A 71,591-nucleotide genomic window follows, 5' to 3' on the forward strand; every position below is an offset into this window, starting at 1 on the left:
AGGAGCTATTTAATGTTATGAATGTTTTTAAAAGTACACAAAGTCCTTTATTTAATTAAAAAACTAAAAGAGGCAAGAGATTCATTGTGGAGATAGACTCATATGTACTATAGATCATAATAGTGTAGCTACCTTTTTACCCTTGATTTTTTTTTTGTCAAGCTTAATTGTTTTGGAAAGGTGTTTTGGATTTTAATATTATATATTCATCCTTCTTTTTCCTAGCATATGTTATCCCTTCTCTCTCTCTCTCTCTCTCTCTCTTTTTTTATATATATATATATATATTTTATTTCACACCTCACCCCTTCACTACTCTTCCCTTTCTCTCTTGTCTTTTATTCTCAAATATTGAAATTTGTGATGGTAAGATTTCTTATTTCTTTCTTTTACCATCTTTCCCTTCTCAACTTCTTTTTACTCTATCTTTTTCTTTATTGACTTTTTGTGATTATGAGAGTTCTAGGGTTTATAAGATCCCTAACTCACTTTTCTCTCTCTCTTTTTTCTATTTTTGACTAACTGTTATTGTTAAATTTCTAAGATTTATGTTTTATTTAGTGGGTTGTCATAACCTAATTTTCTAAAATTTTCAAAGCAATAAAGAATATCTTTTTTCAAAAAAAAAAATCATGCTTCAAACAAAAACAAATGCATAGAAAAGGTTTTCGGTTGCAAATAAACAAGGATTTAATTTACAGCTAGTCAAAGATTAACATGGGTTTAGGGTTTGGTTAAAGAAAATTAAGGAAAATGGTTGAAATTGATTATAATTGCATAAATTAGAAGACCAATGACCACAATAGAAAAAATGAAAAAGCTAGGAAGTCCAATTCAGTAAATTAGGAGCCCAATTAAAGGGAAAATTAGAATTTAGGGGAAAATTGGTTAAATTTGCAATCCAATGACCAAAACAAAAGGTAATGGAAGTTTAGGAGGTTTTAATTAATTCAATTAGGGGCTCGATTAAAGAGAAAAATTAAACTTTAGAGTCAATTTGACCAAAAATAAAAGAATTAAAGGTCCAATGATTAAATTGAAAAGGTGTTAGAATTATAAGGGTATTTTTAGTTTCAATTAGGGACTTAATTGAAGAAAAATTTGAAAATAAAGAGTCAATTTGGTTAAAATTACATAATTTGAGAAACCAAAGGCTATATTGTAAGACATGCCAAAATTCAAAGGCCGAATGAAGAATGACCGAGGGTAAAATTGAAAGGATTTGAAAAAATAAAGCCCATTTTAGGATTGGGTTGAGGATTTTCACAAATCAAGAACTGCAATCGAAAGAAGCTAAAAATTCTATGAACAATTTAGTCTTTTCTAAAATCGCATAGTTTCTTTTAATTAAAGGAATCCTTAATTTTAAAACCAAATGACATTGCTTATTCTAAAATCCCAAAACCCTAATTAAAAAAAAAAGGAGGAATGACATGTCACCTATTCTCATCCTTAACCTTGAGATTGTGTGTTATAAGCTAGGTTGGGGAGGATCCTTGGTGTAAGAACTTGGAATTTTATAAGTTAACTTAATCTTCTAAGTGATTATGTTCTTGCAAAATGGTTTGTAATTTTTTTTTTAAACAGTCATACCAGCCCCCCCCCCCCCAATTAGTCTCACACCATTTTAATCACTTGAAAATCTCCAATCATATTTTGGTCAATCTATTTCTCCAGTATATACGCTTTGGTGAATGAAACATTAGTTTATATCTTTAGTTTCTACTTGCACATTTTAAAATATCAAATTCAAAATCTTAATACATTTATATATTGAGATTTTGATATAGTTTCCCCTACATAAAAACCTTACCCAAGATAACTCAAGTAAAAAACTCATCATCACAAACAGGCTCACCACACATCAATTTCATCATAATATGATTAATCACAACATACATATACAAGGCAAGGCAAGGAATTTCTTTGAATATATACAAACATTCCTAATATAACAAAGAAACATCCTTGCATCTTTCTTACAATGTATACAGTATTTGAACTTAATTACAAGTGAGGGTTTTTTTTACAAATTCTACCTAATATAAGATGATTAGGAAGATCTGGTGTATATCATAACTCAGGTGATGGATGAGATGTACATAATTAGGAAGATCCGATGTAAGACATATAAATAAATAGAATACATGATAAACATATTCATGTCCTTGTCCATTACTTCAAATAAATTTTCTATAACTCTAAAAAATACACAAATATATCATTAGTCCTTTTATAAGAATATTAAAATGATGTCATCCTTCGAATTAAATTCGTTCTCTTCATCGAATGGTACACTTCCCTTCCATTTCATTTACTAATTATGCCATATTTTCCATTTATTATGTTCTCTTCAAGTTTGACCCATGACCTAGGCAATTTGAGACTTAAACTAGTACAAGTTCTAAAAAAAATAAAGAAAGGAAAGACCTAGTATGATTCGATTAAGAAATGAGATTGACCTAGAACTCAATTAGCCTTAAAAAACCCATTTAAAACTCATTGACTTTTTTTTTATTTTCAAATTAATGTTGTTTTTACATGTTTATAAAATTAAAAAAAGAATGGGTTGAACCAGATCATCCCACCTGACATGGGTTAACCTGTGTCAATCCATATGACTTGGAACTTAACTTTGATCGATCTTCGGGTTGGGTTTGAAAACAATGTAATAGATAAGTTTTCAGGCCCATGACACGGGTCATTAGATTAGAAGCATCATACATGAAAAAAAAATGACAAGTCCAATCCTAAATAATAAAATGTTAAAAGGATGAAATCAGGAAAAAAAATCAATTACATAAAGGGGTTTAAAATAAAAATAGCAATTAAAATAATAAGGGTTAAAATTAAAATAAAAATAAATTAGAGGGAAGAACAATTCTTTAATTAAAGGGTTAAATTGAAAACAAAAAAAAATAACAAAAGGACAAAAAAAAAACTAAAAGTATAAGGATCAAATTAGAAAAAAAAATGCAAAAAACTTGGATTGAATGATAAAATTAAAAACCACCAAAACCTTGACAAAAAGGCCAAGAAAAAAATTAGAAATTTAAAAAAGGACCAAATTGAAAAATATTATATATGAAAAATTATAATTGAAAAATAAATAAAACTTTTACAAAATGACCAAAGAAAAAAGAACAAAAAATTTAAATAATAAGGATTAAATTGAAAAAAAAATAAAATATACCAAATTAGAATTGAATAACTAAATTGAAAAAAGAATAAAACTTCTATAAAATGGTAAAAAAAAATAGAAATAAAAAGAATAAGAACTGAAATTGAAATACAAAAAAAAAAAAAAAAAAAAAGCTTGTATTTTGTGGGAGAGGAGAGAGAAAAAAAAATAAAAAAAGCCTATCAGCGACAAACTTTCTCACAACTGCCAACACTTGTCGACATGGTAGAAAGGCTAGTTTTGCCACTTAAAGGTTCCATACGAGCTTTCTCAAAGGTGCAAGCGCATTGTAAGAACACACCATCAACTTTATTTATTAAAAAAAATGAATAATTTAAGGTAAGAAAACCTAATTACTCTCTATGATTCTAAGTATAACAACAAAACCTGTTTGGAAAGACCAAAAACCCCTTGTATCTATTGTTCATTTCTCCTTTTATTGTAAGGGCAAGTTTGACTTTTTACTTCATTTTAAAAAAACAAAAGATACAAACATCCTTAGCCAATGACATTTCTTTTTTGAAATTAAAGGTAATTAAATTATTTAAGTGTTTAAAAAATTATAGACAAGACATGAAACCTCTATAATTAATAAATGAATAATACGTCATGTAAAAAGACATAAATATCCCAAATTCAAAGGGTATTTTTTAAAAATTTTTTTTTTTAAAAAGCAAAACTATATTATTGTAGTGAAGATTAATTTGTGTCCGAGTATTCAATAAAAAAAGTCTTCTATTATAGTTGTTTTGTTATAATATTATAAGTATGTTTGGTATTTTAATATATGATGTTTTTTAAAAATATTTTTTATTTAGAAATATATTAAAATATTTTTTTAATTTTTAATATTAATATATCAAAATAACCAATAAAAAATTATTAATTTAATACCTTTTAAAATAAATATATTTTTAAAACAAACCGAAATAACAGACGGATACTTTTACGTAATGAGCCCTGGCCCCGCCAAAGAGCAAAGATAAAGTCCATTTTGATCAAACTGATGACGTGTCCACATCACACCCACAAATCTGAATCAGCTCACACAGCCCCAGGGCGAGCTCGAAATTCAAAAGCAGAAGACACGTTTTGTTTTAGCTCCATCAATCAAGTTATTATTAAAAATAAAATTAAAAATTAACAAAGAAAAATGTCAACATTATTACGCCACGTAATCCCTCCTCCTCACTCTGTTCTCTACTCCACTTTAGAAAAATCAAAACTCAACTTCCCTTCTTTCCGTAATCCTCGTTTCTCTTTCTCATCGATCAAAGCCACTGCAGCAACTCCGATGGCTTCCACCACCAAGAAGGTTTTTCGAACGACGTGTTGTTTTTTATGTCAAAAGTGATCGATGTTTATTAACCATGGAATTTCTGTCTCAGGTTTTGGTGCCGATTGCCAATGGAACGGAGCCGATTGAGGCCGTCATAACTATCGACGTCTTAAGGAGAGGAGGTGCCGACGTGACGGTCGCTTCCATTGAGAAACAGATTCGTGTTGACGCGACTTACGATGTTAAACTTGTAGCTGATTCTCTTCTTTCTGAGTGCAGCGACGCCGTTTTCGACCTCATCACTCTCCCTGTAAATATATATCTTTAGTTATTGTCTCTATTTTTATGTACGCACTTTGTGTTTTTTTTTAATTAATTAATTTATTTCATTTAGGGAGGGATACCTGGTGCCTCAAATTTTAAAAATTGTCAACTTTTAGAAAAATTAGTGAAGAAACAAGTAGAGGATGGGAAACTTTACGCGGCGGTCTGTGCTTCTCCTGCAGTTGCTTTTGGTTCTTGGGGTTTGCTAAATGGATTGAAAGTGAGTGTAGTGTTTGATCATTGATCCTAATTTGTTAATGAAAATCAAATATATATATTTATACATATATATTTTTTTAATTTTTTGGGATAGGCGACTTGTCATCCGTTTTTTATGGATGAATTGAAATCAAGTGGTGCAATAACTGTTGAATCGAGAGTGCACGAAGAGGGGAATGTGGTGACAAGTCGTGGAGCAGGAACTACTATGGAGTTTGCTGTTGCTTTAGTTGAGAAATTGTTTGGGAAAGAGAAAGCTGATGAGGTTTCGGGGCCTTTGGTAATGCATTTTCTCTGGACTTGTATTTTTTATTTGCTTTAATTAATATTCGTGTTTGATGGTTGTAACTGTGATTTAAAGTATGTACCAAACTTATCAGGTTGCTTTGTTCTATCCAACACCACTCAATAGAGATTATGGTTCATGTCAAAAAAAGAAGAAGAAGAAAAAAACCCTTCTTGTTTGCATATTGAATTTTGCACTTGAACTAGTAAAGAGTAGATGTGACTGAGTTCAAGAATTCTAATTGCAAATATTGATTCTCATTTGCCATTTACTATATAGGAATCCGTTAGAGTTACTGGCATCTTAATCTCATACTATATGGGTTTTGAGGTTATTATTATATGAAGTGATAACCTTCAAGATTAAAAGAATAACTTAAAGTCCTACTGCAAATGATGAACTGTTTTGAACTTTGACACCCTAAGTTCAGCGAAGTGTGCAGAGAGGAGTTTGGAGCAAAACTGAAGGGTGCACATAAGAGCACTTGGAGATGATGTTGAGAAATCTATAAATATATGCTACCCTTAAAAATATTTTTGGTCTAATGGAATCTTTAGTTTTGTGCTTTGAGTTATAGGTTGAGAATTTAGACATGAAGGCTATATATATAAAAGATTTTCAAACTAGAGCTCTGATCTTTGTAGAGTGGTTGAATGTGTGATTGAGTATTTGATTTAAGCATTATTGCCTCAGAAGCTATTAAAAGGGAAGTGGGAAATAGCAGGGTAGTTTAGTGTGTGTTTCTTCACCACAATTCTACTGTGTCTTCCAAAAGTATTAAAATTAAACAGTGATTGCGATAAGATTCCGTGTTATTGTGTCTTTGGGTGTTTGTAGTGAGATGAAAGAAGTTCTTGTATTTATTTAAATTGTTGTCTGAGATAAATTGGTTTGCTTGTGCTTTCTATTCTTCTTTTCTGGTTTTGGTGGTCAGTTAATGTTTTTTCTTTTTCCTTTTGCTGGGGTTTCTTTTGTGCGCTTCATCTATTTTGAGTCTTGTCTTCTGTTTTGTGCTCTCTAACATATTTATCAGCTATTAATGAAAGAAATGTAAGGGCTGTGCTTTAGTTATTGTTTTCTTCTATCTTAAATATAGTTTGTAGCATGATAGTATCCTTGGCTGTCGATGATTATCTGTATGAAGAAATGCTCCTGCAGTTATGAACACGTATTTCTTGAATTTTGCTGCATTAAAGTCTTCCGTACATGTAATGTGTTTTTACTTGATAATATATCTCCATTGGGCTATTCATTACTGTTATCTTGTTTGTAGGTGATGCGTTCCGACCATGGGGATGAATATAGCATAAAAGAGCTAAATCCAATGCAGTGGACCTTTGACAATGTTCCTCAGGTTAGATTTCAGCAACTTTTATTTTCCTTGTTCTTCATCTTTAATTCCCAGTTTCCCCCAACCATTCATCATGGCAATCTTCATTCTTTTCTGTCAGTTATACATGTATAGATCAATATATAATAAGCAAACATGAAATTTACTGGCTTCAGTGATGTCTGGTGCAATTTTTGAGCAGCTACTGTAGCTGAGGGGGTAAATTCTTACAGTCTAATGTTATCTATTGTCAACAAGGACTTGTTAAATAATAACTACTATGTTTTATACTGTGGATAGCGTGTCTCATACAATGAGAGGCATTGTCTAACAACTGCGGTTCGGATTTGTGAAAGAGCAAATCTTATTCATCTCCATAAATGTAAAGATGCAAGAAGTGGAAACCGATAATTTATACCATGTAAACTAATTGCCAAGTGACTTTGTATCCACAACTGTTGTAACTATTGCTGAAGTTATTCGGATTCTTAGTATGTCTTGGCATATGATATATTGTAAAGCCCAATTCCATTACTATAGAGTCTAGATTTCTTGAAGTAATAATCTGCAATGCCTTATCTTGACTGGTCCAGTGACCTGAGTTCATCCAACTGGTTTTATCCCGAGGTCAGAACTAGATAAGAAGTAAATTTTGAATAATCATAAATAGCTTCTTGTTTTTTGTTGAAGTGTGGGTGAGAAAGTGGTTGTGATACTTTCTGATGGTCACAATTCATGTCCAAATGATGGGAAGCAATTAATTAATGCCTTGAAGTTAATCTTCAACCTTTTGCCATCCTTCAATGTCATGACATTGCCACTGATGCAAATTGACATCATTAGTTTGTTTGTGGAAAATGTGCTTGATGTCTTATGTATATTTAAATTTTCTTTACTTGCAGGTTCTTGTACCCATTGCTAATGGCACAGAGGAAATGGAAGCTATTATAATCATTGACATTCTGCGACGAGCTAAAGTAAATGTAGTGGTGGCCTCAGTCGAGGACAGCTTGGAAATTTTGGCCTCTCGTAAAGTTAAACTAGAGGCAGATATGCTCCTTGATGAGGCTGCTAAACTTTCATATGACCTAATTGTCTTGCCAGTAAGTTGTTTTATTTTTCCTGTTTTGGTGATAGGCATCTATTGGCATTACCACTTACCAAAACTTTTGCATAATTGCATTGTGGCAGGGTGGGCTTGGTGGTGCCCAAGCATTCGCAAAGTCCGAAAAGCTGGTGAATATGCTAAAGAAGCAGAGGGAATCAAATAGACCGTATGGAGCTATGTGTGCATCTCCAGCTTTAGTCTTGGAGCCTCATGGCTTACTCAAGGTATCACCATGACCAGCATCAATTTAATTGAGCATCAACAACATTTCTTGTAAAACATCGAGTTATTTAATATTATCTATCTAGTTTAGTCAAGATAGCACAAGTTGATTATAGAGCTGTTAGGTTCTGATTGCTTTTGGTGTTTATGATTATTTACGTGGTAATTATTAAATAATTGATTATTAAATATATTCCTGTGCTGCTTGGCAGCTGAGGTGGAAGGCAGGTGGTTACTTGCTTATCATTTGGATCAGGCTACTTGGCCACCTCTAGTTGTGCTAGATTTTATCATTTTTTATTACCAAATTCTTGCCTCTAATGTCTCTTTGGAGCTAGTTGGTCCTTTCACCGAAAACAATTTGCCCCCCTCCCCACAGACATGAAGAAACATTCTTACCCTAATGAATTAAACATGTTTTACTTGTAGCACATCTTTAAAGCGTGTAAAATGGAAACAACTTGGTCCAAATATTTGCGTTGAACCTCCAAAGAGATGATGATAGGAGAAAAATTGCTGGTTCTTCAGCTCATGTAAACCTTGACACTGAATGGTCAGATTCAAATCACATTCAAACAGCCATGTGGCCTTGCAAACTTAGCTGCCAAGTGGCTCAGAACTAAATTTGGTCAAGATGTTCTAGCATATGCCATTTGCCTTCTAATACCATTTAGATAGCCCATTTCTTCACTATTGACACCACTGGAGTGAAAATTCTGGATTTCAAGGTGTTTGAAGTAATGTGGCTTACTATTGCATATTATGAGATGGACAATTTTACTTGAGATCATCATAATTATACCTTTATGTTTCTTGGTTCAGAGATAAAAATCTTAAGCTACTATAATTATCATCTGGAGCTAATTGGTGTCAAATAGCTCAGATGACCTTGCAGGAGCATTTCATATTCATTTCTTTGCATATTTATGACATCCTAAATAGCAATGAGGAATGGTTGTAAACTATTAATTAATGGTGTTGTTTGAGGTATTGAGATGGTATTGAAAGTCAGTAGAAGCTACAAGGGCCAAGCTAGTTTCCATTTGTAAGGCCGACATAATCCAGAACCAAATTGATCCTGCATTTCATGTATTGGATCTTATACTAGTTTACACACTTAGCATATGGAACTGTGTCCTACTTAATAAACTATGTGCATCATGATGATGTACAAATCCCCCCCCCTATTTTTGGTCTGAGAATTTGCTGGCACTGCTTTGAGATCATGAATTTGTTTTTCTTCGGTGTAGGGTAAAAAGGCCACAGCTTTTCCTGCAATGTGTAACAAGCTGTCGGATCCAAGTGAGATCGAAAACAGGGTTTTGGTTGATGGCAACCTCATCACCAGCAGAGGTCCTGGTACCACAATGGAGTTTGCCCTGGGAATCGTGGAGAAGCTTTTTGGGCGTGATAAAGCGCTGGAGGTCGCAAAGCCAATGCTGTTCACACATCCATAGTGCTATTATGTTTGTAACAGTCTATTTTCAGCTCCTTGAAACATGTAATCGATATAAGAAAATGGAATAATTGAATTCATATTTGATTATGAATTCAATTGCTGTCATTCCCTGTACAAACGAGCATTTTCTTTTCTGTAGAGGATATAAATAACTGGCTTTAAAACACTGATTTGATTTTATGTTTCTGTAAGTCCATCTCCGAGCAGGTCTCTTCAGCCTTGCAGGTTTGATTGGATTCATTGGCCTCCTACTGCCCGTCTATTGCATAGACGGTCTCCGGCTGATGGGCTTGTCCATGGTTTAAATGAGTCTTCTTTTCCTCGAAACTAACCGGAAAGATTGGGATTATGGTGGAGCTCATCTCCTTTGGTTGCTTGTCATTTTCTTATCTTTTTTAAAATTAAATTTATTGAAAAGTACATTTTAAAAAAAATAAATTATTTTTTTATGTGCGGTAGTGTTATGAAAAGTAACTTGGAAAATATTTTTTAATATTTAATTATATTATGTAAAATAAGTTGGAAAATAGTTATTAATATTTTATTTTTTAAAGAGTTTATTAAAATAATAAGAAACAGAATGATAATGGAATTTTAAAAAATCTAATTTCATAAATTATCATAAATAAAATAAATAATAATAAATATCAAATCTAATAAATAAAAAAAAATTGAAAAATAAAAATAAAATAATAATAATAATTATAATTTCATAAATCATTTGAAATAAAATAAGTAACAATTAAATTCTCAAATTTAATAAATAAAAAATTTTAATTAAAAATAATAAGAAAAAAATAAATAACAATCATAAAAATAAAGATCAAAATTAATATAAAAATCAAATTAAGTCAAATTTTAAGAGATGGATTTGAAAAAAAAATTCAAACAAAATATATAGCAATAAAAGTTTGAGAATTAAATTTGACATAATCAGCAAATAATATGATATTTTTAAAATTTTTTATAATTTCTGAAAAGTATTTTCCGTTCAAAATAAAAAAAAAATTTTCTTAAAAATTAAGCCAAATTTTTCTTTCACATGAAAATATTTTTTATTAACCAAAACATATTTTTTGTTAACTCTTTTTTTAATACAAACAAACATAAATAAATTTAAAATATAATTTTTAAAAAATCACTTTTCAATAAACAAATCCTCATTATTCTTGTTATAGTCGAAACAGGGACGAGAATTCAATAATGACGGGAAGCTTCCTCGAACTGCTCTTCTATAAAGATATCCGGGCATTTAGAACTCTCAAATTACTCCCTGCAGGTGCCTCCACCTCAAGAAAGCGAAAGAAAGGAAACTCTCAAAATTCCAGCCTATTAATTGTTGCAGTCATTATCATTTGACTGGTCGGAACTGAATTGCCTTGTCGATTTGTGATTGGTCTTTATTTGCGTGAGATATAAGAAAGAAAATATTTGAGAAATACCAACATTTGATGGTATTGTGTTTTAAATGGATCTCAGGTAAAATTTGAATTTTCTATATTTCTAGATTGTTTTTATATTTTTAAATAAAAAATTTTAAAAAAATAATTAACAGTATCTCAAAATTGTTTTTCTGTATTCTTGGATTGATAGGGCTGGTCGTCGTCGTCATGCTGGGACCCGTAGGACCAGCTTCACGGCAGAAACTCACTTGTTGATATATTAATGGACATTTTGAATAAAAACAAGATTTGCAGATGCTTCCATCCTCTTTCTTTTAACCTTTTAAATATTATTTATTGATTCAACGCTTTTAAACTCTGTAATATAATAGATTCAACTCTAGACAATGAAAGCAGCAGAATGTAATGATGGAGAGAATGTAATATTTTTTATTCACAGATATATTAAAATAATAATTTTTTTAATTTTTAATTTGTTCTTAATTATAGCATTTAAAATTATATTTTAAAAAAAATTTAAATTTTTTATTAAGATACTATAGCATACATTAAAATAATTAAAAATACATTAATTTTTTTTTAAAAATATTTTTTAAATACAAAATCAACTACACACTAAAAAAAAACTTTACAATTGGACGACAATTATTAAAGACTCCAGTATAAGAGATTCAGCTCAATCAAGAGATTCGGTTGTCGGTATATTTTGAAAGATTATGTCATTATTTTAAGAAATTACCTCAATTTATAAACAAACACATATATTTTAATAAGTCTATTCTTCGACCATAATGGAATATAATTTAATTAATTAAGTTATGAATTTTTTTCTTATAAATTACTAGTTTAAGTCCCACAAATCATAGGGCTATTAAAAATATATATGATTATTAACTTCAAGATCCGTAGAATTAATCGAGATGCACGTACACTGACCAAACTTCTACATTAATTTTTTTAAAAAGATCTCATTAATCCCAATTTAGTATTATATTTTAGATTATCTTCCAATCTATCATTTTAATACACACACCCAAATTAATGGAAAAACTCATTTAAAAATCTGAACCCAACTAATTTATTAAAAAAAGTAAATTCGAAGACACAAAATCATCATGTGGTGTTAAAATTATTTTCTTAATGAATGATATAAGGTCCAACTCTTTCACATGTCGGTATTTTCATCTCCTTGGATGAGAAATTTGACAGAATGATAGATTAGAGAATGATTCTAAATTAACGGATAAATTGGAAGCAATTAGATTTGAAAAAAAGGATTGAAGAATAAAAATAAAATATAAACATAAGTTAAGCAATTATCTTCCTAAAAAAGAATTTGCTGTAAATTGATTACATAGTTGATATCTAGAATATTATATTTTTAACACTTAGCTATATTTAGGCTTTTTTTGGAATTGAATTCCAAACAGTGTTTTATAATAACTATTTTTTTATTTTTTAAAATTATTTTAATATATTAATAACAAAAATAACATATATTTTTTTAAAAAAAATTCCCATTCACACAACTTATAGTGAGCAAAATCAACAGACCACGTCACATTTGAGGTCCTAGCACCACTTTTTAAAAGATATGATATTTTTAAAAGTTAATATAATTAGTAAATAATATGATTTTTTTTTATAATTTATAAAACATATTTTCCGTATAAAATAAAAAAAAATACTTTTTTAAAAAACTAAACTAAATTTTTTGTAATTAAAAAATATTTTTATTGATTAATTTTTCTAATAAAAAAATAAAAAAAAAAAAGTAATTTTAATAAATCACTTTCCATGAGAAAAACCGTGGTATCACCGGAAGCAGTGGTTACTGGTTGGAGATTAGGCTTGATATTTTGTCATGTGGGACTTTTCAACTCAATTCCTAGTTTGGATTTATGGATGCTCAAAACGCTTTTGACAGCACCGTGTCTAAAAGTCTATGCTTATGTTTTTTTCTGCTCTCTAACCTGAACGACCGGATTTCTACAAGACTCTTCCTCTCTCCGTCATCTGCTTCTGCCTGCATTACAACTTGCTTTGATCTATCCATTTCTGCTACTGCCATTGGCCAACACCAGCCGACTCAGGTGATCTAGAGCCATTCATTTGCTAATCTTTTTTATTACCAATAAACTATTGCACAATGGAGATACAAAGAGAAATCAACTTGTATTTCAACAACGGCTTCTTTATTTTTAGTTTTGTGTCTTTTCAGCAATCAAAGGAGCAAGAAAGAAAGTTTCTTGCTTCTCAATCCTTTGTTTAATGATGTTGAACTAGTAAGGTAGATGATTAGACAGTAGGGCAGGGCTGTGATTATTATTTCCTGCTGGCTTTAGAATCTCTTGGATGAAGAGTCGATGCCATCATCATTTGACTGACAAATGACTCCATACCTATTTCTTTTCAATCTGTCAGGAAATAACTATAAAGTTTTGACTGGGCAAGAACAGGCTTACGTGAATGGGATTTCATAACGATTCATGATTTAATTTTTTGCAGGGCTGGGACTTGATTTTGGTAGGCATTTGTCCATCCTAACAATCTGCTGATGAATTGTTTTTCTTGTTTTTGCAAAAGGAAGGGAGTTTCCAGAGCTACACAAACCACAGAAGTTGATGATGGTATGCAACTGAATAGACTAATTGTTGTCTCTGTTGAAGAGAAAATATTCGTTAACTGGCACTCTTCCTTTTATTATGATGGTCTGAGAATTTACTGGATCGATTTCTCTCAGGCCTATTTCTATGACCAAAAAGTTTCTGAGGTGAAATAGCAGTCGTCACATAAGCTGCGCACAGCACGATTCTCTGACTTGCTTTTCCTTCTTGTTTTTTTCCCTCTCCTTTTCTTCTTCGGCAAAATGGGCACTTTCTCGATCACACACAAAGCTCAGTGCTTATATATATATATATATATATATATTATATATAATTTTTTTTTTTTATCCTATGTACTATGAAAAAACTTATGATGGATTTATATGGTACAGAGGTTTCATGGGCACAGAACACTTGCTCTTACTCTTACAGGGAATTGCGAATGGCCACTGACAATTTTAATCCGGCCAATAAAGTTGGAGAGGGGGGTTTTGGCTCTGTTTACAAGGTGATTTTACACGCTTATGGCTTTGTAAACAACCTCTTAGGGGATTCTGAGGGTTTTAATGCGTTGCTATTAGATTTCTCCTTGATCTGAATTCCAGTGATTTAATGGACAGGGAATGCTCAAAGATGGCACCATGGCTGCCGTAAAGGTACTGTCAGCTGAATCAAGGCAAGGTTTAAAGGAGTTCTTGACAGAAATAAAAGTGATTGCAGATATAGAGCACAGCAACCTGGTTAAATTGTATGGTTATTGTGCAGAGGGAAACCATAGGATTTTGGTCTATGGCTATCTTAAGAACAACAGCCTTGCACAAACACTTCTTGGTAAGCCCACCATTCATTTATGATTTTTGTTTGCAAACAGCTCCTGTTATAAATTTCCTTCATCTTTAGGTGGAGGCCATAGCAATATCCAATTCAATTGGCCTACAAGGCGCAAAATATGCGTTGGAGTTGCACGAGGGCTTGCATTCCTTCACGAGGAAGTCCAGCCACATATTGTTCATAGGGACATTAAAGCAAGTAATGTTCTCCTTGATGACGAACTCGAACCCAAGATTTCAGACTTTGGTCTTGCAAAACTTTTCCCTGCCAACCTGACTCATATTAGCACAAACGTTGCCGGAACTGCGTAAGTTCATGAACTCTGTTATACTTTCTTCTCACAGGTATTGTATTCGATTCATTGTAAACTGAAATGCAACTCCTAGCAGTTTGTTTTCCTAGTGTTTAACCTAATTGTTGCTGCTTAGTTGCCTTAACAAATAAGATGGATGGCCTCAACAATGTCATATACTAGTGCATCTCCTCTCGTATATTTCCCATGCTATATATCTCTGAGGTGGGTGTGATCATCTAACAATGGCCCATACCTTCCTTCATAAGTTGGGTGAACATACTGTTTTTACTCTTAATTGTTTATGCGTTATGATTTAATTGAACAATTTAATATGCATAAATTAAATTGAGACAAGCTACTGTGGAGCCTGCTAAAATATGCAGTATGCTTATCGAAAAGTGATGAGACTTTGATGATATGGATTCGAGCCACAGCTAAATAGAATTTCTTTTTGCATATTTGACCAAATTGTCTGTGGAGCCTTAGCCAAAACAATTTCTTGTTCTTGTTTCACCTGTGCAGAGGATATCTGGCGCCAGAATATGCAATTCGAGGTCAGTTGACAAGGAAAGCTGATATTTACAGTTTTGGTGTTCTATTGTTGGAAATTGTTAGTGGGAGGTCCAACACAAACAGGCGATTTCCTCTAGAAGAGCAATATCTGGTTGAAAAGGTATGAGCCTTTTGAACTCACTACAATTTTGTCTTCAGTGCTTTTAAAGAAAATTCGGGTCTTATTCTTAATAGAAAATTAAAGATAATTCGCTTTAACAAAGAGCAGAGTTTCTTTCCTTGATAGCTAATCATTATTGAGTACATACTAGTTAAATTGCTCCAATCTGACCACTCACAAGCTGGGTTATCGATTCCTGCATCTGACATTTATTTCAGTAATGCTGTATTTTCCTAAAGTGATACATCTTTGTAGGCTGCATTTGCATTGGCTACACTCGGTTTCCTTTCTCTGTTGAGTTCATGTAAATGGACTAAATCTTCATTTTCAAATGGTATGGAGTGTTAGAGTGCTATTATTTTGTGCATATGACCATGATGTTTTCTACATGGTGTTCCATGTGGGCTTTCTTGGCTTGTGATGACATGGAAAGTACATTGGTGGTGTTCAGTAATTTCCTTGTAATATAGGAATCCATAGGATTAGAAGACAAAAACAGCTTTCAGTTTTAATTAGGTAGCCAATTCTTTTTCCAATGAGACAAATGTTACTTGTGTTGAACTTCGTGTTGGGGGAGTGCTGTTCTGATGTCGTTTCTTATGCATTATTCTGTAGAATAACACTGCAACTGTATCTTTGCAGATCACTTCAAGTTGAAGCGTCAGCCATCAAAACCCTCTAGAATAAATGCTCATTTTTGCTCTATGTTGGATGGATCGATTGCCCCTTTCAAACTAGAAACACCATTTCATCTTCAATCTACAATTCTACGTCTTGAACTTTGAGCTCTTTATTATTTTAGGGAGTCAGTATACAAGCATTATTTCTCATATGAGCATTGGTCTTTCCTTTTCTGCCCTGCTCTAGTTTCATAACCCTTACTTCCCAATTCCTCATGTCAGTTGGAACTTAATGGATTTTGCAATCGATTCCTAAAGCAGTTATTAGATGTCTGTTTCCTAAAGCAGTTCGTTCTAGGTTTTTTAAAAAAAAAAGAGCAGTCAGCTCATATTTAGCGATTCTTTCAGTAATCAATGGCTTTTCAGCTTAAATGGTGCAATAATCTAATTTCATTTCTCAAATCAAGTTTTAATGGGCTTCAAAGTAGTAGTCTTTTGAATTTGGTCACACAGAGATCTTGTTGAGTAAAGATGCAATCTGCAGGTATGGGAATTTTATCAGAAGCAGGAGCTGGTTAATTTGGTGGACACATCGCTGGCTGGGGATTATGATGTTGAAGAGGCTTGCAATTACCTGAAGATAGGTCTTCTTTGCATCCAAGACGTGCCAAAGCAGCGTCCATCCATGTCCACTGTTGTCATGATGTTAATGGGTGAGATAGAAGTGACCGACAAGATATCAAGGCCTGGCTTGCTGTCTGAATTGAAGAGTTTTGAAGGTGACGAAATGCCCAAACACAAAGGTGGAAAAGACCAGATTAACAAGCGGGAAATGAAGAATTCATCTTCGACTTCAGGCATGGTCGGGAGTTCATCTTCATCATTAGGAGTGGACGCTTCATACGCTACCATGACCTTCAGTTCTATATATGACCGGGACAATTAACAGCATTCTCCAAGTCTTATTGTTGGGAGCAAATATGAGAGCCAGGTTTGCTTTCAAAAGAGATTTTTTGGTAGCGTTAGCTTTTCTGGGAGTGAGAATCTCGCCGTAAATTCTTTTGTAAAAAAAGATGATTTTCTTTCCTTCTTTCCTTTTTTATTTTTCTTAATAAAGAAGAGAAATAGGAAGTGATCTGAAAAGATTTACTAACATTATCAGTGTCATACTATCACCATTTTTGTTGCTCTTTTCTTTTCTTTTGGTCTAGAAAGAATGCAGGCATCAAGAATTAAAAATATGAATCAAGGAGAAGATGATCCCCACTGCCGAGGGCTCTCGGTGATATATTATCTGAAACTGATGAGATCCCACCTGAGGCGATCATGAGCCTTTTCTTCCTTTAATGCTTCTCATTAAATGAATGATCTCCTGAGTCACAATAATATCATATGTAATCTGCCTCCCCGGAACCAAGCTGCTCTGAAACTTGGTGACCGAATTCGGCAATAGATTTTTGTGTCTGTTCACCAGGAGCTTAGTTAAGATCTTGAAGTTGACATTGCAGAATCCAAGTGGGCGAGCTGGTGTAGGAGCTCTGGAAGAAAGGCTGGAATCCATTTCTGGACCAGGAGATTTGAATGGTTTTCATATCAAATAAAGCTTTTCTCCCTTTTACCAACACATTCAAGGACAATAAAAACATAAGCATAATGAAAAAGATAAATTAGAAAGCTATTAAAATTAAAATTAAATTAAAAAAAAATACCAATTTGGTTCTTTTTTTTTTTACTAATTTTTTTTTTTTCTAATTCTTTTCTTGATTGATTTTTTTTTTTTTATTTCATCATCCGTATTTTGTTAATTAAAAATTTTACTTTGTGATTTTTTCATATTTGTCTTTTATAGAATAATCTCGATTTCATGACCGGGGTTACGAATTTCAAAAATTACTCAAATTTGACTTTGGTTTTTTAATAAAAAATATTTTTTTTTATTTCATTCTTCAACATTAGGTTATTAAGCCTTATTATTTTTTTTTTTCTACTTTCTTTTCTTTAGGGTTTATTTTGGTCTCATGATTTAGGTCACGGATTGGTTTAATTAATCAGAGTTGACTCATGTTTTTTTGATATTTTTTTAATTGATTTTCTTTTATAGTTTATCTTTCCATCATTTAATTTGATTGAGAATTAATCTTTATTTTTTTATTTAATTTATTTTGAATGGGGTTATCCCGATCTAATGATAAGACCTTGAATTTCACATGCTTACTCAAGCTATGTTTTTTTGTTTTTTTTAAAATTAATTTTTTAATTTGTTTTTTTAACGTTTAATTTATTTGTAGTTGAGTTTCAAAATCATTTTATTTTTTTCTTAACGAGATTATTCTATTTTTATTTAATTTTTTTTAATTATAAAATAATATTTTTGCCTCCTTTTAATAATGATTAAAAGAAGATATGTTTCTATGATATTTACAAGTGCTCTCATTTTAAGCTACCAGAAAGTGATTAGCTTGTGTCAAAGCACCAAAACTTATGCTGAGAAAGTAAACGATTTCAAGAAATCTGAGCTGGGCATTTATAAAATTTATGAGGACGATTTTTTAGCAGATAAAGTTTTGTCCCCTGGAAGCAAAATCCATGAAGATATCGATCCAGTACTTGAAATTCTTACACTCGTTTGAATTTTTGGCAAGCAAAAACTGGGCAAGCTTCTCTTTTTATCAAAGCATATACATGGATAAATTTTTTTTTTTGTTAGCTTTTACTTATAATCACATGTAAATAGACAAGGAATGTAGAGAGATTCTATAGGCTGGCTTGATCTTCGAAGAATATCGAGTAAAAACAATAAAAACAGGAACAAAAGGCTGATGAACAATTTCATCTTCTTCTGGAACATCTAAACCACAAAATCACAAAACAGAGCACTCTGTACCCAATAATAAAACCCAACATCACAGCTAAATTGCTCCATTTTCGTGAATCTTTCAGGCCTCGCTGTCTTAGGAACTCACTTCCATAAAGTTTGCATTCCCCTTTATCATACTCTAAGCACCTCATGTTGCCTTGCTCTCCTCCATATTCATTTATTAAAAAACATTCAAATGGGTACTTGAACAAACTCAGATAGTGCATGAAAATCCAGTAACTAGGAATCTTATTCTTCGATATGAAGTAACCGGAGAAAAGAAAGAAGGATCCCATCAGCCCTGAAATCACTGACGTCCCCATTATGAAGTTGGGCACTAGAGCACTGAAACAAGCTACGAACGAATTCGACATCAAAATCACCATCCACACCACTAGAGAAAAGTACAGAAATCCATCAATTGCCCCCCTCAATCCGACAAGCCAGTAAACAGGGGTAGAGTAGAGAAGAGCAACCATTAAAAGGAAAGGAAGAAAGATGAGGGTGTTTGATAGAACATAAGAAGAAACTCTATAAGCTCCTCTTGAGGTCTCTCTCGTCAGTATTCTTCTTTCTTGCAAAAAGATAGGCAGGCCTTCTGTTGTGGAAGATAGCAAGAAGGTGAGACTGAAGGCAAAAAACCCGATTCGAGTCTGCATAGCAACTTGCCCTGTTTTCTTTCCGACATTCAAGTATATGGTTCCAAGTATTAGTCCAGCGACCAGCGCTTGTACCACTCTTGTAGCAAATAGTTGCTTGGTTCTGAAAATGTTGCTGCAAAACCTTTGTCCTAGTATCAAAACCTCCCCCAAAATAGAATTAGGATAGCAGAGAGGCTTTTCTTGATGATTGTTAAAGTTTGGGGTCCTCATGGTATGGCCTCCCTCGTTTCTGGTCTCATGAGAGCATTCGTTGGTGATAAACACTGAATTTTGCATTTCCAGGCTTTCTATGGCATCGATGGAAAACTCAAGCACGTTGACATGGAGAGGAATTCGATGACCAGAAAACTTCAGTCTTTCTTCAAGAGAATGCAATGAGCCATCGTGGACAACATATCCATTGGAAAGCAAAACAAGGCGATCAAACAGCTCGAGTATTCGAAAACCTGGTTGGTGGATGGTTAAAACAATGGTCTTACCTTGATTTACCACCATTGACTTGAGCAGAGTCGATACATGAAGAGCTGATGCTGAATCCAGACCTGAAGTTGGTTCATCAATGAAAACAACGGCAGGGTCATGGACTAAATCAACTCCAATCGAAACTCTACGCCTTTCGCCACCGGAAATGCCCCAATTTGATCCCTCACCTATCCTTGAATCTGCAATATGTTCCAGTCCAAGCTCCTTCAGTAGCCTTCTCACCCTATTAGCAGCCTCTTTCTTCCCTCCTGGAAGCCTTAAAAGGGCACTGTACAGTAGTGTTTCCTTAACTGTTAGCGATGGAAATAGAGAATCATCTTGAGTCACATACCCGGATATTCTCCGAAAATGTTTTTCTTTCATTGGCTGGCTATTTACCAGAACTTGACCAGACACCTTACATGAAGATATCTTTCCAGCAAGGATCTCCAGTAATGTGGTCTTCCCTGCTCCACTAGGACCAGCAATTGCGGTGATCTCTCCGGGCCTAGCTGCACAGCTCACGTCCCTCAGAATGAGTTTTGGAACTCCTCTTGGAGTCTCTCCACAACAGATCCAGTTGAACTCATCAAATTTGCTGCATAACTTGTAGGACAATTTTTTGGTTTCTATTGTATACGTAGTTTTCTGGCCACCAGACGCTGGTGCCTTCACTGGCAATTCCATTGAGAGGATAGAGGTCTAAAGAAAGTCCATGTGGAAGAAGATGAAGATAACATATGCAAGATATGTGAAGAAAAGACGGGAGATGAGCTAACTCACCAAACTGGGTGTTAGACACCAAGCTTGAAAAAAATGGCATGCATGGGCTTAGGCAGTTTACGCAATGGACTTAACGTGGTAGCGATTTCTATTTTCGTTCGGGGAAGTGGATTTCTGGTAGAGGTTTGGAGAGTTGGAGAGTTGCAAGAAAACTCAAGAAGGAGAGTTGGAGAGTTGCAAGAAAACTCAAGAATGGAAGAAAGAAAGAGCAAAAAATGTTGGTCATGAAGTATTTCAGGTGAGCTGATTATTGACTGTGTAAGGTTGGTGTTGGTGGCCTTACCATCTTCCCTACCCGAAATTGCCAGCTCAATATATTGGTTGTAAAATAATAAAAATGGCCTGAAAAATCGATGTGTGATGATATGATGCTAAAATGGTCAAATTGGGATTTGTGTACTCCTCACAGGGAAATTAATATTAAACTACAATTTTTTTCTTAAAAACAATTGGGCACTTGAAAACATTATAGATTACGAGAGGAGGCACTGTGAATTTTAATATTTCTCTTATTTTTTTTTTAGTGTTTGGTGAATTTTTTTAATTTGATTTTTTTTTAATTTTATTCTTAAAAAGTGTGTTTATGATTTAGGGTTGATAATTTTTTTATTAACTTTTTATGGTTCTTGCAACCTTGTAAAAAAAAATATTTTTATATTAGATCGATACTTGATTTGATAAAATAAAATTTAGTTTTATTGTTAAAAAAAAAAATTAAAACTTAACAGTTACTTTTTTTTTTTTTTTAATTTCATTCTTAAAGAGTGTGTTTATTATGATTTAAAACTGTAAAATTTTTTATTGACTTTTTATGGGTTTTCGCAACCTTGAAAATTTTTTTTTATTAGATTGATACTCGATTTGGCACAATAAAATTTAGTTTTATTGTAAAAAAATAAAAACTTCAGGTGTTAAAATTGATAATGAAACAAAAAAACAACATCTTTTTACTAGATAAGGCGTGAATCTAAAAAACATTATTCTTTTAATTTTGTTTTGTTTTGATCTATTTAGTTTTTTTTTTTTTTCAAAACTTTAATTTATTCACATTTCAATTCTTGGATTTAAAAAAAAAAAATATCATAAAAAAAAATAAAGCAGATAGAAAGTAGTCAATTGGCCACAATCCGGCAATAAAAATAAACATTCTTGGTGTAAGTGAGTTTTATTTAATGAAAGAAGTATTACTAAAATAATTTGACCCTTCAAATAGAAAATGGTATATTAGGGTTTGGGATTGTTTTTGAATTAGAATAACTTTTAAGTTTTTTGACCAATTAAATGTTGGTTTGAGGTTAAATATGAGTTTATTGAGATTTGTAGGAGTGTTTCTTATATATTTTTAGATGAAAAAGGGTTGAAAAAGAGTTTTTTGAATTAAGAAGGTGGAGCCCGAATCATACCAGTAAATAATATTTTGTTTATCACTATAAACATCTCGTCGTCTAATTTTTTTCTAAGAAAAGCACCTTGTTTGCACATTTAAAAGTTAAAAATGGATGGTCATGCACACGGGCCTAACCTTGTAACCCCTTGTTCACCTGGCTTCCTTTATTATGGTCCACACATGCTAGCCTACCCAAGGCATTTGTCTTTTTTTTGTTAAAGCTTTTATGAATTTTTTTTGCCTTCTATATTAATTAAACTTCATCAAGATTAATTGATAAATATATTAAGGATATTATTTTATCAAATTCCATTCAATTTTTACTTGGTTTTTTGAATTAAATTATGACATTCTTTTTATAAAATTAACAAGCGCTCTTTTTGTACACCTTTGAAGATTTTTTTATTTTTATTTTTTTGGTTGCTTTTATACACATTTTTGTTTTTATTATCATGTAATTTGATTAAACAAAATAGACCTAGAAAACAAAGTTATTAGTATTAAAATATAGATTTGAATAATAGTTTAGCGAGTTAACATGGTTCATTGTCATCTTAATATTTTTTGAGATATTTTTTAATTATTGTGAAATGATTATCAAAGATGACATTTTCTTATTTCAAATGCTTGTGTTTAGGATTAATAAGTTTTGTGCTTATCTATTATGATTGGTTGAACATGCAAAACTATTTTCTTACAAATCATTATTCATTAAATTAAAACTTAGTTTCAAAGTTATTTTAGGTGGTATTTGGTTTATTCTGTTTGGTCATCTCACCGAGGATTACTTGAATTCTTAAAACTCGGTTGTTGAAATAAACATCATCTTGATTTCATAATTTATACTAATAACTTTGATTTTCCATAAACTTTTTGATCTTTTGTGAAGAGATAAAAATAAGATTTTTTTAACCTATAAGATCACAAGAATTTTTTCAAAGTTTACAAAAGAAAAAAGCATCAAAGAAATCTTGACCAAACTTTTATCCTTGTTGATTTATGAACAAAGTACATTATGCATAGTACTTCTTTACAACATCTTATAAACTTAGATAAATTATTTCTGCTCATCTTGGTCAAAATCAAGACTTCTCTAGAAAAGTTTTTCTTCATCATATATGGTCCTTCATATTTTGACGTCCATTTGCCTTAATCTTCACCGGGTGTTGGCAAGATCTTTTTCAATATCAAGTCTTCTTCTTTGAATACCTTTGTCTTGACCTTTTTGTTATACGTCATGTCATAGTCATTCTGCTTTGGTATAATTGATGATAATAAATTGTTGTCAATTTCTTCTAATTAATCAGATTTAATTGCTCAAATTTTAACTTCATTCATTCTGATATTTTTTTTAGATATATTTTTTTAAAATTTCAAACAACACCATTTTGAATTTCGTTTAAGTCAATCCAAGTTTCTACAGAATTGATCGAATCACGTTTAGATTCGGTTGATCAAATAGGTCATGTTAAGGCAACTCAACCTAATTTGATTTTAAACTTAGGCTAATTAATGGGTTGGTTCAGGGGGTCTCCATGTTAAGCTACCAAGTCAGGTTTAATAACTCTAGCAAGAATCCATGACAATATATGAGCAGTGCATTTTTTTATATATTTTTTATTAGTCAAAATTATCATGATATTATTTTTTATTTAAATCTTGCTTTTATTACTATGATAAGATGTTGATTGAGAAACAAATATTTTGGTTAAAAATGAAAAAAAAAGGATTGTGTTAATAAAATAAATGGGTTTTAACTATATATATATTTATTGTTTCAAATTGTCCAAATTGTTTTATATTTGTTTCATTGCTTTTGATTTTTGTTAAATAGAGAACATACAACATGTGGAAAAAAATATTTATAATAAAAGAAGAAATCATATTGGTATATTATATTGTTTTAATAGAATTTAAATTATTTATCTTCTTATAAAAAATTAAAAAATATTTTCAAATTGAACAAAAAACTTTTCAAGAGCTCCTCACAATACGAAATCAAATACCTTAATTTATATTTATCTCTCAACTCCCCAACTAAATAATTAGTTATCATTAATAATTTTTTTCAATGTTCATTGATGCATATAATTCTCTATTTTTTTTTATTAAATACATGCATCAAGTTTTCAATCACAATTATTTTTTATGTTAGCAAACATGTTAACAATATCTTTATATTTTCTTACGTGCATAGCATGGATCAACTAGCTAATTAATTAATATAATCCCAAAAAAAATTATTGCCTTTCATTATTCATATTAACATTGCAGAGTTATAGATAGCAAAAGCACTTTAGTTTTTAAATAAAAAAAAATGATGTAGTTTTACACCTAAAAATTGAAGTAATTTTTTTATAACTTTGCTTCATGGCTTTTAATTTTATTTAATAATTTTGCATCTTTACAATGCAACATGGTTTTTACGAATTCTTTTATTTTGAAGAGTTTTGTTTTTATATATGTAAGACAAATGTGAAAGATATAGATATGAATAGAAAATTTATACTAACTTTTCATTAAGAGTTCTTTTTTAATATTAGTTGAGCTTGTCAAAAAGAATAAATTCATTCCTCTATTAGTTTTATTTTAATTTTAAGGATCCACTAATAAAAAAAACATAACTAAGCTCCAAATTAATGATTTGCTAAATTTTGATTTAATTTTATTAGTTTTATTTTAATTATATATAGGTGACATTCTAAAAGGATCATTCTAAAAAACAATAGATATAATGAAACTTTAATCACAAAAAATCATTCTAAAAAGCAAAGAAATTGATCTCAGTAGTGGGACGAATTATAACATCAAATGACAATTAGAGCATTGGTAAATAAAAAGAGAAGGAAGGAAATTAAGAAATTGAATAAAAGAACTAAACAACTTACCATAATCATTTCTACAATAAAGTTTATTATCTAAAAGAAGCATCAAAATTCATATTTTTCACTACTAGGAATTGGGTTTTAGATTTAATTAGATAACTAGTTCATGCTACTTTACTAGTTGAATAAAGTTTTTTTTACATAAAAAATAAAAAGAATAATGTCCACGACATATAAAATGATGTGATAAATCTTTACAAGAAAACAAAATCACAACAAGGAGTAAATTTTTTGTGAAGATAAGAGTGTTGAACCCATAAGAACTAATTATGCTATTGAGTATTAAAATTTACTAAATTATCACTATTTAGGAATAAAATTGAAGTTTTATAAAGTTGAGCACCTGATTAAACTAAAGTGTTTGAAAAAAAACTAAATTAAAAGAACAAAAAATAAAAATTAAGGTTGTGGAGATAAAAACAAAATAAATATAGAGCTTTAGATTCACTTAATTAATCTCCCACGATTTATTATTCATTATTAGAAAATTCCAAATCTTTATATTAATGATTAAAAAAATCCTTTAATTATTCAATGTTTACTCTCAAACAACATTAATAATATCTTTATCAAACAATTCAACATATCTTTATGTAAATTAAATTAATTGAAGATTCATTAAATTCTTTGTATTTTTCTTAATCTATAACCACATTAATTGCAATAAAGTTTCTCTATCTTTTGTTCAACTAATGGTGTTTAATCTTGAAAGCTTCTAATCAAAAACCCCTAGTCTCATTATAATTCAATAGATTAAACAATAATTAGTTAGAAAATTATAAGCAATAAGATCAAGGATAAACATTCAATATGAAAAAAATAAAAATAAAATAACTTGGAATTTAAATTGTATAATCAGAACTAGGCTACATTACACCCTTAGAAAAACAAAATCTAGTTCATAATGAATCTCTTATAAACCATGTTCTTATTGGAATACATCAAAATAAAATTAAGGAAAAGAATAAAACTCTTTTGAATGGAATAGGTTGAAGAAAAACTCCATTGCAATGCCTGGTTTCTTCTAGTCTCTCTCCTCCTTTCAATGGTAAAAAGAACCCTTTTATCAACTTTAGTCGTGGTCTCTTCCTTGATTTTGTCTGTTTCTTTGGTCCAAAATCTCCTTTTACTTGTTTTTTTTTTTATTATTATTTTATTTCCAAAAACTGGTAAATTTTGACCTCTTACTTCTAGCTTTATTTTATTCATTAGATAGACTTATTTCGAGAAAAAAAAAACATAAAAGTCTTAGATCTTCCTTTTAATGTTATTTTGAGACTAAGAGTGCTTAAGTTAGATATCTATAGAGAAAGTTATGCCTTATTTACCGAGACTTGTTACTGAAATTTCTGGTAAGGAAAATTTCTTATTCTTACAATAAGAGATTTCACTTTCCTCCTTCCTTTCTTTTCCAAAGCATGTACACAATTCAATCAGACCTCTTTAAAGTACATTTCTTTGTTTAATTTGCTTTTAAATGGGATTCCTCAATACCACGAGCCTAAATTGAATTAGGGCTAATGTTTGGCTAGAATTCAAGGATCAAATGTTGAATTTTCACTCAAAAGCTTATGATTCCATGAATTTATTTCTTCCTATATATAAATACAAACCATATAAAATTGAAATATTTAAGATAAAATAGTATAAAATTAAAAGTAAGAGTATATAAAAATCAAACATATCAAGGAACTCTTTGACATTGTTACAAATAGTTAATATGATCTAAACTACAACAAATGATCCTTTAAAAGTTCTAGTTATGCCAATTATAAGGTCAATGACAAAAAAGCTCAAAGATAAATTCAATGGGCTTATTCAGAGTATTGAGCTAAGGTGACTTTCAAGAAAGCTACATCTTCAACAAGTGATGATTATACCTTAATCAATTTAATTAATGTACAAGGAAAACCTAATCCATCTACTTCATGGGTTTAGCTTGGCTTTTCTAATGCATAATTTTATGCTAACAAAAACAATTTTTTATCTAACTATTAGATTGGGCTGAAATTTTACACGAAGTTTTTAGAGGTATTGTTTTATATTAAGTTAAAATTCTAGTAAATCGAACACCAATAAGGCCTTGTGATAAGGTCTATAAGTTATTGTGCATGATTTGTATTAGTTATCTAGTTGATCTAGGATTCTTAAATTTATTTTATTTATAACTCTTATATTATTTTGCAGCCTCATTTAAGATGTTTTAACCTACTATAAATAAGGCTATTTAGCTTGTATTTAGGTTTTTTTTTTTTTTTACAGACTTTGATTTCAGAATAATTTATTATGTGATTGTGAGGGGGATTCTTTTTAATTTGGTTATTCATTAAACTATTCTAACTTATCAAAGAATTAACTAAGCTTCGTAGCATTTTCTATACTTTTTTTTTTCATGTCTTTTCATAGGTGTTGGGTGGGGGGTTGATTTCTATAGTTTTGGTGCCTCGATATAGGTTATCATTGTGTCAAACTCAATTACAAAACTTGAATTTAGCTTTCTTGGGAAGGGTCAATTTGACTATGAGTTTTTGGATCTTTATATCCATAGGGTTCATATTAGTTGGTGTTAGAGCAAGGCTCTAAAATCATGTTATATCTCTTTATCTTTTAGTTTCCATGTTATTTTATCGTTGATGTCATCTAGAACTTGGTTACAGTAAAAGTTAAAAATACAAAATATTATTTGTGATGTAATTGTATACAATTAAAAAAAAGATTAAGAAAGATCAAAGAAATTTCATCAAGGAAAAGGTAGGGTTTAGCAAAAAATAATTAAGGGTTTTGTTTTTATCAAATCTTGGATTTGGCAACTCAAATCTAAAAATTCTTTATTATTGGGATATCTTAGTGACATGTCTTGATTTTGATATTATTTAGATATACTTTTTGGGTTATTTATGTAAATTACAAAACAGAATTTATAAGGGGTAACTTTGCTTCAAAAAGTTCTTTTGTTGTTGATTTTTGGGTTTGATACACAAAAATCAATCCAAAAATAATGTATTTTCTTAGTTTGAGTTATTTGAGTCTTGTTTTATTAGTTTTCTTATTCTAGTAATATTTCATGTCTTCGTATTGTTCGTATTTCACACGAATTTGCTTTGTTATTTGTGATTTTGTATTCGTAGTTTTGTAATAATATTTGTTGGGTTTTTTATTGCTTTATGAGTCTATATAATTATTTTGGATTGTATCACTAAGTAATTAATTTTTTTGATTTGTTGTGAATGAGTTCCTTAAAGAACTAAGATTTTAAAAATTGAGTGATAAGATAATAGGCAAAAAATGAGCTTATTATAATGAAAAGTAGAAAATTTGTTTGAAACACAAGAGGAGTGACATCTATTGAATGTAAACGTGTGAAATAATGTGTGAGGGTATATTTGCTATTACTACTAACACGATTTTTAGATTTTGATGATGTTAGCCAAAAATGGATCATCACCGTCGAAGGAGAATAATCATATGGAATAGAGTTATTTGGTTATGCAACAACGATTAGAGAAGATGAACAAGAAATTTAGAAAGGTTTTAAATGGGATAGATGGATTAAGAACCGAAATAGCTAGTCTTTAAGATGGGCTAGTCCGTAAAGGTCTCGGGGTGTAGAAGGCATGTGAGAAGAACTATTTCACCTTTGGTGGAATCTATAGCTAATAGATGAAAAGGCTGAGGATTTTGATTATGAACATTGTCATAACACAATTTTTTACCCTTTTATTTTTATGATTATTATTATTTTTATTTACTGAAAATGATAAAAAAAAAATGATGAATGATGAAAAAATGATGAAATAAATGAAGAATGAATTAAAATTCGGGTTAAGGGCAACATGATTGGAAGTTTAAAGATTTAATTAAATTTTTGACTAGTTTAATTAATCCAATCAAGGGTTTAATTGGAGAATTGACAAGTTTTGAAACTTAATTGAGCTTGAAACTAGTTTAATTAATCAAATCAAGGGCTTTATTGGAGAATTGATAAGTTTTAGACTTAATTGAGCTTGGAATTAATTTATTCAGTGACTTAATTAAAAAACTATCAAAGTATAGGGTTGATTCTGGTCAAATTTGCAAGAAATTAAAACTCGAAGGACCAAGAAATTTGTAGGGTTTACAATTTATCCAAGGACTGGACTGCAAAAAATTAAAATGTCATGGATCAAAACACAAATGGCCATTAACATCAGCACTGTTCATCTTCTTCACCCGAAAACAAGAAGAAAACGGATGCCTTTATTGCATTAAAATCCATGCGATCGCATGGCATTCTCTGGTTATAAAAACTAGAGAAGGAGAACCAGCACTGGGGGAAAGGAATCACAGAACCGAGGGAGACTAGAGAAGAAAAAAAAATAGACTTTCGTTCCTCTGTTTCTTTCAGAAGAAACAGAGGAGGCTAAGAAAAAAAAGCCACGAACAAGAGGAAGAAAAACTAGGGAAAAAGGGCAGAATCGAGGAAAAGGAAAGAAAATGAATAGAACAAGCCTAACACATAGATGAAAACAAGAAAACACGTAGGAGGCTTCCATTCAACCAGTAGCACTTCGGGCCTTTATGAACATCGAGACAGACAGGAAACGAGGAAGGAGAAGACATCGTCCGACCAGAGCTAACCAGTCATGACCATCGTCTTCGTCTTTACCCCGCAGCTGCACCAGAAGCTGGATGGTGCAGACGCAAGACTTGCAGACTGCTCTGATGTGATTTCAGGCACCAGAACTGGTGGCCTCGCAACTGCTATTCTAGCAGAACCTAATGAGCACCAACCGCCCTCAACTTTGTCTTCATCTTCAGGAGCAGCAGACCACAAGTAAGTTTTTCTTCATCTCTTCTCGCCTCAGTTTTAATTCATGATATACTGTTCATGTGAATTTTAATTCACAAAACCCTTAGAAACGCGTGAGCCAGCTCACGCTTGTTGGTTGCCCAGTTGGGTCACTGATTTGGGCCAGTGATTGGGTTGGGTTTAGCCCAACCCATGTGGGCTGTACTGGGCCCAGCCCCAAAAACATAAATAATAAAAAATATATGTATATACATGAATAAAAATAATATAAATTTATTGGTTTATTCATCAACGCTAGAATCAGGAATAAAATACTGGTTTAAATTTATATTATTTTTATTCGTTATACTTTATTTTATTTAGCAAGAAAACATAAAAAATATGTGAATGCGTACTAAAATGAATTTATTTTATTTGTTTATTTACTGACGCCAGAATCAGGAATAATATAAGCAAATTATAATGGCATAAACCAACATTTTTTAGCAATTTAAGACAAAACTAGCAATGCAGCCTGCCTCAGGCAGAACATTTAAGGGGTGATAATATCTTTCATTTTACGTAACCAGTCTCGAACCATAGAATCTCTGTTGACTAGTTAGGGTTCCTAGTGACCATAATACTAGGTGGCGACTCCTTAAACAAGACATTTTCCCTTAAAAAAACAAGATGCCAGAAATTTATTCTTTTTCTATAATTCAAGAAATATTTTTTAAGGCCGCCGCGATATCGGGTGCAACAAACATGGTGTTAGGTTTCGATAGCATAAGATCCACAAATACAAGAGAGTCTGACCACATGATTATTTCAGTCATAAAAGAGCAAGCATATTCTTTAGGGAGATAGTTTGACTTCATAGGGTTCTTAAAAGCATGTTTTTTTATCATGATATCAAGTTTTTTAACTACTTTTGAAAGGTTTTGTGGGGTAAGTTAGAAACTAAATTGTTATTTTTCACTACTTATTATCTACAGACAGATGATTAAACTGAAGTAGTTATTAGAACTTTAACTAAATTATTAAAAACTATCATTAAAAATAATTTAAAGAATTTAAAAGATTGCCTATCGTTAGTTTAATTTTCATATAATAAAACTGTACATTCCACAATTGATTATTCACCTTATAAATTATTTATAGCTTTAATCATTTAACTCATTTGGATTTAATTTATTTACATGTTGATGAAAGGGTTAGTCCTGATAACAATTGAAAAGCACAGGTAGTGAAGGCTCTTCATGAGAGTAAACGATGAAAAAAAAAAAAGCAATATGCATTTAAAGCTAATAAAAAAATAAAAAAAAAATGGTTATCTTCAAACTAGGTGATTGGGTTTGGGTATATGTATACAAGGAGAGATTTTCTAAATGTATGAGATCTAAGTTGATGTTGAAAGGAGATGGTTCATTTCAAATAATTAAAAAAACTAATAATAATACTTACATATAGATTTACCAAATAAGTATTGTCTTGGTGCTACTTTTAATGTTTTTTGTCTCTCTTTTTTTTTTTTTTCCATGTAAGTGATAATTTGAGGTGGAATTCTTTTGAGAATAAAAGGAATAATACGATCCAAAATATCCATTAGGCCAATTACAATATTAAGGGCAAAGAAGCTCAAAAATGCATTAAATGGACTTATTCGGGGTATTTAGACCAAAGTGGATTTCAAGGAGGCTACATCTTCAATAAGTGATTATCAGACCTTAATCAATTTAATATGACAAGTGGCTCGATCCACAGTGGGATTATAGTTTTCAAGCTAGAATCTACCGGGATGCTAGAGATTTATATTAGTTTCCTAGTTGATTTAAGATTCTTTTATTATTTTTCTAGCCTTGTTCAAGATGTTTTCACTTATTATAAAAAGATTTATTAAGCTTGGATTTATATTTTTTTTTTACAGACTTTGTTTTCAAAATAATATATTGTGTGATTGTGAAAGGATTCTTTCAATTTGGTTCTTCATTGAACTACTATAACTTATCAAGGAATTAACTAAGCTTCGTGGCATCTTATATACTTTTTGTTTGCAACTCATCATACGCGTTGGGTAGGGGTTCGACTTCTATAGTCTTGGTGCACGGTATAGGTTTTTGTTGTGTCAAGCTCAATCACAAAGCCTGAATTTAGATTTTTTAAGAATGGTCAATTTGACCGTGGATTTCTAGATTTTTATATCGGGTTAAACTTGAAACCTTCCAATCTAAATCCTTATCTAGACCGGGTTTTAATTAAACCATATGAGAGTTGCTTTGACATTACCTAGTCGACTTCAAAGTTTCAAAGGGAACTTGAAAGACTAATAAAAATATGGTTTAGCCTTAAAATTTTGTTGAGATGACATCTTTTCGTAAAAATATTAAAATGATGAAATATTGGATCAACTTGGACTTCATGACTTAACCCACCAAACTAGTGACTAAGGGCATGAACTCCATTAAGTTTAGTAACTTCATTTTTCTAAACTATTTTTACTTAATTGTATTAGAATAAAAATAGAAGCTTGCAAAATTAAATATCATCCTCAACAATACGATGTTTGTTTGAGATCATGGTAACCATATAGAAAGTGAGTTACTATATTTGATTGACCTTGGACAATCCAAGTTAACGTTTCAAATTTAAATATATTTTTTTAATATTAAAATAACAATATATTTGATTGACCTTGGACAACCTGAGTTATCGTTTCAAATTCATGATCCAAGTTATAAGGTTATAATAACCCTATAGAAAACAAATCAAAATAAATTACTAAGCCTAATTCCCGAATCAACCCTATATTGAATGATGAAATTAAAAAAAAATCAATTAAAAAATGAAAAAAAAAACCTAGGTTAACATGTCAAACTTGCAACTTAGGGTCATAAGACCAAGATAACTCCAATAATGATGAAATTATATATAAAAAAGTCAATAAAAAAAGAGAAAAAATGAGTCAAATAGGTTAACCTGCAACCCGGGTCATGAGAGAAGGACAACCCAATAAAAGCAAGTCCAATGTTGAAGGACTTGTGGCCTAAGTAATGAGACTAATATAACATTTTAGAAAGAAAAAAAAAACCTGATTTAACTAAGATTAAAATGTCAAAACTCGTGATCTTGATCTTAAGACTAAGATATTCTCATAAAAAGTAAATCAAAATAGATTATGAAACTCAATTCTTAATTGACCCAATGTTTAATGATAAAATTAAAAAAAAAATCGATTAAATAAAAGATACAAAAAACAACTCGAGTTAACTCGGGTTAATCTGTTAAGCATTATTCTTGTATTATGAGATCATGATAATCTAATGAAAAATATATAAAATAAATAATAAAGTTTAATTTTTAATCAAATCAATATTAAAGAATGAAATTGAAAGAAAAAACTAATTAAAAAAAAAATCTGAGTCATTAGATTAACCCACCAAACTAGGTTAATCCGTCAAATCTGGAATCCATATCACAAGAGTATGATAACTAAATAAAAAAAAATATAATATTAAAAAATAAAATTAAACAAAAACAGGATTAATTGAAAAAAAAAAAAGAAGATATTATTCTAATGAATAATATTTTATGAAGAGAGGTACAGTAAAACTATCTTATTTTTTAGTTTATAGGTAATTAAATTAAATTTCAGATATTTTTTATTACATTGGAAAATAAATTATTTACAAACAAATGCACCCGGTCATTATATAAATTTTCAAATTTACAACTTCTTTCTTAAAAAATAAACCAAAAAAAGAAGCATAAGATATTTTAATTTTGACATCACCGAAATGCCATTCCAATAAAATGGAAGGGCATTTCCTTATCTTCCTCTATAAAACCCCATCTAAAACCCTACCTCTTTTTATCTCCATCAGGGTTTCAGTTCCAGAAATGGCGACTTCTCACCTCACTCGTTCCCTCCTCCTCCAAAAAATCACCTCCAAAACAATAATCTCCTCCATTCTCTCCCGACCCTTCACTTCCCTCTCCTCCACTTCCTCCGCCTCCTCCACTCTCCTCCGCCGTGCTCTTCGTCCTCTCTCCGCTGCAGCCAACATCAATCGCTCTGTCTCTCGGATTTCATCCAGGTCGTTTTCTGTCAACCCATCATCGTCTTCTCTTAACGACCCAAGCCCTAACTGGTCCAACAGACCTCCAAAAGAGACTATCTTGCTTGATGGCTGCGATTTTGAGCATTGGCTCGTCGTCATGGATAAGCCTGAAGGAGATCCTACTCGTGACGAGATCATCGATTCTTACATTAAAACCCTTGCTGAAGTTGTTGGAAGGTAATTTATTAAAGTTTACACCTTAATTTTATTTCTCATTCACTTTAATTGTTTTTTTACTTAATTTTTGTTTGTGTTAATTGTTAGTTTTAGTAGATGAAATATTGATATTCGTTTTTTAGAAATTATGGGCTTTGTATATTGATTAATTTTTATTGTATTTCAATTTAACAGACTGTATGGAAACCCAAGAATTGGCGATAAATGATTTCAATTCTTTATTTTTTAGCAATTCTCTATTTTGGAACTAAATTTACATCCTGAAATGAAGTCAATGAATTAAAAAAAATGTGATTTCCATATAATTCATAACCGCACCCAAAAGAGTGTTATTTACTTGGAATTCCATACAATAGTCGTTGTATATTTCCATTATCTAAAATGCCCCGCAATACGTTGTTTTGAAACCTACCAAATATAACTTTCAGCTCTTCACTGCCAGCAAATTATAATGTTATTTATTTATTTATTTATTTATATATTTATTAATTTACATCAAATAGAAGTGTTAGGCTAAATCCAAATAATATTTAAATTGGTTCCAAATGGATGGATTGAATTAGAACTGAATATAAATTACCTCTACATGTAGAATTCATGTCATTTTTATCTTAGAATTTGTTCTAAGCTAGCTGTGAGTTAATTGTTTTAGTCATTTTTTATTGTATTTTATGTATCTATGTGTTGCATTTGGTTGCTTATTATTGAGGGTTTGTGCATGCTTCCATGCATGTTATTGATGTCTTTTGTGCTTTCTTTATGATTAGTTATACTTTGAAAGGTTGCAGTTTTCTGTTTTGTAAGTGTGTTTGAGGTTTATGAATTGTACCTAACCTATTGCTAGAGGGATTTTAAGTGCATTTTAATTACACTTCTCTAAGAATCAGGAGTTTGATTGCTTAATTGTTCTTTTATCTGACTTCGATGGGAATTGTGTTTTATAGCTTAATATTTGATTTGTGTTTTAGATTACAGTAAGTAGAGTGCTATTCTTAGTGTTTGAATATTCCTTGCTGCTTTTAATATTAACATGTCTATCTGTGCTCTTTCAGTTTAGGGGAGCTGTAGAAATGTTTTTTTATCTTACCAGAGGAATCTGGAGTTAAATGGGTTTTTGTGATGTGAGAAGTCTTGGTCATTTAAATTTTGTGGCTGTATGGCAGTGAGGAAGAAGCGAGGAAAAAGATCTATTCAGTTTCTACTCGATGCTACTTTGCCTTTGGAGCTCTGGTGTCTGAAGAGGTTTCATACAAGATCAAAGGTATATCTTCTTTCAAGCTGTGGGGCAAAGGGGGGCTGGGGGTGGCCCTGGCCTTACCAAGAATTAAAACTGTTCCTCTTCCTCATTAATAATATCTTGCATTTGGTCCATTTTAACCCAACAAAACCCTTAACTTGGATTCTTAAAATATGTTCTTAACCTGTGTTAAATCCTAGATGTAAATTACCTCCCTTCACCTTAACAAGATGACATTTGGTCCCTTTTAAAATCTTGAAAAACGGTAACCAAAAATGAACAACTTTGTTCACTTCTATTTTTTCCAAGTTTTTTTTTTTCTCCCTAAAAAAAAAACATACTCAAGTGTTTATTGGTAATTGCTTTTAATGGAAAAAAATGGGCCACTGCATAGAGTTAATTGGTACAGGATGTTACTTTTTTGAAGTTTGAATGTGATGGATGTGCTCTGTTGGTCATTTTTCCAGAATTGAAAAATGTTCGCTGGGTTCTTCCAGATTCTTACTTAGATGTGAAGAACAAAGATTATGGAGGTAAGGGATTTCCCCCCCTTTTTTTGTATGTGATACCAATATATTGTTGTAGATGCTTGTTTTATTGCATTTAGCAGTACTACATGCATCTTTTTTTTTTATTATCTTTTTTATCCTAAAGGAAACTTCTGGCTTAAATGTTTTGTGCACCAAGAATCATTTTGAATATTTTGCTTCTCAATCTACAATTGTTGAAGCTTGTTCTGGTTAGGTTGGATGCTATTTAAACCGTTCTAGACTTTGACCAAATGAGGATTGTACTAGAATTTCTGTAACTTCACTAGGGTCTGCAGGCAATATTTTGCTGGATTGGCTTCGCTTTGTGGTAATCACATTTGAGTTGCGAGTCTTGGTTTTCCTTATTTTTCATAAATAGAAGATAAACAATGCAAAATTCCATCAAGATCGTATCTCGCCAAATAGTCTCTGATGCAGTTGTCAAACAATTGCATGTAATTGTTAATAACAGGTTAACAATCCTCATTTTAAATGCAAGTGCACAAAGATAGCAGCATGTTTTCCTTTTCTGAGTTAGGGTAAGATGATGGTGCCCTGATTATGTTTTCATACTGCTAGGATTTTGGTCTATTTCTGCAGAGTCGCACATTCAGAATTGATCATTTCTTTTCATTTGAAACTGTGATGATGAATGCCTCCTTTTATTCTTAAGTCATGATTGTTACTATTTATTCTGTAATTAGCAAGTCATAACACTATACTGTACTTGATTGGTGCATGATGGTTTTTTTTCCTTTTAGGGGAGCCATTTATTGATGGGAAAGCTGTGCCCTATGACCCAAAATATCATGAGGAATGGATAAGGAACAATGCGAGGGCAAATGAAAGAAATAGGCGCAATGATCGACCTCGTAACGTCGACAGATCAAGAAATTTCGACAGAAGAAGGGAAAACATGCAGCAGCGTGATGGAGCTCCGCCTCCACCTATGGCTAATCAGGCTATGCAAAACCCTGCTCCCAATGTGGTTGGACAACCACAAAACATGGGCAGACAAGGTGGACCGCCACCGTCGCCACAGAACAGCTATAGGGTGGGACCAGTTGGACCCCCGCCTAACAACTATAACATGGGTGGACCCCCGAACATTGGTGGACCAGGTGGACCACGGCCTAATAACTATGTAGGTGGGCAACAGAACAATATGAATAGAGGACCACAGAACATGCCACCACAAAACTACATGCCCCCACGGAACAACATGCCCCTGCAGAACAACATGCCGCCGCAAACAACATGCCTCTGCAGAACAACATGCCGCCGCAAAACTATGTGCCCCCTCAAAACAACTACATTCCCCCACAGAACAACATGCCTCCACAGAACAACATGGGAGGATGGTCCAGTGACATGCCTGGGAACATGCAGCACAACTTCCAGAGTGGGCCTAATGATGGAGGCTATCAAGGTGGGCCACCAAACTACCAGAACAGCTACCCTCCAAGCAGGGATTGAAGCATACATGGTTGAAACACTTATGCAGCTTATATAATCCCCTGAATAGACCAAATTCTTGATGCTGTGTAGATATGCAAGATATTTCAAATTTCTAGGACTTGTGGTGTTGATGGTACTTTTCACTTTACCTGGCACGATGCTGTTTAAGGCATGCTTTCATATCTGATTTTCTATCTTGCGATTTTAATGGTAGGATTCAGTGCCTAGTCTGTCTGTTGGATATTGAAAGCTGTCCGCAGGTACGAGGTAGCATTTAAAAAGGATAGAATTATTGTTGTCTACCCCGTGTTTTGCTTCCTTTAGTTTTTTCCATATTTGCCTGTCATGATGCTGTTTAAGACCTGGTTTAACGTCTGGATTGATAGCTTATAAATTTTAAGGAAAGGATTCAGTATCATCAGTGAAAAAAAGGAAGCCTCCCCCCACAAGTACAAAGGCAGCCCTGAAGCTGTATAGTGTATAGCTCATAGCTCCCTTGTTTGCTGCAGTCAACTCTCTTTCAGATTGCCCTTGAGCGTATCTTCTTTCTTCTTGAATGTGGAAGGAGCAGATGATGGACGCTTTTGAAAGTGCAAGAAATTGCTCTCGGGATATTAGATTGTGGTTTTGCGAGCCCAAGAGTTGTGTAGGACTGCTGTGTTCTCTCTCCTGATTTCTTCTCATGCATTATTATCATTTGTGATTCATAAAGTACATGCTATGCAAGCCATGCTATTGAGGTTGCCTTCGAGCACTTTAATTTGATCGTTTGATCCTGTTGGGGCTGTATTTGTACTGGTATTTCAATAAAATTTGATTATTTGTACTGGAGTTTTAATAAAATTTGATTTTTTTTTATTTTAATAGTAAAAATAATTTTTAAAAATGATAATAATAAATTATTATTTTGATGTATTTTCTGTTCTTGAAAATCAACTTTCAGATTTCTATGAGAGAACAGCAAGAATATTCTTAAAAATTAGCTGAAACAGTAACATACTCGTCAAAATTACAATCCAGGGATCCTGCCTTTCCCCATGTTCTGCCTGAGGCTACATTCTAATGCTGTGCTGCCAAAATAGCTTCTTTAAATATTTTCATACATAGTTTGAATTTTGTTCCCGACAGAAATGTGAACACAACAGCGTAAGTTGCTCAACTGAGTTGTTGTGTAAAAGGATGATTTGGAATTCCATTTAATGCCAAAATTCGCAAATAAATAGATTCAGATAAAAAAAAAAAAAAAATTGGGGTTGCTAACTTCCTATTTCTGTGAAAAGGTGACGGGGAAAAAAAAAAAAACGATAAATATAGCTCAAATGTTTTCCATGGGACATGGAAGAGAAACAACTGTTAGTGCTGGAAATCTGAGATCTAGAGTCAACTCTAGTACATATCCTTCATAGTAAAGGCCCAGATTTCATCCCTTCACAGAGAGCTTCTGCGCAGCCGACAATTGCTCCAGCATAAGCAAAGACAGCAAGTAGATGGAAGTCATAATTAGAGAAGTGCAACTTGAGTTTCTCTGTTACTGCACATAATGCAACTCTTACTGCATTCATCACCCAGCAAATAAATGCTGCGTGGATGGTTCTGCCACAGCTTCCCTAGTAATGGATTCAGTTCTTTTGTTCTTGGCATCTCGGATCTGTTCAGCAAGTGAACCTTCTCTTTGAATTTTTTCGCTCTTTTTAATCTCTACATCGATTTTCTCCCAAGCTCGGCTATGGGAAGTCGAAGATGCCCCTTGGCAAATCATCTGATCATTAATGGATTTTCTTTTTCGAATCTATAGAGAAAACATATAGCCTTGTTAAGACAAACATATATAAAAAATGAGAATGAGAAAAAAAGAAAGAAGAAGAATTTAAACAATAAACATCAATGTGAACAACATTTGATGTATAGGAACCCCACAAGGCATGGTCTCATCATGGAATTGCTTGTTTCATGCGAAAGATACCAAGAACAAAGATAGCAATTGGATCGTAAAAGCATGTCCAGCCTCTATATATTAGGTTTTAACAAAAAGGGTTGAAGTATATGAATAGCTAAACAGAGTACAAGATAGTCTGCAGTGTAAACGTCTTCCATGGTGTCACTCCAACATAAAAACCATTTCATAAGATTCCCCTCCTTCTTGTATATGTCCTGTTTTGTATCTTCTACCAGTTAATACTGTTTTGCATCAATTTCTAACAGTTATGGAATTACCAATTAACTTTGTACCATTATAAGAATTAATTCCAAGTTAACTTCTAAAAATATGATTTCTTATCTACTGAGTCAATCAGAATCAACTATTCCTAATTCAATTCTTTGAATCAATGTGCATCCCAAAATATAAATGTCATACACTAATCCTCAAATGGTAGTGTGGTTTTTTTCAAGTTGCACTGTAGCCTGTATGTTACCTTTGTTAATCTCCGCTTAAGTGTCAGCTTTCGGGCAACAGATGATGACTCTTCTGTTTTTTTCTTTGATTCTCTGTATGCCTTTCTCTTAGCTTCTTCTCTTGCCTTCACTTTCTCTTCTCGCTTCTCTCTTTTTTGAGCAACCCTCACCATCTTTTCTTCCCTTTCCTTTGCTTCTCTCTCAACTGTTCTCTTTGCTCTCTCCTCTGCCTTCGCCTTTTCAATGGCACCTTGAAGCTGCTTGAGAGTTATTTCTTCTTTTATTCCATCAAAGCCATCCCAGTCTAGCTCTTGTTGGTCAATGCCTCCTTCCTTAGCTGCTCTTGCTATGCTTTTAGACCATGAAAGAAAGAATTTCTCTCTCAGCCTTTTCCATTTCAAACGTTTACCCCAAATTTGTCTGAGTGAAGAGCTTATCTTTGCCCGGATTGCTTCGCTGCAAGGAATTGGTTGGAAATTGAGATTTTCAGTCTGAAAAACTTGTGTGGTTGCAGAGCCTATAGAGGTTATAGAATACTCCCAGCAAATATTAAAGCCAGTAATCCTTAAAGTTTCATTTAAACAGTCAAGTTTTCACAAAATCATCTACTGAGTTAATTTAGAATAGACCATATCCAAAGTTATTAAAAGCTTCAATTTGCAGTCATTATCCATGTAAGTTTGCGGGTGCATGTCAACAGAAATCTGGCTTATGTAGAGCATCATCTATTGGGCAGTCCCCTTTTTCCACATACAACTTTCACAACATTGCTTAGTATATTTATAAAGATTGTGAGAAGAGGGCATCAACTGTACCTATGAGCATGGGGATGTCCTGACATCTTCTTCCTAACCTGAAAGTTAGGATGGAAGGAGATGAAGTTTTAGAAGAAAAAGAAGAGTAATATACAAAGTAAGACAATTCATCACTGTCTCTGACTGAGAAATAAAGAATAAATCAAGCAGGAAACAAATTCAAAGCTTTTGTCAAGAGAAAAAAAAAGAGTTTTTAGTAGTAACAGTAAGTTTTATTACTATTCTACGAGCTGCAACATCTCCAAGTGACCATACTCATCAATGAAGATCCTAAATTTGAGAAACAACTGTGTAGTATTATAGTTAAACCATGCAGTAGGAACCCATACTGTTCCAAGAATTCCCATGTACAGAAGACAAACTGTGAGAAAACTAACTAATCCTTACATGACTTCACCTGGGGGTTTGTCAAGGCTTCAGTTGTTCTTTGCTTGATGAGTGCACGGGTCTCTAAACAATAAATGAAATTAAAACCACAGAATTAATCAACTTCACCAAGCCTCAGTGGGACTAATTCAATGTAAAATTGAAATGAGAGTTACCTGCAGTATGTTTTCTGCCTTTGTTCCAGGGAATTCTCCCTTTGTTCCCATGTTTTTTCTTTCCTTTTCCCTTTTTGGGAAGGTCAATGATACTTTCTGCAGTGTCACGGTACCCATCCAGTTGAACCTCCTTGATGAGAGTCTGCTTCTCAGCTGAATCTAGGCTAATTTTTGAATGGAAATGCTTGCAAGAACCTGTTGTCTCCCTGACATCAACACTGATTTGCAAGGCTGCAGAATCATAAACTCTTGGGAAGGTACTAATAGATGCATAAGTGGGACATGTGTTCATCACGATAGAGTTACAATGGTTTGACTGCTGTACATTTGGTTGAAAATGTGTTCCTACACATAACCCAGAGTTGGCCACAAAAGATTGTTTGAGACATGGTTGCATGGTAGATGTGGAACAAACAAGCTCCTGACAAATGGGTGAAAGAAACCAGAGTCACACATCTTATAGAACTACCTATCCAGATACTATTGTCACATCCTAATTAGAACCATCCATTCAAAATATACAAGTTGCAGACATCCCTAATTACTATGACTGCAAGGGACACAGACAAGTAATCTAGAACTTACCATAACGTCGATCTGATGAAGCCCTTCAAAGAATTTTGCAAGAGAAAACAACAAACTGGATAAATCATTCAATTGAATCCTTCAAATGCAAACAATTATCAATAAAATGACATCTCCCTGTATATGAGAACTTGATGAATCATATACACAAAACTTAACGGCAGATTTGAAAGACAAATACAACCAAATAATAGCCCATTGCCTCTGGAATCACAAAACGTGAACCTAATTTTATATGTATTATGGGTGGCATTTTAAGATCCGCAGATACATCAATAACAAAAGCAGGGCAGCTAAATAGTGTTCCAATGGGTAACCATGTGTCATGATCAGCTCTACAAACATTTTTCCTTTAAGGGTAGTTAAACTGTTTCTCAAGTGCCACAGAAGTCGATGTTATTAACTAAAATCGCCAAATATAATCAAGATTCACTAATGGGTAAAATTTACAGGCAATTCCAAGTTCCGGTCCATTTATTGCAAACTCTCTTCTTTCTTTCATGTTAAAAAACTTGACTCGTGCTAATGGAACCTCATGAAACCAAAACCTATGGTTTTATCAGAAATTGACAGCTTCACTCTCAAACTACAAATCAAACATGACAGACAATGCCACTAAAAACATTAAGAGATTCAACTTCCTCTAGTTACAGCAAAGCATCACGCTATCAATGCTAGCAAAAGCATATATCATTTGTGGTTTCATCGTAACAAGAAAGAAGAAGCCCATTCATCATTTTAAAGAATAGACAAAACCCGTAAGATTAAAAGAAAAGAAGGACTTAAAGGCCGTTACTTTATGTTCAAGATGGAACTAGACGGAACCTTTTAGAGCACAGACCTGAGAATAGTAATTAAGTAATTTCAATGAACTGAAGTTTCTAATCATTTCTTTTCGCTTTACCTATAGTCTTCAGCTAGCAATACTTCATAATTGAGAAACAAGAACAGAATTTACAGCAAACCCATCTCCAGAAACAAGTCTTCAAGTATACCAAGACAGAAACTTACAAATGAAAGAATGGAATTCTCAATGCATTGTCTCTGCTCCAGAAACCTAGTGAGAGAGTGATTTAGTGTTCCAGTTGAGAGATCATTTCTGGAAAACTGAAACTTCATAAACAAATTTATTAATTCTAGAAGCAATGTGAGCGAAGGAGAGGGAGAGGGAACTGATATTGTCTGAACATTTTGAGGATTGGATATCTTTTTCAATGGGCTTGAGAAAAGTTTTGGTACCAAAGCCTGCATCATCAAATGCTTACTATTATGCTTCTGTATCAGGCCTTCGCCCACGGTTTACACTTCTTTCTTTTCTTTTTATTTTTTTATAACATGAATCCCTGATATTTCTAAATCCAAATTTTATGATGTTTAAACATAATTATAATTTATGAGAGAAATAAATAAATAAATAAAAAATAAGAATTATTCACCTATTTAAATTTTCTAATTCTCTCTTGTTATTATATATATATATATATAACACTCTTATGTATTGTTATAACTTAGATATTATAAAATTTCTCAAATTTTAATCACGTCATTTTCATTCTAATAGAAAATTATAAAAACTTTTTCTTAATATTTTTTGTAAATTTCAACCTGTGACAATGTTGCCAATGCTATCCAGCCTACCATATCTTTAAAATTATTAAATTTTTATTTTGAAATTAGAAGTTTTTAGAAATTTTCAATCTTGGTTTGCTCTAGCCAGAAAGGTTGAGATATGTCATTTGGGTTAAAAATGAAATAAGAAATGTACACTGTAATAATAAATTTTTACAGCTATAAAACATAACTTGATATATTACCAAACATCTAATTGTATTTTTTATGTTGTAAACGTAAAAGCTAAAACTAAACAAACGGACCTTAAGCAGTTTATCATAATTAACATTCACTGGTGATGATATATTTTTTCCTTGTACAACTAATCCCCTACCTAGACTCTCTGAAACCATAGGTTTTCTAATAACTATGATATTAAGTGGTGACTCTTTCTAATCATAACTTTATGATCAGCCCAAACATCCCTTTCAATAAAAAAAAAAAAGATCCATCATTTGATGTCATGCATGTCACGAGAGGATGATGACTTCATTAGAGACTTGTTTGGTTAAACTAAGTTAAAAAAATAAAAATATTTATAAAATAACTGAGTTTTATTTAGAAAATTTTATGGAAAATGTATTTTTTTTTAAAAAAAAAAAAGGGGTAAAAAACGTGTATTACTTATATTCCTTTAATTTCAGTCAATTATTAATTAGTATTTTTAGAATGATATAATGGACATGTTGACAGATTAGCAAAGGAAGCTTGAAATACAAATGTGGAACACATTGCTTGGATGTAAATGCTCTCTTTTTTACAATGTTAGTCATATACTAGATGGCTAATTAATATTATCTGCTAATGCTAAAAACACACTTAACATAAATCAAATGGCATTAGAATGGGCACCATCATTCCTAATTTATTACACTTGAAGCTTGGAAGGTATTTGCGACCAGATCCAGTAAAGAGAGAATTTATGGATGCAAGAGGAGGAGGAGGAGGAGGAGGAAAAGGAGGAGGAGGAGGAGGAGGAGGAGGATGATGATCTTGGGGCTGACGGGTTTAGGTTTGAATAAATTCTAGTGTTGATGGGCTGGACCACATCTGGCCGGAACTGATTAATCTGGGCTGTCCCAAGGCCTGGAGTTTGACTGTTGAAAATGACCGAAAACGAAGGCAGTTCATCATTTGCTCTCTCAGTGAAAGAGAGATCTAAAGCAAGCAAGCAAAGGGAATAATGCCAAGCCAAGCATAGAATATCTCCATGTGGGCCTAATGGACATATTTCTTCATTTTCTTTTTCCAATTCTGGTTCCTGAATTGCCGCTTCGATTTCATTCATGAAAAAACAAAGCTCTCGCATTGCATCGAGCCACTAATTGCAAAGTTTTAATTTGACTTTATGATTTTTTTTATTTGTTTTACGTTGATTTTATGGATTTTGTTTTATTTATTTTTTTAATATTAAATTGGTTGAAAATAAAATTTTATATTTATTTATTTTTATAAATTTATCTCGATTTTATAATGCAAAGTGAGAGTTTAATGGGTTAACTGTTTTTTTTTTTAATATTTCTTTCAGCTGCTTTATCTTTAATATTTTTTATCAGCACATACATTACCCATGCTTGGATTTTCTTTATATAAAAAAATTCAACTCACAATGGAACGTGAGCCAATTATCAAAGTAGCATTCTAAACAATAGAGAAAACCAACAAAGAACAAACAAGACGTGCTGTTTATCCAATGAGATATGAATTTCATCCATTTAAAAAGTTCTTAGCCAACGAAAATATATAAAATATGTTAGAAGCGACCAAAAGTATGCTGCATCACATCATGCATGACGTCCGTGAACCAAGAAAAACCGTCACCTGGCCTGAAACAAATAATAAAGTAACTGTCTCTTTGATCCAAGGGTGGAAAATCCCAAGATTATTTGTAATTCTGGACTACATGGTAAACTTTTTTATTTTTTCAATGAGAAGACCAAAGCGTCTTAGTATGTGTTTGTATTTAAGATGGAGGTTGAGATTTAGATGTGGAATTTATTAAAAAACAAGAAAAAACAAGAAAAAATAATTTTTTATGATTAAGGTTTATATATAAATGAATTGTACCCAACCACAACCTTAACCATAAAAGCAAAAACAAACACACTCGTTATTACTATATATCGGAGGATATTTCTCCGCACCTTGTATATATCTGTCGAGGATAAAAACATAGATTACCCAGTCAATTCTGTCTTCAAAACTTTTTTTTTGGCAATCTTGAAGTTCCTGGCAACTATTTTAACGGGAAGAGTCAGCTCGCATGGAAGGAAAATAGAGAAAAGGTGAAACCAACCGAGAAGACCAAATTCCAGAAAGAACAGTAGAAATAAAAGAGCCCAAAAATGTCAGAAACGTGGCATATTTGATTCCAAATTCTCCTGATCAGTGCTTTCTTGGAAAACATTTGGCAGCAATACATTGGTTGAAACACAAGCAAGAGCATGACAACTTTAAGCAAAATAATTAAAGATCCATTGATCGGCAAAGCTAGTGGAGCTCCACCAAGACTAGCCACACCTGCATTTGCTTTAGAGCTAGCTTTTCCCCTAACACGGTTTGGAGGCCAAGATATATGTGAAGGTTGAATTCTCTTCGTCCCCCAAACAAATCCATTTAATTTGTACGTCTTTCTTTTCGAAGCAAGGCTTTCCGTTCAAGAAATAAAACCATTAAAAAGGCTAGAGCTTGGACAAATGGGCAGAAGAGAAACCTAAGTGGATGCCAATTCACATCGCAGAAGATAAAGATTTAGGAGTTTGTGTAAAGGATTCTAATTTGACATTTCAGTCACTAGCTAGCTAGTCTCCTGCACAAATCCATCTACTTCTTGACGTCCAAGGAACATTTTCATTCGATGAAAAACATAGTCAAAAGTATAGAAAGCTGATACGCTAATTCATGACCTAAAACTTGCTCAAAACACGCTCAAAACAGAGCTTGCGTGTGCTAACTAAGAAGTTGAACAAATCCATCTGGTTAGTCCTCAGTGCTGAGATACTGATGAATGTCTTCCAATATATTAGATAAGATAAATTAAAATTCAACGGATTCATAGCTCCTACTCGGATTCCTAGTACTGGCATATTTGAAAACGTAATGTGATTATAGATTATTATATGTCCAAATACCATGCAACTCAAATTATAATTTGATCCATAACAACTATATTTGTTGTTATTATTACAAGATGGATTATTATAATACGGATTTAAGGAATCTTGGGATAAGAGTAGCTTTCAAACAGCTTTCCTTGTGAGACCAAGCGAAATTTATACCAAACTATAGAATAAATTAGGAATTTGATTGATCTTATCAAATTATTTTCCCTTCAACGAGCATTTCTCGGAAACTTCCGAAGCCAAAATTGCTGCCACGAAAGAATAACGTATCATAAATATAATTATAAAGACTCGTAATTGACCAAATATATCTAAGGTAGGTAAAGGCCATAAAAGAAAGAGGGGGGGAGGGGAAAAAAACAATCAACATCCTTCACTGTGCAAATGTGTGTCTTGGCATGATCTCAAACGTTGGCAAGATCAGGAGCAAATCTCAGTGTGGTCGGTATATAAAGGCGACAGCAGTTCATACTTTTTTTCTCTTCAACAGTAATCATTACAGAAAGTTGGTTTAGTGCTTTTTTTTTTTTTCTAGTGCGACAAAAGTCGTTTTCAAAATGATTTTTTTATTTGAAAATATATTAAAATAATATTTTTTATTTTAAAAAATTTACTTTCAACCTATAAAAAAACTTAAATAAAATATAAAAAAATAATTTAAAACTAAAAAGTACTTTTTAAGAATAACCGTAACACGCTCAGATTAAGCGTTCCCATGCTTATCAGTTTGAGTCGAGAACACGGCGTTGGACACGCGTCATGAAGCGTATGATTAATGAAATTTTCGGACACGTTTTTCCATGTGTCGAATTATTGTCGGAAAATCTAAGATTGACGTGGCGGGATTTAACGACTATGATCCCTGGCGGCAGTTTTGACTCTGAAGCTGTGAAGTGCTAACGTTCGCTAGAAGGGCGAAATTATTGGTCCTCCAGTCAAGGAAGCTGGTCAAAGATTTGGACAGCCATGATGCGCTTGCTTGGCCACGAGAATGGAGTCTGTAGAGAGAGTATCTCTTGGAATGTTTTGATTGGACCTTCGAATGGATTGATTGTGTGGAAATATCTTGAGATTAACGATCTTGATTGGAGGAGCGTGTATGGTTTGTCTCAAGAAATTGATTTGAGACAACTATCTGATTGATCTTCAATCTTAATGGGAATAATTAACGTGGGACCCATCTTGCATGGGGTTAAAATTATTGAGGGATTTTACGAGACTTTACAAAGAAATAATGTCCTTTAACATTTAGGGGAAAGCAAAGGACATAGCAAATTGTTTTCAAGAACTTTCGGCTTCTCTTCTCGATTGTGGGGAGGAGAGGGTGAAAAGGAGTTTAGAGTTATAATTATGTTTCCTCGTCCCTTTCTCCCACGGAATGAAGAGCCTTCAAGTGTTGAGAATTTCTTTTTGTAAGTCTTGTTGTTAGAATTGAGATATCTTCAAGGTTTTGTTTTTTTCTTTTTTAAAAAAGTAAAAATTTGATCTTTCACGATTTCTATAACACTTGTCAGATTCTAATGAATCTCTTTAAAAACAGACAAGACTCACAAGATAAAAGATAAAAATAAAATGTTTTTCAACTATACAAACGAGACGTGTCATATATCTTTTTTAACTCAAACATATCTTGAGCCGCCGTCTCTTAGAAAGCTTTACTTTCTTTCTCTCTCTTTCTTTTTTATCTACCAGTTCTAAATTCACACATACACATTAAAATTGTGTTTGGTATTGCGGTAGCTTTTGTAGTTGTGGTTTAAAAAAAAATTGTTTTATAAAAAATATTTTTAGTTGAGGTTAGTTTGAAAAAATAGATATTTGGTTAAAACTATGGTTGAAATTGAGGTTGAAGAAAAAGTAGTTTAATGTGTTTGGTTAATAAAAATGCTTTTCAAATTGAGGTTATAAAATAATTAAAAAATATATATATATATATTAATGATTTTTAATTTAAATATTGTAAATTTAACTACTGTTATTACATCATGAAATAAATAATACTGATATCAAATATTTTTTATTATTTCATTACACTATGTGCAATGTCATCACATGTGAAATCTATCCATCAAGGACTATATTTTTCATGGTTTTTTAAGCGTGCAACAACAAAAACTGAATCTTTTGTTACGTCATCAAGCGATCTCCTTTTAATTTTTTAAATAGAACACAATTAAAATAAAAATAAAAATAAAAACTGAATTTTTTTTTAACTGGGTCGGACCTGGCAATAACATAATTGGAACTGCGATCAAATTTCATAAATGGTACGTTATTATAATTTTTAAAAAAACAAAAAAAAAAATTAAACTCATTTTCATGGTTTTTCAAAAAAACAAAAAACTGTTCACTTAGTGAACCATGGCTCCACTGTTGACGTTATTCTCAGCATGAGAAGCAGCAAAATATTAGTGCGTCCTACCAGCAAAACACATCTTTTTTCCTTTAACCAAACACCTGGTAGTGTGGTTGCGGGTGAATCTCACCCGCCTCACCCGTAACCACACTACCAAACAGCCACTAAAGCGCATTATAATTTTTTTTGATTGAGATCAATTAAAAAAAATAATCAATGTAAATTACAACTTACAATACATTTATCAAATAAATAAATTGTGTATAAAATTACATTAAAAATAAAATAATTAAAAATGAAGAAGTTTTTGAAATTTAAATAAAAAACTAAATTAATTATAAAATATATAGTTTATTTTTAGCAAGTGAAATGAAAAAACATGTCACTATTAGAAAAATGAAGGCACACATAATAATGAAATGAATGAGAAAATAATATTTTGTCTAGTGTTTCAGATATATATGTTATAAAAAAGAGAAAATAATAAAAGGATAAAAACACTTTTTTCTTGTTTATTTTTGCGTTTCAAAAGCATTTTTAAAAAAAATTAAATTTTTTTTCTTTGCTTCTAATTAATATTTTTTTGTGTTTTCAAATTATTTTTACATGTTGATGATAAAAATAATTTTTTTAAAATAAAAAAAATATATTATTTTAATACATTTCCAAGTAAAAAACATTTTAAAAAGCAACTACAACCATCCTATATATTTTATATTGTTTTATATATCAAATATGATATAAAAAACTCTCCCTCTATTTTAAATATCATTATCAAATACAACTTCATTTTCATCTCTTGTTTCATCTCGTCTTCTTTATATTATTCTCTTTTCTTCAATCTTGAAATTGTTGTATGAAAGACACAAACGAATCAAGATTGAGGAATTATTAAATGGAATAATATAAATTCCTAAATCGCAGTAACACGAGTTTATGACCATGGAGTTCATAAAGATGTTAGGCGACGAAGATATATATATATATATATATATATATATATATATATATATATATATATAGAGTAATTAGTGGTCTTCAATCCGACAACTACTGCCTACCTTTCCTAATAGAAACTTTCCAAATGAATGGTAGGAAACATATGTTCATTGTCCAATACAATAAGCCTTTGCCCGCTATATATCCTCTTCTTCTTCCCTTGCAACAATCTAGTTGGTCACATAGTTTGGTAATATATAGTTGTTAAACTCTGTCTAGCTTAGCTTTGATTCGACAATATGTTAAGTTTGGCACGAGTTATTAATATATAAATTAATTTGATATAACTTAGCCGAAATCGATATAGCAGGTTTAAAGACAGCTTAAACAAACTAAAATATAATTTAATTTTTAAAAAATCAAAATGATATATTTATTAAATATTAAATTGACAATATATTATTAAATTTATTATTCAAATTATAAAACTATGATAAGCTTAAAAACTCAGATCAACTCGCAACCAACCTGAATTATAAGATCTTAAAACCTTATAAAAAATTATTAAAAATAATATAGTTTTTGTACACAAGACCTTCTTCTAGTAAGATCTCGAATCTTAGAATTATGATTTAGAATGCAATCTTATACTGCAACCTACTAGAGTTACAGGTATACACATAAGCTCATGTACCTATATGATCATATTAAAAGAGTCAGCATGCTAGTTTTTAACTTCAAATTTTATTTTAATTTTTCCTATATGCGAAGTGTGATGCAGATTAAACACTAAAATAAAGTAAATGTTTACATGGGAATAGATGGGATTTTCTGTAATCTTTCGGATTGAATCGAGATCCAATGACTCGAAAAATGCACGAGTTCAAAAGGCAAAACGATTCTAAAAAGTGGCAACAAGTTAGTTTTTTGTGGTAATAGAGCATTTCCCTCGCTACAGGTGTGGGATCAATTTTCATTTTTAATATAAAAGAATATATATATTGATGTAACTGGATCGACTTATAAATTTAAATATAATTTAGATAAAACTAATATAAATATAGTGTGATTGAAAAAATCAAAATGATATATCTTTTAAATATTAAAATAACAACATATTAAATTAAAAAAAAAATAAATAAATTACAATTTTAAATCAATCCAATGTTAAAATGATTAAAAATTAAATAAAAAAAATAAAAAATACCTCGAGTCAACCTATGTTAACTTGCCAAACATGAGTTAGTACATTAAGAAAAATCTATAGAAAGCAAGTTAAATAAAAATATAAAGTCTAATTCTCAATCAACTTGATGTTGAAGGATGAAGTTGAGAAAAAAAAACAATTAAAAAAAAATAACCAGAGTCAACACTACATATTTACAAAACTTGTGTCTCACATCATGAAACTAGAATAATCCAATAAAAAAAATTCAAAACAAATTATTAAGATATAGTAAAAAAAGCTTGGCTTTTTACTGTAGCATTAACATATACTAAAAGTGCTTGACTTTTCATTGTAACAATGAACAATGTCTCTTTTTACATTTTAGTCCTCAAAATTTATGGGGAAATTTTTTAATTATATTTTATTTTTCAATATTGGATTTACTTGGTATAAAACTTCATAATTAATTTATAAACTTATTTTTTTGTAAAAAAAAAAAATATTACAGGAATTAATAAATTCAAAGTTGAAGGATAAAATTGAAAAAATAAATTCAAATATAAAAAAGCTTGACTTTTCACTATTCATTTCTACTATGAAAGTCAAGTGCTTATAGTATATATTAATATATTAATGATATATTCCGTAGAAAATCAATGTTGGATTTGATTATCTATGAAAATGAACCCAGCACCAAATAATTTAAACTTTAATATAGAAAATAATTTTCATCCATAAATGTAAAACTCTCAAATATCCTCAAGTGTGTTTCAAAAAAACTCTTGATTTAATTAAATATATTATTTAAATGATATATATTAAGAATCATCTGCTATACGTGGACCAGTATATAATTAATAAATAGCGAAAGGATAGATAAGCCTTGTTGACAAGTAGTGCTTCCTCCATCTCCATCTGGAGTTGAACTTATCCTAAATGTCCTTATTGCTCTGTCTGAAAATGTTGTACGCTTTGATTCCATTGCTAGTGCAGCCAAGCTTGCGATAAGAAAGCACGGAAATTTGTCTGCTCCGATCTTCTTATTTTCTGGAGTGAATAACTACACAACATTAAGCACTACAGACGGAGATCGAAGTGTACAATAATGGAGGCACGGTAATTTGTCTGGTGCGATAATGAATGTGTCTGAAGCAGAAGGTGGCAGAGGCCCTAGCTCGTTGTTTCATGATTAGAATGGAATCAATAGCAGGATATTCGAAGTAGGAGCATGGTGTTTCATATGTATTTATGTTAAAAGTAATTTTTTAAATTAACATGAGTGTTTGAGTCGGTTTGCGCGAATCTTGACTAATCTCATGAGTCTTGAAATTTATAAGACTCGAGTTAGTAACCTTTAAAAATTAAATTCAAAATCTAACTAATTGAGTTGCATCAAATTGTATTAACAAACATTACATGCAAGGATAGCTGCATTACGAGTCTGCCACTCTCTCCATGACCCTACACACTTGAAGATATATAAAAATGAACACTGGTTAGTTCATCCATCTTTATTTTTATTTTTATTTTTTGAGGAATTATACATGCCCGAATTAATCACAGTTGAAGTGTCAAAGGTATTTGCTTGTAAGAGAGTGGAGCCTCCTTCCATTACATATCAAGGTTGGCTCTCACTCACATGTATTGTCATTTTCTATCATTGATCTCCATGGAAGATTGAATAAAAGAAAAGGAAAAATCACTATGCAAGGGCAATCGCAACATATTTGGGTGCAAGAAAGTAGAATTATTATTCTCCGACCAAACTAGCTTTACCTCTTTCATGGCAGCACTTGCCATGATTTGACCCGACCATTGTATTATCATGAAGTCTATGGCAGCAATACAGGTCCCTTGCCCGCTGTGACATCTATGCAAAGTGTTAAGGAGTTTTTTTTTTTTTTCATCGTTAGAACAGTGTGCAAATTTATTTCTTAATTAAACTAGCATGTATATATATATATATATATATATATATATATATATATATATATAAATTGTTATTCTACCACAGAAACAGTGGTCATACATATAGCAATTGCGCAACTTTAATTCGTGCACATAGTGCATGCATGATTTATTAAAATTCCACCCCACTGTGTATTCGATTTAGTAAAAACATAGTTTTACATAATCACACAAACAACACCTATAGTTCAAGCATACAAAATCACCTAATTTTCATAGCAAATAAATTTATAATTTTCAACCCTAAAATATTTCATTGCAATAAACAATATTTATTCAATTAAAAAATAATTAAATTACATAGTTAAACATCTAACAAACTAATCTGTCAAAAGGCGTGGACCATCAGAATCATAAACATATCATCGTCGTTCATGATAAATACAATTATCATTTTCTATTGTGTTGTACAATCACCGAACCTCCCCAATCTCATCAAGTTAAGAATGGCACAATGAGAACCAAATATTAAAAGCACTACACACAATATTGGTGGTAGCATCACGAATTGCGGTCGCAACTCTCCAACCCTCGCGTATTAAAAAAATCATCTAATGTATTAGAAAATATTAAATTATCACTTATAAGGCAATATATACACTCACTTAACTAAATAAATTTATATGTAGTTAATCTTAAAGTATAGTTCAATTAGGCAAAATCAACCAAAAAAACGATTAAATTTGATTTGAATGTTTAAGCGATTGCAGATTTAAAACAAATACATGTGTGAGTGTTTTCTTTGTAAAAGCAATGAACATGAGGAAAAGGGGAAGAAGGGTGAAAATAAGAACTCAAATTCAGAAGCTGTTTGGAAAAGTAGAAAGTGGGCCATCGATATTTTCTTTAAAGGGAAGGGATAGCCGCTACACAGAAAGCTAACAAAATGACCCTTACCATCTCAACAGACTTTATACAATGGATGTTTGGAAGCTAGTCTCAACTTGTCTCTTTTTTGAAAAAAAAAAAAAAGTTAAAAGATTTTTTTTTTCCCCTTTAAATTATGTTGTTTTTTTAGTGTGTTTGGATTGTTTTAAAAATTCAGATATTAAAAATAAATTTTTAAAAATAAAAAATATATTATTTGAATAATTTTTTTAAGTAAAAAATAATTTTAAAAAACAACAGTTATTTTTACGGGACGATAAATCCAAACAGTCGAATAGATGGGCCCCCAGACAATAATTCTACATCAAAGGACCCACATTGGAAGCCCAATTTGTCCCTTTGGATAGGTCCAATTTCATCATATGCCTTTTATGCTCGCTCGCTCACTCACTCACTCACTCACTCTGCTATTGCCCCCAATTATATCATTTTGCTGAAGACCAATGGAAAACGTAACCCAAATATCGAACCCATAAAAAAAGAAGAAAAAACATTTATAACACAAAACAATTTCTATCCAACACTCATTCATCGCCCACCTATAGCTCAATGACTTTGTCTTTTTTCTTTTGTCTTTTTTTTTTTTTTTTTTAAATTTTTGGTGTACCCATATATTGAACTACTACATTTAAGCTTAAGCTACATAATAATTTCTCTCTATCCCTCTTAAATATTTCCCGTTTCATGTATGAACGGAATCGGAACAAGTGAAGCCGCCCGGCATGCTCATGTCTTTATCTCTCTTACCTTTTTTTTTTTTTCTTTTTTTTTCTTTTTTAAAAAACTAGAATATCAATCGGTTTAGGCATGAAAAGGAGTCTTGGTCATCATAAAATATTTTAAAATATTTAAGAAATATTTTTCTATTATTTTTTATGGATATTGATAAACAGGGTCTTGAATAATTTTCATTTGGTAGGTAGTGCTTTTTTTGTTAAATAAAAAGAATTTTTATTTTATAAAATATAAGTAATAAATATATCTTAGGATATTTTAATAAGCAGGTAAGTTGAAAGGCAGAATTCAGTTAACCTTGTTTGTTTTTTGTGTTTTAAAAGTATTTTTAAAATAATTTTTTTTTTTTAATTTTTTCTTTATTTTAAATTAATATTTTTAAATTATTTTAATATCCTAATATTAAAAATAATTTCTTAAAATAAATAAATATTATTTTAATATATTTTTAAATAAAAAACATTTTAAAACATAAGGAAGAGAAGAACTGAAAGTTAGGTATCACCTAGCTAAAGCTACGTAAAGTGGGACGTCCACGTGTCTATTGGTCATGACGCAACTTGCCACCTAAGTGAATTTCCACGTAGGCTTGCCGCAATTTCTTCGACACCTGGAAGGACTGACCAACAGCATTCGGAAACACCTTGGCATTATATGTTTTGTAATGTTGTGTTATGATCATGAACATTGTTTTTCTTTTTCAGAATTATACATACATGTGGCAATCGCATATAGGCTGTTGATGGCACGTAGACCACCCAATTGCAATCCATGGAAGTTAACTTCATTAACGTAATCAAGTGTCTCTCTCTTCCTTCCATAAAAATCAAGCAAGGGCCGGGATTGCAACGTCACACGAAGCTAAAGAAGAAATAATCCTCTTATTAATTATATATATAAAAATAATCCTCTGTGTATTTATAGGATGATGGGCACACAGTGTAATTTGTATTTTAATCTGCTACTGACTGAAACTTGGTACACAAGCTTGTTTGTATGAATTATGCGTCAAGCCTAATAAGTGAGTTCTTCCTTCATCTGTCCCCTCATGTTCAAGTGTCAAAAAATAATAATATTTTTTGTACAGAGAAAGAGACCCCCACTCTTGTTTTTCAGATATTCAACCGCATCACATTTCCTTTCCTTTTGTTGTCCCTCCATGTGCCTGATCTCCACAACAATCCTTTCAAATGGGCCATGGCGAGAGACCATTTCTTGACACCTGATCTCTCTCTCTCTCTCTCTCTCTCTCTCTCTCTATATATATATATATATATATATATATACACACACACACACATATGCCCAGTAACGGAATGATGCAATGTACATATTCAGTGAAGGAGTACTCCCAAGACAGAGCAGGCACCCATGGTTTTCTTGAACCTTACGTGTAGCCTTCCATTCAGGCAAAAGAAACGGAAATTAATTTAGAGATTAACGTTCCATGTGGTCTGAAAGGAACGGCATGATTAGTTGATAGATTAGTCCTAATTATATACAAAAAACGAGGTCCTGCCAGGTTCGTTGGTCTTGGCAGTTAGTCAGTTTTTTCAGGTAAAGTCGGTTGGTCCGACAACGTCAACAAAATGCTAGCTCCAATTATTTTTTGGGTAACTTGTCCGTAACCTCCAGAGACACTAACCTTATATGCTATCTATCTAAGAAATACACACACACACACACAACTTGCATAAAAACGCTCATCTAGCAAAATTCATGTCGCTTTTTAAGATTTTGGCGGCGATATATATATATATTGGAGTATATGTTCTTGTGTCTCATGCATTGTAAGATTTGTTTCCAATGAATTATTCATCGTCAAAGATCCTGTTCAAACAATACAAAAGCAAGTGAGAAAAGGAGTTTAAAAGAATATATTTCAGGATTCGTATCCCAACCTCCACGCTTGCTGATTAATTACCCTAATTTAGATTAACCTAATCTTACCTTTCAAGTCTTCATTTGTTTTAAAATACTCCATTGGAAGAAATAAACAAACTCTTTTCCCCTTTTCCCACTGACCAAGAATTAAATTAATAAAACTTTGGTTATCCGGCTAGACATTTGAAACATTAACATGCTAATTAATTAAAGAGAAGATGCATACAAACACCACCGATATTGTTTTTCCCATTAATTCTTCGTTCTTTCTTAGCAATAATTGATCAAGATCGTTAATATTGGATGGCAAAACAACAAAACATAAGCATGTGGCACCATGTGCATACGGTGATCAATCCACCGTGCCTCATACATAGACTGCCCAAATCATGTGGTCCCTTGCACGTGTTACATGTGCGGCGACCCTACGATGGTGATTTGCCCCGGTGGCGGAAGATGATCATGCTGTATTGAATTAGCAGAATAATTATCCAACTTAATTAAACATCGATCCTTTCAAACCGTCAAAAGTTCCGTAGGTTTATTTATGGATTCTCCATATGCATTTAGTGCATGCATTGAAAGAATAAGGACATATAATCAATGTGTTAGTTTCAAGTGTTTATGTGTTCTTATATAAATTGAAGCTCCTTTCTTTTTCTCTGGGGAAGGTTAATTTGACGGGAGGTGTGGCTATATAATCATCAATTGATGACTTTGCCTCACTAAATATATTCATAATCGATCAAAATCTCCAAGGAAACGCATCTCATGTGCAGACTTAATCAATTCTGGAAGATAATTATATATATAACCTCACTTATTTGTAATCAAAGATGTCGAGCTTGATAAATTTCTCATAATGTGATAGGACCCCATGCATGTCGACTGCATAACTATAATCACGTGAATTTTTCCACTTCTCATGGATCTTGGGCATCAATAATTTATCAAATCTTATCAATTCATCCCTTAATTATACCCTAACCAGCCTGTATTAATGAGAGTGTAATTCTTATTCACACAGACACTAGAAAGTTAACAAATACAAACATAAATTTTAACTATAAACTTCAGTTGATAAATTACGATGAATTTTACAAACAAAATAGTCTATTCCTCTGTTTCATAATAAATACAGATAAAAATATTTCATTGGTATATATTAAAGGAAGTACGGTTAAAAAAAAAAGCTAAAAATTATAATGACGTTTCATTTACACAGATGGAATTATTGATGAAATAAACTCATTAGTAAAATTGATCCATAAATATTTCAATGGTAATAATTAAGTTGTGAGCTGGCGAGTGATCCCCTTCTTTCTCTCTCTCATTTCTTTATCTCCCTCCATTAGCTCTCTAAAAAAAAAATAACCCCCATTTTATTTTATTATAAATCAACCTTCCATCACAAATCTAGCCACCCAATACTTAATCTATCTGCATCACTATTCTGATTTAATTTGTTTTTTAAGATTCTCTACATTAAATAAGCAAAACTACTCATTTTTTGTTTGATCTCAATTTTAAAACATTAATTTTTATTTCATATTTTTGTAGTATATGTATTTTGTTTGTGTGTTTACTTGTTTTATAGCTTTTTATCATAGAAATTTGTAGTATGAATATATGATTTGTACATGGTAGGGTTTGTTTGAGATTTTAAAAATTTGTATTTATTTATAATTTAATGAAATTGATTTTGAATTTGTAACTTAAATATTCTGTAATGAAATAAATAATGACATGTTTAATGGGTATGTTTTATATTTTATCAATTTTATTGTTCAGTTAAAAATTTCGATAAATGTGTAGGAATGTGAATTTATATAGATAATTGATAATAATTTAAGAGTACTATTAAAATAGATTGAATAAGTTTAAATTAAACCAATGTTATCTAATATATTTAGTTTATGTAATTAATTAATACATGTTATCATTAATATTCTATATAGGATTGATACAAGTATTTAATGGATGATCATTCATGAATATATCGAGATTTACTCAAAAAGTTATACAATATGGATAATTGTAATGAGGTTACTGGTTTTACATCATTTATTAAAGTTCTTTCATAAAGTTTATTTACTCATTAATTGCTTATTTTAAAGATGCAATATATTGTAATAAATGAAAGGAAGTACTTGATTATAAAATATGATTGTTATGATTCATATGTAATATTCTTGATTTAAGTGTGAGTATTTCCATCTACTATATATTTTGAACTCTATAAAGATATTGTCACTTTTAAGGTAATGTTATATGGACAAAGTGAGAGAATGTTGGAAAGATATCTTTAAAGTGACCTCCATTTCATGTAAATTTTAAATTAAATGATAATTAAGGCTTAGAGCCCAATGGGCCAACACACATCCATGATGTATGAAAGTATAAGAATTATGTTATATAAAAAGGTTTTCTAGTCTAGCCAAAAAAAGATTGATGAAAAGTAATGTGTCTTCCATCCACACAAAATAACCATAAAGTTTGGTATAAATTAGAAGACTCTTTATTCTTTACGGTATAAATATTTTTAAATAATTGGTTCAACACTTAATCAATCATAAAAAGGATAAAAAAGAGGTATGTATCTTATTAATTTTTCTCTGCCTTTATATGCTTGATATATTAAAGTTATCTTACATAATTTATTCTAATTAAACATAGGCCTCTCTAACATAAATAAGAAATGAAGTTTGTATAAACATGTATAAGATATAATTTTCACAAAAAAAGAGAGAAAATATAAAATGAGATGAATGCAGAAAAAATCTGCTCCATGTTGTGATATGACCTCTTCATATATATATATGACATGTGTTTCACTGCATGTTAGATATTTTTTTCTTAAAGAACAAAAATATTATATATAGATTTTTTTAACACCTTGTTTATTTAAAAAAATCTAAGTGAAAAAAAATATTATACATACATGTAATCAAATAAATTGAGAACTATGTGTGTTAATAAGTGAAAAAGAACCATAAATGATGAATAAAAATAAAAAAATAATAAAAATCAAGAAACAAATGTCAATCAAGATATTTAATTTTATAAAACGTGATACTTATGCGGTTGTATTTACTAAATTTGTTAATAAAATAATTTTTTTATTCAATCAAACGATTATAAAAACAGATACACATTAAATTGATTAAATGAAATAAAAATGAAGAAATAATATGCAAGTCTACACATATTAGAAATATTATTTGAAAATAATTTTTTTATTTTTAAAAATAAAGTTTATCTATACAAAAAGATTAAAAAAATATAGATTAATCAGAAAAATTTCCTCAAAAATTAAATGCATGATTAAAAAATAATTATAATTTCAAATAGGATTTCTAAATAAGATAAAAGAGAAAAGAGATATTAATCTAAATATAAATAAAAATAAGATTAAGATTAATTTTAAAAATAAAAATAAAAAAAATATATTTTTTCTTAAACAAAAAAAGTTGAAAAGTGTTATCCACAATAAAACTTGTGGGGTGAACCCGGACCATAAACTCAATGAAATTTAATATTTCTTTCCTCTTAAATTTATAATAAATCTAAAAAAAAAAAAAAATATCCACGGTAAAACATAAGGAGCAACAATGCTCACCTCACATATTTTCCTTTTAAATTTATAGCATAACCTTTTAAAAAATCAATGACTAATGTTGTCCCCAGACAATAAACAACGCGTTTGCATATTATTCACCTCATATGCTTTTCCTTTAAATTTATAAAAAAAAAAGAAAAAAAGAAGAAGTAAACAATGCATCCATAGTAAAATATTAAGAGATTGAATAATATTGTTGCACAGTATTCACTCCACATTGATTAAATTATAAGTAATATATATATATATATGACTTGAAACACCAATCAACTTGCAATTATGTGAAGTGACCGGCCACGAGCGACATGCACCAATTTGTACGTTCAGCAGATAAGGCATACACAGTTGAAACGGAGAATACTTTTAATATCAGAGGCAGGTGGGTCGGTCTATGTTAATGGCCTCCATAACACAATCAAGAGCTTTGCACACTGTGCTCCTTACTATATACACTGCGCGTTCATACATCACCATGAACTCCAGAGGCTGTCAAAATGGAACACTCACGCAAAGCACAAAACAAAAGGAGAAACAGCACATGTGTTTATCTGCATGATATATATATATATATCTTGTGGGAGCCCTTCAAAAAAGTATAGTTTCTCTCTGCAAGGTCAAGCCATTGCTAATTAGTGGGATAAAATCCACCATTCTGTTGATTAATTAATCTACACCTGCCGACGCCATTGTTCTTGTTTATTCAAGTTCCTCTCCAGTCTCCTCATTACTTTACTTCCCTCAACCTAATTAGCTAATAAAATAAAGCTCAAAGAATAATTAAAGATAAAGAAATAATTAAAAGTTGCGGACTACAACTCTAGGTAGTTAAACTCAGCCTTTGCACTCATAGGGCTTTGCTACCTTATACACACTCTTTTTTCTTTTTTTATGCTTTATCACTTATTATGTTAGAAAAATAATATAAATCATATTTAAAATCTAACATAACATCTTAAATTATTAGATTGAGATGATGTTTTAATATGATATTAGAGTTTTAATAACTAAATGATCACGAGTTTGAATCTCATTATCTCTATTTATTTAATAAAAATAAAGTATATGATCTATATAAATTTTAAAGATTTTTATTTTAAAAAAATATATTTAAAAATAATATAAATTATATCTTGAAATTTAACATAATGTTTTAGTTTTTATACATTAAAGATTAGGGATTTGAGATCACTCGCAAGCATGAGAATGTTGGAGCTGTGAACAGCAGTGATTAAAGACGAGATGCGATGGCATATGCCAAAGAAGATCATCTTTGTCAATTATCCATTAATGCCTCGTAATATTACAGTAATGAATAAAATATTATGCTATTACAGTGGCTTAAGGATTAGGACCATTCGTGACATTAAGGAGACTAAACCCACTAATAATATAATGCTATTCTTTAATTATATTAAAGAGCATGAATGGAGGAGGATATGGCAGTTAGACCACGATTGGAAGTTGTGTGCTCTACAATAATAAATTATGAAAGCTCTGTCTAATTAGTTGATAAAAAAAGGAATCTGTACCTTTTTTTTTTAATATATGATAGTCGACCAATATTATTGATGGTAACTCGCCATATGTAGGAATCTGCACCTACAGCATCATAGAACAATTTTTTTTTTAAAAAATAATACTGATAATAAAAACAATAGAAACTACAGTGCGCACATTATTAATTAAAGCAAGCAAATGTAATTAAATAGAGCATCTAATAATTACAGTATTTTTAGAATATATATTTTCGTAATTAGCTAGTTAACTAGCTAGCTAGCTAATCAATTACTATTTTACATAACCTAACATGTCATGTTGTTTGTCAGATTAATTTTTTTTTAGTATAACAAAAAATATCGAAGTGGTGAAGAGTTATTTTGTATTTTTATAAAACTTGATCTAGTGGATTAATATTGAAATCTCCTTATTTGATTCCTTGTTTAGTATAAATTTATAATTAAATCATGTGAGAATTGTTTATATGTGATCCGATCGACTTGGCCGGTCTAAAAACATCCCATCAAATTAGTTAAAAAAAATATAAAAATAAAATTAAGGGAGAAAATGATGAAGTTAGTATAAAAAAATCTTTTCATATGATTCTTTATTTAGTCTGAATTTAAAATTAAATTATATAAGGGTTGACTAAATAAAATTTAGTCAATTTAGCTAATTCAAAAATAACTTGAATAACTATTAAAAAAAAAATTTTAAAATAAAATGAAAGTAAAATAAAAAATAAAAATAAAAATAAAAATCAAATGATGAATTAAAAAAGAAAAGAAAAGAAAGAGAGCTTCACTATTCAACTGTGAAAACTCCATAATAAATCTCAACTTTTTTTATTATAAAAGTAATTACCCCAAACTTTTGTTGTTTAGCGAACCAAACTGCTACCTGAAGCTAATTAATTAGTCAATATTCAATGTTTTAGCATGACTTTGCCCCGCTGGCCGGAACAGGGCCAAGTATGGGAGATTGGCGGAAGATATTTTTTTAAAATATTTGTTTTTAAAAAAATATATATTTTTTATTTTTCAAAAAAGAATGCATCTTTTCACTTATGCATAAACAAATTGGCTTTCTAATGATTCATTCAAAAATAATAATCTCAAACATTAATCATCCTGAAATGTTTTTAACATCCAGGAGGACCAGGATGGTTCAGAACGCGTCTGAACAATTCCAATTTCCTTTCCTTAATGATGGAAATCTCGAAATTTATTCATCATATTCAAATCTCTAATTGCCCAGAAATTTCAGAGATTGAATTTAATTCACTCATCACATTCTGCAGGCTGACTCGAGAATGTTCCTTCAAGGAAGAAATGAAACCAAATCAAAACGCATGAACCAGGAAGGTCTGCGTGTTGCTGTCAAGAACTTTCCGTGAAACCAGAAGACAATCGCTGGAACAGGAAACTGCATTTGTAGCGACGACGGATCAAACTGGTTTTAGAGTTTGGTAAGGAAAATGCGCATTTAAATATTTCCACGCACAAATAATTATTTACGAAAACAAAAAAAATAAATGTGGGATGAAAGGAACATTCACTCACTATTATGGCGAATAATATAGTGGGAAAAAAGAAAGATTAGATGGAGGCAAGGCGTGTGGGGTACGTGAGGTGACCTAGATTTTCTTTGGAAAGGGCAGAGGTAGCACAGCAAACAAAGAAAGAAAGAAAAGCCACGTGTAGAGGCAGGTTGCCCTTGTAAGAGGCAAAAACGCGGGGTTAGACATGTTCAAACGTACCATTAAAGGCATTTTCATAATGGGGTGTTAGGATTGGAGCATTGGTGGGGAGAGGGATGTTTATGCTTTTTATCGTAACTTCTTCGAAGCTGTTTTTTTAAGATATTTTTCCTTTAAAAATATATTAAAATTAATTTTTTTAAAAATAATATAAATAAACTGCAATAGCAAATAAAACTAAAACCTCACCTTCTTAGTTGTGTCAAAATATCATCTCAATCCAATAAATTAAACTATTAAAAAAAAATCTCAAGATATGATTTATTTTATTCTCTAACGTACTCCCTCAAATAAAAATCCTTTAGGTTTAAAATTTGCATATACTCATATTATTTTATGTTTAATTTTTTATTAAATAAATAAGAATGATAAAATTCAAACTCGTGACTGTTTGATCATTAACTTTATGATACCATGCCAAAGAACTACAATAATCTAATAACTTAAATTATTAATTAAAAATTTAAATTATAATTTAAATTATTATAAGAATAAATCATTACGGTATTAACATTGACGGTAGGCAGTGAGGAATAATGCACAGTAGCATGACATTATGCAAATACACGTTGATAATCCGGAATTTGATAATAGGGAAAGAGAGTGAAAGGAGGGTGGTCGTGTCAAAGTCTTAAGCAAGCTATGCCCCGCAACCCCTCCACCTCGATTATATCACTTTGTCTCTCTTTCTACTACTCCATAACACGTGGTGTTCTCTAGCAAATTTGAGGTGGACCCCCTTTCTCTCTCCTCTCTCTCTATATATACCCCTCTGCTCTCTGCCCTCAATCCTCAGATCACACAGCGCTGAACTCAAAGCTCAAATCTCACACTGGGACTCTTGTCTCTGTTCTTGTTTCTTACAGCCAAAAACCATACAAGAGAGCTCTCGCATCCCAGCAAAAGCAGCATACCGGAAAAGGAGAGGGTAGCCTCCTTGCACCGATCACAACTCACTCAACCTTAGCCAATATACAGAAACATGGCATCAGCAGCAGCAGCAGCGAACTTGGGCTCAGCATCTTCATCTTTAAAGAGGCCTGGTAAAAAGCCCAACATCAATTGCTCTCTCCAAACACCTTCCACTCTTCATTTCCCGAAGCGATCCACTACATACACACCATCATCCACTACTATTTCCACTCCCACTCCCACCACCAAGCACCCAAAACTAGACACTCCCTCTCCTGTTGCGCCTTCCCCAAAACAACAGCAAAAGCAATGGAATTTCTTACAAAGTGCTGCAGCTATGGCTTTAGATGCTGTTGAGACTGCTTTAGTTTCACATGAACGTCAACACCCTCTACCCAAAACAGCTGACCCCAGAGTCCAAATCTCTGGCAACTTCGCTCCGGTACCGGAGCAACCTGTCGTTCAAGATTTACCGGTCACCGGAAAAATCCCAGATTGCATTCAAGGTGCTTATCTAAGAAACGGAGCCAATCCATTTCATGAGCCAGTAGCTGGTCACCATTTCTTTGATGGGGATGGCATGGTTCATGCTGTTCAGTTCAAGAAGGGTTCGGTCAGCTATTCTAGCAGGTTCACTGAGACTAATAGGCTTGTTCAAGAACGTGGGTTGGGACGTCCTTTATTCCCAAAGGCCATAGGTGAGCTACATGGTCATTCGGGCATAGCTAGGCTCTTGCTCTTTTATGCTCGTGGAGCTTTTGGGATTGTTGATCCTAGCCATGGCACTGGTGTTGCAAACGCTGGTCTTGTTTACTTTGATGGTCACTTACTGGCAATGTCTGAAGATGATTTGCCTTACCATGTTCGTGTACTTCCCTCTGGTGACCTTCAGACTGTTGGACGATATGATTTTGATGGTCAGCTTAAGTCAACAATGATTGCTCATCCAAAAGTTGATCCAATTTCAGGTGAATTGTTCGCACTTAGTTATGATGTTGTTCAAAAGCCATACCTCAAGTACTTCAGATTCTCCCCCGATGGTAAGAAGTCGCCCGATGTTGAAATCCCACTTGATCAACCCACTATGATGCATGATTTTGCTATCACAGAGAGGTTTGTTGTGGTACCTGATCAGCAAGTTGTGTTCAAATTGCCTGAAATGATTCGGGGAGGGTCTCCGGTGATTTATGACAAGAATAAGATGGCAAGGTTTGGGATTTTAGACAAGAATGCCACTGATGCTTCCAATATTAGGTGGATTGAAACACCTGACTGCTTCTGTTTTCATCTTTGGAATGCTTGGGAGGAGCCTGAGACTGATGAGGTTGTTGTGATTGGTTCATGTATGACCCCGGCGGACTCCATTTTTAATGAATGTGATGAGAGTTTGAAAAGTGTGCTATCAGAAATCAGGCTCAATCTGAAGACCGGCAAGTCTACTCGCCGTCAGATCCTGTCTGAAGCTGATCAGGTCAATTTAGAAGCTGGAATGGTGAACCGGAACTTGCTCGGTCGAAAATCCCGGTTTGCTTACTTAGCACTGGCTGAGCCATGGCCTAAGGTTTCAGGTTTTGCAAAAGTAGACCTCTCAACTGGAGAGGTACACGAGTATATTTATGGAGACCAGAAATTCGGTGGAGAGCCTTTGTTTCTTCCACGAGACCCCAATTCAGAGAGGGAAGATGACGGGTACATTTTAGCTTTCGTGCATGATGAGAAGGAATGGAAATCAGAGCTGCAAATTGTGAATGCAATGAATTTAAAGTTAGAAGCCACAGTTAAGCTTCCATCTAGAGTTCCATATGGCTTTCATGGCACGTTTATTGGTGCCAAGGATTTGGAGAAACAGGCCTAGTGGAAGTGATGGTATAGCCTGGAGACAAAAGGGGATTATCTTGTATCTAATTTTTTGTTAGCGGATTAGAGAGAGGAGATTTTACCAGAGGGATGCTTGCGGATACGTCCCCGGGATCTCCTTCTCTATACAGAATTATCAAACCTGTTTCTGGGTTCTGTTTCTGTTTTTTTACCCCCCCTTTTTTATTTGTTTATCTAAGAGTGAGGTTTTGAGGGACCAGCTTGTAGCTCGTGTGGGTTCAGGTAGATTTGGAGCTCAGCTGGTCTTCTGCATATTCTTTCACTTTTCACTTTTTTATGTGCATGAATATATATATTTACGACAGCTTATGTATTAAATATCTCTGTTCTCTCTGTTTCATTCTGTTCTCACTTGCAAACTTTGTAATCTAAATATTACAAAACCAGTTTCGTTTTCCATAATCAATACTGTTTCATGCTCAAAATGTTACAGGATTATTAATATTAACATGGGCAACAATGAAATGAAAGATTTGTATCCATATTCCCGTTCCTCTTACCAGGTACGAGCTTGCTTCAGCTGGCCTACCGACGAGTTGATCGAATTATCGTTATTTGCATATAGCCCCCCATTAGAATGGACCAATGAGAGTCCAAGGGAAGGCAGATTGAGAAAGCATTCAAATTTCAAATGAGTATTATGAGATAATTGGCCCAAGTTAGGTGGATAGATGACAGTTGGTCAATTTTTTTAAAATAAAAATAAAAGGGAATTCGAACATTGAAGAAACGAGAGAGCCTCATGACGAAACATGTTAAATCGCTAAAAACATTGCAAGTGACCTAGTGGATTAATCCTAAATGCCATCAACTTTGTGAAACAGTGATGTTCTTTTCTTGATTACTATTGGTTTCAATAATGTTAGCAATGGCATAGTCGATCGTGGCGACTTGTTATTGGTTGTGTCGTAATCGTTAGGCTCATCCACCTCCCAATCACAGGAGGGAGCATCATGGTACCAAGCAACTGGGAATACCCAACAAATCCTACGCTTTCCACGTGAGTATCAACGAGTGAGGTTTTGAAGTGGGCTTGCAATGGTGATTTGACTCAAAAACAGTTCAGTCTCAACTTGGAGAGGGGAGGATAAAGTTTCTTAAGTCAACTTTGCAAAGCTTAGAACCTTGTGACGTTGGAGTTTCCTTTTATGCAGATTGCGTGTAAGCAATGATGCGGCTGGAAAATGTGAATACAAATGTCAACTGCAATTGCAGCATAATGATCTAAAACGCGAAGACTGAGCTTGAGGTAATGCTTCGGTGAACTGCAGATATAAATATATTAATGCAACAGCGACAGACAGAGTTTAATGGGATTACAAGCTTTCTGCAACAAGTATATATATTGGAAAAACTCTCTCCGACAATTTGTCAAGTGCTTAAGAGCTGGTGCTTATGACGAAGGTTTCTCATCATGATCTCGCCCACTACACGAATCCATGGAGTGGAGTGTGCTTTGGAGGATGGGCTTGTGGCTCGGGCAGTGCTTCTCCATTGCAGGATAGGTGTCTTCCATGTTTTGGCTGAATGCTCGGGAGCAGCCCAGAGTAATTCTTTCATCCATATAGTGGAGGCTCGGTCATGGCCATGTTTTGTTTCTATTGAGAAGCAATATGCGATGTGCTTCGTGAGGGTGAAATCAAAAGACACCTGGCCAGTAGGACTAGCTTGTCAAACATAAAGCCCCTCTGTCTCTTTCTGCTACTTGCATGGTGTTGTCTGTGTGTTGATGGTGCTCTGTTCTAGGTCAACTTGCATCGATCATATGCCTTTCCAATTAACTCCTCGCAAATGAAGTCCACAACTTTCGAACTCTTCCAGTCAGCCATCGATAGGTGCTTTGCCAGCAAACTGGCAACATGTCAAGATTAAACCCTTCACGATCAGCGTGCTCTGTTGCTTGGTTAGCCAAATGAGCTGTTCCACATTTAAAATATATGCCAGAGTATGACTCATCGGGTTTCTGTTCTGTGAAGGGACATTTATTACATGTTGTTTTAATGAAAGGTTTAAATAAACTTAAATAAATCTAATTAAATAAATAAATCAATAATTAAATGAAAACCATACCAGACTTAAAAAATTTAAAGACAGATGTAAATCAAGATTTTCAGTGTCGCAATATGAGATATTTATCTAAATATGTTAATTAAATTTGTTTATTTAAATTATTTTTTTATTAAATTAAATAATAATAGAAATAGACATACACATGAAAATGATTGAATAAAATAAAAGAACAAAAATATTATGTAAGGTTACACATATTAGAAATATCATCTAAAAATAAATATCTAATATTTTAAAAATAAATCTCATATATATATATATATATATATATATATATCATAGATGAATAAGAAGAGTATCTTCAAAAATTAACACACACTAAACAATTATTAAAAAATCTTTTTATTCAAAAAAAGGTTTGCAAAACTTGTGGACTAGATGATGAGACTAGGATAAACTAATAAAAAAAGAAATTGAAGATAACAACAAAATATTCATTTTTTATAAACAATATTATCAAGCGATGAAATCAAACAAGAAAATAAGCCAAAAAAAAGGATGTTGACCTGAATTAACTTCTTGAACCTAGGACCCGAGTTATTAGATTAGAAGCACAATACATGAAAAAATCACGAAGCCTAATCCCCAACAAATCAAATATTGAAAGATGAAACCGAGATAAGAATCAATTACACATAAGGATCTAAAAAGAAGAAAAATGTAAAAAAAAAAATAATGAGAGTAAAAATCAAAATAAAAAGTAAATTAGAGGGTAACAAAAAAAAATCCAACTGGAGGGTTAAATTGAAAGGAAAATTTACTTAAACAAAATAAAAAAATAATCAAAAGAATGAGGGCCAAGTTGAGAAAGATAATACACCATAAATTTTGATCAAATGATGAAATTAAAAACCAATAAATCTTAAAAAAAAAAAACAAGGAAAAAAATAGAAATAAAAAGAATAAGGACTAAATTGAAGAAATAATAATATGTGACAAATTGTCATTGAATGCCTAAATTAAAAACAAATGAAACTTTTATAAAATGATCAAGGAAAAAAAATCATAAAAAAAAATAAGGATTAAAATTAAAATACCAAAAACAAAGAGGGTTAGGTGTATATGACAAATTGTAATTGAAAATAAACAAAACTTTTATAAAATAGTAAAAAAAAAAATCAAAATAATAAGGATTAGAATTAAAATGCCAAAAAACAAAGAGGGTCAAAGTGTACTTTTTGGAGGTATGAGAGAGAAGAGGAGAGAGAAAAAAAGAAGAAGAAATGGTTACTAACGACAAACCACTTATCAAACATTGTTACGTATTACAACAGTAGGAAGATAAAAGTTCCAAAAACATAGCGGAACAACAAATTTTGCCAACAGGAGGTTTCACATGCGTAATCAGAACAACACAGGCTTCTTCCACATGCTGACGATGAGGTCCATGATCTTGAAGCTTTTTTATTTAAAAATTAATTATTAAAAGTAAAAAATCCAAAATACCTTTCATAATTATGGAAAAAAAAAAACTCATGTAAAAAAGATGAAAATGCCCTGAACACACGCCTTAGTTTTTTTCATTTTTCTATAAGCATAAAAGTCATTTGACTATTTTGTAAAAAACCAAAAAACAGAAATACTCTTATTCAACAACTCTATTATTTTAATGTGGGTCAAACAAAATTTTAAAAAACAAAAATAACTCCCGACAATCTCTAATGATCAATTGACTATTGTTAAAGATATCAAACCACCCTCGAAACAAATTATATAAAATGCTTCATCATATCTGTCAATTAAATAATATAAATAATTTCATGATTGATTTGAGTTGATAAATTCTTTAATTGCTTTTCAAAGGAAATACGTAGCGACAACGAGAAGCTAATTATTCCGAATTAGGTAATTGAAAAACATGTTTCCCGGCATTTTGCCCACTCAACTTATGGGTCTGAAGGATTTTAGCAACCAGACAGTGAAAGAGCTGCGGTGGAGCTTGAAGATTTGCTGCAAAGTCGTCATCATTTAAATGAACACGTAAATGCAACTTGCTCGTTCACTTGTATCGAATGTCAACGTTAGCCTTTCACTGCTGCTGGTGAGCATTCATCATATATATACTGCAGCTTCCCGGAGATTCTTGCCATTACATAAGCGGTCGGGGGCACGTACGCTCGTCCGGTGCCGGAAATTTGTGATATATTCAAAAGTCGTGGGATTCAATGTAGAATTGCGTAACTTTCAAATACTCGTAGAATAAAATAAAAAAACTTCAAATGATTTAGCAAAGTTCTCCATAATATTTCTATTAGGGTTGCTGATAAAAGAGAATAATCACAAAAAAAAAAAAGAAGCAGCACATGTATATATATTCTTCCATTCTCTAACAACATATAATCATACCAATGGCAAATCTTTCTATAATCAAGAAGGATGTTTTTTTTTTTTTTTTTTAATTAATATGAAAGTCCGGTCCAGTTTGCACGTACCTCAATTAATCCTTACGAGTCCTGAAATTAATGATTATATAAGTAATTATTCTAGTGACTATCATATTAACAATCATATAGACTTAACTTGAGATTACATGAAAAATAAATTTTTTAGTTTTAAATTTTTACTGGATATCTACTAGACTGTGTATCCACTTTATTTAAATTCCACTTAATCTCCATGTTATCAAGCCCCTCGAAGAAAAGTCATGCTATATATATTTATAACAATATATATATATATATATATATATATATATATATATATATATATATATATATATATATTGTTGATGAAGTTAGTCGTGTATGTGTTAACCAGACTTTATTTGTATTAGAGTCTAAGCATGACTTTTCTTCGAGGGCTTGATAACATGGAGAGGTTTTTGGCTTTATGGAATTTATATAAGATAAAGTGTATGTCATATCCTCATATATATGTTTATAAATCTACTGTATGAGCAGCAATTAAACTCACTATTAAGATATGCTTTCAGCTTGTGAATTCCTGATAAGTTTTCTCATATATATATAGCAATATGCTTATCATCTATATATGTACAATACTAAATACATAAAAGAACTATCCTACAATTTATTAAAATAAATTAACATATTAAAATAACTCTCTGAGGTTAATTATTGCTTGTAAATATGTTTCTCCAATTCTTCATAATCTCGCATAACCACCAATAATTAATATTAGAAATATCATTTTGTGAAAGTTATATAATTTTGAAGAACTCGCAACCCTAGTTGTAAGCACACTCAATTCTTACAATACGTAATGAATGTTTTGTCTAACATTCTATTAAACCGAGGTTATTAGTTTAAACATATTTGTTAATTAAGAATGTGTAATAAATATGATAGTATTACGTTTTAATAAACAAACCCATGTTTTTAGGTTTAAGTGTCTATTTGAAACTGTGATTGTGGTTGCTTTTCAAAGTATTTTTATGCTGAAATATATCAAAATAATATATTTTTTTTATTTTTTAAAAATTATTTTTGAGATCTGTGCATCAAAACGATCCAAACCATAAAAAAAAAATTAATTTTTAACAAAAAAAATAAAATTTTTATGAAACGCGCTTAGAAATATAAGTCATGCTAAGACTTTTTATTAATAATAGGTGGGATGGTGATATATTTGAAAACAAAATTATTTCCTTATAAAAAACTAATTTTTGTGAAAACATAAAGGCATAATAAATATGAAATATGCTTACATTATGTGAAAACGTATATTCT

General features: G+C 31.7%; 6 protein-coding genes across 19 annotated transcripts; 4 read left to right on the top strand and 2 right to left on the bottom strand.

Annotated features, from left to right (window-relative positions):
* The first annotated feature begins 4,313 nt into the window (after window positions 1-4,313).
* LOC118038404 (protein DJ-1 homolog B) lies at window positions 4,314-9,574 on the top strand. The gene is made up of 8 exons (XM_035044745.2): window positions 4,314-4,496; window positions 4,570-4,770; window positions 4,855-5,004; window positions 5,098-5,283; window positions 6,563-6,643; window positions 7,522-7,722; window positions 7,811-7,951; window positions 9,200-9,574. Exons 1-8 carry the CDS (start codon window positions 4,335-4,337, stop codon window positions 9,404-9,406), a joined length of 1,329 nt encoding a protein of 442 aa, XP_034900636.1. The 5' UTR covers window positions 4,314-4,334; the 3' UTR covers window positions 9,407-9,574.
* A 3,112-nt stretch (window positions 9,575-12,686) lies between these two features.
* On the top strand, window positions 12,687-17,028 carry LOC118038405 (cold-responsive protein kinase 1). 10 transcript variants are annotated; one of them, XM_073412392.1, is made up of 8 exons: window positions 12,765-12,904; window positions 13,398-13,441; window positions 13,555-13,584; window positions 13,810-13,925; window positions 14,038-14,248; window positions 14,318-14,555; window positions 15,066-15,216; window positions 16,381-17,028. In XM_073412392.1, exons 4-8 carry the CDS (start codon window positions 13,860-13,862, stop codon window positions 16,780-16,782), a joined length of 1,068 nt encoding a protein of 355 aa, XP_073268493.1. In that variant the 5' UTR covers window positions 12,765-12,904; window positions 13,398-13,441; window positions 13,555-13,584; window positions 13,810-13,859; the 3' UTR covers window positions 16,783-17,028. The 10 variants fall into 10 exon arrangements, with proteins under 10 accessions (XP_034900637.1, XP_034900641.1, XP_034900638.1 ...); XM_035044746.2 differs by lacking the exon at window positions 13,555-13,584 and having other exon boundaries at window positions 12,687-12,904; window positions 13,402-13,441; XM_035044750.2 differs by lacking the exons at window positions 13,555-13,584; window positions 16,381-17,028 and adding an exon at window positions 15,859-16,198 and having other exon boundaries at window positions 12,687-12,904; window positions 13,402-13,441.
* Window positions 17,029-18,567: 1,539 nt separating this feature from the next.
* On the bottom strand, window positions 18,568-20,763 carry LOC118038406 (ABC transporter G family member 10). Its single transcript, XM_035044752.1, has one exon. It carries the CDS (start codon window positions 20,502-20,504, stop codon window positions 18,666-18,668), a length of 1,839 nt encoding a protein of 612 aa, XP_034900643.1. The 5' UTR covers window positions 20,505-20,763; the 3' UTR covers window positions 18,568-18,665.
* Window positions 20,764-33,493: 12,730 nt separating this feature from the next.
* Window positions 33,494-37,462, top strand: LOC118038407 (multiple organellar RNA editing factor 8, chloroplastic/mitochondrial). Of its 2 annotated transcripts, XM_073412471.1 has the most exons (5): window positions 33,494-33,935; window positions 35,099-35,196; window positions 35,640-35,705; window positions 36,464-36,924; window positions 36,960-37,462. In XM_073412471.1, the coding sequence occupies exons 1-5, from the start codon at window positions 33,538-33,540 to the stop codon at window positions 37,176-37,178; spliced, it is 1,242 nt and encodes a 413-aa protein (XP_073268572.1). In that variant the 5' UTR covers window positions 33,494-33,537; the 3' UTR covers window positions 37,179-37,462. The 2 variants fall into 2 exon arrangements, with proteins under 2 accessions (XP_073268572.1, XP_034900644.1); XM_035044753.2 differs by having other exon boundaries at window positions 33,496-33,935; window positions 36,464-37,462.
* A 764-nt stretch (window positions 37,463-38,226) lies between these two features.
* On the bottom strand, window positions 38,227-42,666 carry LOC118038316 (uncharacterized). Of its 4 annotated transcripts, none has more exons than XM_035044639.2 (7): window positions 42,508-42,641; window positions 41,497-41,575; window positions 40,912-41,332; window positions 40,767-40,819; window positions 40,370-40,407; window positions 39,575-40,010; window positions 38,227-38,949 (listed from the first exon to the last, which is right to left on the bottom strand). In XM_035044639.2, exons 2-7 carry the CDS (start codon window positions 41,497-41,499, stop codon window positions 38,722-38,724), a joined length of 1,179 nt encoding a protein of 392 aa, XP_034900530.1. In that variant the 5' UTR covers window positions 41,500-41,575; window positions 42,508-42,641; the 3' UTR covers window positions 38,227-38,721. The 4 variants fall into 4 exon arrangements, with proteins under 4 accessions (XP_034900530.1, XP_073268575.1, XP_073268573.1 ...); XM_073412474.1 differs by having other exon boundaries at window positions 41,497-41,519; window positions 42,508-42,603; XM_073412472.1 differs by lacking the exon at window positions 41,497-41,575 and having other exon boundaries at window positions 42,508-42,666.
* Window positions 42,667-63,825: 21,159 nt separating this feature from the next.
* Window positions 63,826-66,150, top strand: LOC118038286 (9-cis-epoxycarotenoid dioxygenase NCED1, chloroplastic). The gene has a single exon (XM_035044604.2). It carries the CDS (start codon window positions 64,025-64,027, stop codon window positions 65,807-65,809), a length of 1,785 nt encoding a protein of 594 aa, XP_034900495.1. The 5' UTR covers window positions 63,826-64,024; the 3' UTR covers window positions 65,810-66,150.
* Window positions 66,151-71,591: the final 5,441 nt, after the last annotated feature.

This window comes from Populus alba, chromosome 11 (genome assembly GCF_005239225.2).
Source record: "Populus alba chromosome 11, ASM523922v2, whole genome shotgun sequence".
In the NCBI taxonomy this organism is placed as follows: domain Eukaryota; kingdom Viridiplantae; phylum Streptophyta; class Magnoliopsida; order Malpighiales; family Salicaceae; genus Populus; species Populus alba.

Coding starts and splice junctions, on each gene's coding strand:
- LOC118038406 (XM_035044752.1), bottom strand. CDS start 20,504: ATGGAATTGCCAGTGAAGGCACCAGCGTCTGGTGGCCAGAAAACTACG.
- LOC118038405 (XM_035044746.2), top strand. CDS start 12,713: ATGGATGCTCAAAACGCTTTTGACAGCACCGTGTCTAAAAGTCTATGC. Junction 13,442..13,809: donor AACCACAGAAGTTGATGATG/GTATGCAACTGA, acceptor TATATGGTACAG/AGGTTTCATGGGCACAGAAC. Junction 15,217..16,380: donor AGCAATATCTGGTTGAAAAG/GTATGAGCCTTT, acceptor TGCAATCTGCAG/GTATGGGAATTTTATCAGAA.
- LOC118038316 (XM_073412472.1), bottom strand. CDS start 42,615: ATGAAGTTTCAGTTTTCCAGAAATGATCTCTCAACTGGAACACTAAAT. Junction 41,333..42,507: donor AGAATTCCATTCTTTCATTT/GTAAGTTTCTGT, acceptor CCCATTTGTCAG/GAGCTTGTTTGTTCCACATC. Junction 40,408..40,766: donor AAGCCTTGACAAACCCCCAG/GTGAAGTCATGT, acceptor CCTAACTTTCAG/GTTAGGAAGAAGATGTCAGG.
- LOC118038407 (XM_035044753.2), top strand. CDS start 33,538: ATGGCGACTTCTCACCTCACTCGTTCCCTCCTCCTCCAAAAAATCACC. Junction 33,936..35,098: donor CTTGCTGAAGTTGTTGGAAG/GTAATTTATTAA, acceptor GCTGTATGGCAG/TGAGGAAGAAGCGAGGAAAA. Junction 35,197..35,639: donor GGTTTCATACAAGATCAAAG/GTATATCTTCTT, acceptor TCATTTTTCCAG/AATTGAAAAATGTTCGCTGG.
- LOC118038404 (XM_035044745.2), top strand. CDS start 4,335: ATGTCAACATTATTACGCCACGTAATCCCTCCTCCTCACTCTGTTCTC. Junction 5,284..6,562: donor ATGAGGTTTCGGGGCCTTTG/GTAATGCATTTT, acceptor TCTTGTTTGTAG/GTGATGCGTTCCGACCATGG. Junction 7,723..7,810: donor ATGACCTAATTGTCTTGCCA/GTAAGTTGTTTT, acceptor GCATTGTGGCAG/GGTGGGCTTGGTGGTGCCCA.
- LOC118038286 (XM_035044604.2), top strand. CDS start 64,025: ATGGCATCAGCAGCAGCAGCAGCGAACTTGGGCTCAGCATCTTCATCT.